Source organism: Sipha flava, unplaced genomic scaffold (genome assembly GCF_003268045.1).
Source record: "Sipha flava isolate LNK unplaced genomic scaffold, YSA_version1 39_pilon_pilon, whole genome shotgun sequence".
Classification (NCBI taxonomy): domain Eukaryota; kingdom Metazoa; phylum Arthropoda; class Insecta; order Hemiptera; family Aphididae; genus Sipha; species Sipha flava.
Window position 1 is genome coordinate 1,693,278 of NW_020273107.1, and position 51,859 is coordinate 1,745,136.

The 51,859-nt window shown below is 29.1% G+C and overlaps 4 protein-coding genes and 1 long non-coding RNA gene across 5 annotated transcripts; all 5 read left to right on the plus strand.

Annotated features, from left to right (window-relative positions):
- Positions 1-10,253: 10,253 nt before the first annotated feature.
- LOC112688617 lies at positions 10,254-12,350 on the plus strand. The gene is made up of 3 exons (XR_003149071.1): positions 10,254-11,452; positions 12,026-12,119; positions 12,198-12,350. It is a non-coding gene; the product is annotated as an uncharacterized LOC112688617 (long non-coding RNA).
- Positions 12,351-20,334: 7,984 nt separating this feature from the next.
- On the plus strand, positions 20,335-20,969 carry LOC112688615. The gene is made up of 2 exons (XM_025561890.1): positions 20,335-20,741; positions 20,807-20,969. The coding sequence occupies exons 1-2, from the start codon at positions 20,420-20,422 to the stop codon at positions 20,887-20,889; spliced, it is 405 nt and encodes a 134-aa protein (XP_025417675.1). The 5' UTR covers positions 20,335-20,419; the 3' UTR covers positions 20,890-20,969.
- Positions 20,970-21,028: 59 nt separating this feature from the next.
- Positions 21,029-22,250, plus strand: LOC112688614. The gene is made up of 3 exons (XM_025561889.1): positions 21,029-21,418; positions 21,733-22,071; positions 22,145-22,250. The coding sequence occupies exons 1-2, from the start codon at positions 21,054-21,056 to the stop codon at positions 21,866-21,868; spliced, it is 501 nt and encodes a 166-aa protein (XP_025417674.1). The 5' UTR covers positions 21,029-21,053; the 3' UTR covers positions 21,869-22,071; positions 22,145-22,250.
- Positions 22,251-45,550: 23,300 nt separating this feature from the next.
- LOC112688560 (protein atonal homolog 7-like) lies at positions 45,551-46,869 on the plus strand. Its single transcript, XM_025561814.1, has one exon. It carries the CDS (start codon positions 45,646-45,648, stop codon positions 46,210-46,212), a length of 567 nt encoding a protein of 188 aa, XP_025417599.1. The 5' UTR covers positions 45,551-45,645; the 3' UTR covers positions 46,213-46,869.
- A 2,276-nt stretch (positions 46,870-49,145) lies between these two features.
- Positions 49,146-51,232, plus strand: LOC112688586. The gene is made up of 4 exons (XM_025561857.1): positions 49,146-49,401; positions 50,505-50,591; positions 50,658-50,774; positions 51,103-51,232. Exons 1-3 carry the CDS (start codon positions 49,257-49,259, stop codon positions 50,750-50,752), a joined length of 327 nt encoding a protein of 108 aa, XP_025417642.1. The 5' UTR covers positions 49,146-49,256; the 3' UTR covers positions 50,753-50,774; positions 51,103-51,232.
- Positions 51,233-51,859: the final 627 nt, after the last annotated feature.

The window sequence follows — 51,859 nt, forward strand, 5'->3', positions numbered from 1 at the left end:
CTCTGATGAAATGTCAGTTGTTTAGGCTATAAAATGAACCGACGGATAAAATATTACTAGTACATACGCGATGTATGCAACGCGAATATTTTAGTAGACTTCAATTTTCTACAAAAAAAAAAAAAAAATGCACCGAAGATTTTTTAACATTGTTATTATTATAATTATTATTTTTTTTTTTTAACTCATCAACATACATTTATTTTTAAATATCTAACCGTCAAACTGAGTTTTTACAATATTTGTCCATAAACTTTCTTGCATTAATGCCGTTTTATTTTATGAGGCTAGGTCTATTACATTTGCAAAGAAAAGTTTTAATGAAATTGTAATATTCCATCAGTTCCTAAAAAAAAAAAAAAAATTAATAATATTAAAAACCAAAGGTTAAAACACATAAGTATAGCAGAAGTGCTATAATGGATTGTCTCCTCTTTCGCATCTTCTTCTTGTTTTTATTAATTACTTTTTTTGACAAAAAAATTTACTTAGTGTATAGATTATGAATATTATTTTAAATAAACTATATAAATAATAAAAAAAAGGTTCCTTATATAAAACATTCATTTAATGAAAATAGTAGGATTGATGAATATATCTCAAGTTAAATTTTATTTATTGTGTTACCATGGACTACAATGATGTGTTAAGGGACTTGGATTTTGTTATTTTATTATTTTTGCTATCATAACATTATGGGGTTTTTTTTTTCTTACCAAAAACATTAGTGAATTAATGTTTTCGTTATACTATATTTTATTTTGTATTTGAAGGTGTAAGTGAGTTTTGAAATAAATTGAAAAAGACAAATACGACGCTTTTTTTAAGTTTTTATGTTGTATAATATATATAACTTAAGATTTAATTTTAGTATTTGTACAAGTGCTTATTTGATTTTAGTCACATGAAAAATTTAGAAACATAATGATATAAAGACTATAATTTAGATATTTAATATAGCAAAAATGTATAAGCTGCATGATCCAACGAAATACCATTAAAATTGAATTAATAATGCGGGGATATCAGCAAAAAAAAAAAAAAAACAAACCTTTTTTAATTTTTGTAATTTTTTTGTTGTAAATTATACAATTAATATAATATATTAAATAGAAAAAATGAAATGTCATTTTTGTAAGTACAAAACTAATTATTGTAAATCACCTCTTATGTGTTGGAAAATAATTTATCAACAGAAGAAAAATACATTCGGAAAATCAACGGAAATGATTTATTATAACATAAACTAGCGTACGGAATCGAAACGGTTCTTTATTAAAAATAAATTTCAAATCTAAAAATTAATTAAATATTTACAAACTTGGGTCCGTTGTAAACTAAAATATCGAATGCAATATTTAATTTAATTTTTTATCACAACTGTGTAACCAGATCACAAAAAAACATGTCAAGTGTTAATTACAGCCTTTTTTCTTAAAAATTAGCACGCACTTTGATAAATGTTAAAAAATATTTGTCAGAAATTATAACAAACATATCAAAAAATAAGTTTTTGACATTAATATTATTACTTTGAACGATAATATCTATCGCTAATTCCCATTGTACATTTTCCTGCCGACAACAATAAACTCAAAACACATTGGTTTTTATATGTATAAAATATTATCCCGGTAAGCTAACTGCTTGAGTTCATATAACTATAATATTAATGGAAATATTCATAGTAAATCAATTGAACAATACTCGAACACTATTAGTGATTAGAGTGAATTCTACGATGGAGAAAGACACGTAATTTTCATTTGACAACTCATCGGACCATTAGTTTGGTCATTAATGTAGCCGGAATTGGTCGTAAAAACATAAATTATTCTATTGATCTCGGTGAAAGAATAGAATTATTTATGATATTGCTTATACTAAATAATGAAGTACAATCAATTTAAATATTTGAACTAAGAATAGTACACCTATGGCAGCTCGTCGGCTATGACAGCACTACATCCACCACAATTAAAATAATTTATCTAAGATAAAAAAATGGCTTCTTTTTTCATTTTTTTTTCAAATAAGATGAATTTACTTAAGTTTAAAAAAAATTTTCACAGGTGTTTGCTGTCGTGAAAGAAAACAGAAAATTTGAAAATTAATAATTAAGTAATGAAAATACAAGTCCCAGTCTTAATACCGAATCGATACAGTACACATGGAACATTTAATATTTCTAATTAATTACATTTTTGAACTTTTCTCATTCGATGGCTTATCTACGCACAAAGTACAAGCATTAAAAAAAAAAAAAAGACTATGCAAATCAATCCAGTAGAACTGCATATGTAACTGTCATAAAAATCGCCTCATTTTAATCAGGCTTAAAACCGTTCCTAATAAAGTTGATAATCGATTCCGATAGGAGCCGAACATTTTTTAAAACCGATAATCGGTTGTCGTGTAACCAAAGGGGATTCCGACGGGTAGTGATGGAGAAGAAGAAAACAACACTTTGAAGAATATATTATAACAAGTTTAGATGACTTGGTTTATTAATTTAGACAAACACACTGTAATTATGTAGATAGATATAAAGTTAAACTGTACAGGAGTCAAGTCGATCACGACTAGTATTAACAATAACACTGTCTAGTGCCTTCTTTAACTCTGTATTAAGAGTGACTCCCAGTGGCTAGTGAGCAGGTGCATTATATAGAAGCCCACTTGCATCACATACCCTAGTACGGAAGTGGCGTGATAATCTAAAGTGCCTTGATTGGTCCTCGCAGTATAGCGTGATGCTGACGTCTTATGGTGTGATGTGGTGCTATGGCGTAAATAGGGCCTACTCATTACACGGTCATCGTTTAATTTTGATATTATGATAACCGGTAACTGTTTCTTTTCTCCATTTCAAAAACTATTAATCGTGTAAAAGTCGATGATAAGGTTTTTTGGTAATCGGTTAAAACCTGTTTTTAAAAATCATATTTTTCAATTTTTTAATCATATTTTAAAAACAGTTTATTTAGGCGATTCTTGGGTCGATAATATAACTTTTATTATTACAAAATCAAAAACTTAATATGCTTTAATTTGGTCGATTTCATTCAATTTCAATATTTATTTTTTCAAACTGATTTAAAGTTTAAAACATATTATGATCAAGATAATGATAATCGAAAAACTAAATTGCTTAAAAAAATTTTCTTATTTATAACGGTAAAAAACCGAAATTAAATATAATAATTTTCTAAGATGACACTAAGATTTATACATTGCCACAGAACTTTTTGGTTATATTGCATATAATACAGTACCCCAAAACCTGGATGAGCAGATATTAGAACGACAGTATTAAAATATCATAAATACTAAATGGACTAAGCCTCTATTCCACCAACTATTTCGTAAAAGGAATCAGCGCGCCACGACGACGACGTTTATGACGGTATTTATATAGTTTATAGTTATACCTATATATATATATATATATATATTAATGGCCGTCGAGCATTGCTTGTCTGTTGTGAATGATATATATATATATATATATAAGCAATACTCGACGGCCATTAATTGGGGAAAAACATTTAAATTAAATTAAATTAAACTATAATAGTATAATGTAATCATGACATACTCGTTATTCAAGTATTAATACTATGAAAAAATCGTTAGTTATATTTGTCGGGAATAAGTTTTGGTTATAAAAACGGGATTTAAAAAACGAGGTAATTACTTCGATGTTTTGGTGAATGTGTGGCGGACACACTGCCACAATGTTAATATTTAGATATATGCCTTAATTACCGATAATCAATAACCACTTCCTGTATTCCAAAACTAAAAGCGGTTATCGATTTTCGGTTCTCAAATTTACGGTTTTTTACCGGTTTTCGTTACACACCGGTTACCGGTTTTAAGCCCTGCTTTTAATAATATAATAGATACGCGAAAAGGTAATGTTCGAAAATTTTCACTACCCAAGCAAAAAAATCTAAACGCCGTATAAAATATTTTCACATTAAAAATAATACTTTTAAAATACGTAAGTTTAAAACCTTAATAAATGTTCAGAATAGTATATTTTAAAGAACACACAAAAAAAAAAAAATGTGTTATAATAGTTCATATACCACGTAATGGTTTTTATAAAAAAATCAAACCAATAATAATAATATAGATATGAATAAACGAAAAAACTGAATACAGTTTATTTTTGGAATTGAAGTAGAAACTACTGTTGTGGTTTTTGAATATATTTTAGCAATCAAGTCCGTGGAATAAAAAGAATATATTAGCATCATAAAATCAATACTGGTGCTATTTTTCTATGGACAATAAGTATCATGAGATCCCTAGTGGTCAAGTTATGATTCTAAGGGTTTTTATAAATTGTTGTCATAAGTTTCTCATTGAAATATACTCGTATTTGCTAAAGTTTTGGCACCAGCAGACCTACAACGAACAATATTTATTTACTCTTATGTATTTATTTTTTGTCCCAAGAGAAACCGTAAAACATTGAGCAAAACACTTTTGGATATCGATATTAGTTTCTATATTCCTTTTTTATATCGGTTTAAAATAAACGACTAATATTATATACTTGAGTTAATACTTGCATTTACTCACAACCGAAATAATAAAAATTATTTTTGAATAATCGAACACAACCGATAAAATATTTTTTTTTTTTAGAAAAGACCCTCGGCAAAATATGACATTGGGTATATGTATAGTAAATAATAAAAATAGTTAATATTAATTTATTATATCATTTTAAATTTAATTCTAAATTGTTGATTGTAGATCGATAGATTAACGAATTCAATGATCTAGAATGTTATTGATTGAGAATGGTTATTATGTACTCTGCAGTTGTTTCAAAGAATTTTTGATTAAAAAAATTCGATAATTGATTATCGAGTCATATTGTTGATAATATCATTTAAGTATTTACTATAATACAAGAAAAATGTTATCAAATATTATAACATATGTTTTATTTTATTAAAAACCATAGACGCTTTAATATTGTTAAATTTTTACGTAATGTGTCTACTTTTTTTTTCGTTTAAAACGATAAATTATATTTAATCAGTATGAAATGATCACAAGCGTTGCACAACTAAAGGCTAACTTTTAATTTTTGAAATTCTTGAAAATAAATCTTACCAACCATATAGTAAATCATATAAAATAAATTCGAAATTGCTTTAGCTAGATGATTAAATATTATTCACATGTTGACAATGCTTCGTTATGCAAATTGTAGTTACTTTCTACAAAAACCTTTTTAGAATATTTTAATATTTTATTTTATTATTGTTTAGTGTTTAGAAATGAAATATATTATTTGAACCAAATTTTATCGGTGTTGTTTTGGTTCAAAGTAAAATAACTTTTTTATAACGAAATTTTGATAGTTATTTTTTTCACATGTGATCCTGTCCTTTTTTGGTGTACATAATTTTAAATTTTATCACAACACACAAATAATGAACATAACCTATTCTTCAATTTAATTTTAGTTATTAAAATTTCACAAGTATAATCTTATAATATTTATTTTTCATCAATCAATATTTGAATTACATGACATAATACACAATAATAATACATATTTCGTTCAATTCTTAATTTTGTTGACAGTACTTGCTTTAATGTTTAATTAAATAAATTTCTATATGCGTACGTAAATAATATCAACACAAGCAGATGATGGTCTAATAAAAAAAATAAATAAAACAATGAAAAATTGTTTAACGTGTTTCACACCACCAAGCATCATTACAACAACATGGTACCATTTGATGTCAGAAATAAAGAAAGACCGAGGTGTACGAGGTAGCCCAGGCCCTATTTGCACATTAGTTACGGCCCTGGTTATCGGTAAGCCACTGTTTTGAACGGGTCGGTGCTCACGGATAGAGTAGACAGTGTTTTATTATTATTGTTATAAATTTGAAAGCAACGATAAATCATCGCAATCGAGAAAAGATTCTGTGTAGAACGAGGTTTTTTTTTCTGTTGTATTTAAGTTGTTTTTCAATTTATAAGTATTTACAAAAAAAAAAAAAAAAAAATACTAATAAAATACATTAGTACTACGGTGACGTATAATATAGTGTAAGCACACATCTACCACTTAATGTACGCAGTAACTTTTCGTGTTCCGTATTTATAATATAAACAAGTCACACATATTGCTATTACGCGATTTATTGTCGGTATTAAGATTTCAAAATGTACATAAATCGTTATCAATATTTTAGCGGAGCGATTTTTTATTTCTTTTTTTATTTACCAAAAGCGCAAAACACGACTACAGTGATTTAGCTGTCTCGAAAAAGAATTACTAATGGATCAACAACTATGCTTTGTTTGAACGAGGATTTTTTACTCGCCCGAGTGGTAGTGCGTCCCTTAAGCGCGTTCGGTGGCCGAAAATTATACGATTTCGTGTTTGATACGTCTGGATGACGGATCAGGAAACGTAAAACAACGATATACAGTTCCAGTTTAGGGAGCGGAAAAAAAACAATCGTATAACGTTGCAAGAAAATATTTTTGTCACGCAAATAATAGTCGAATAGAATCAACCGCATCCGCCAGTTTAAAGTAGTACACGACGCCGGCACTCGAAGTAATAAATTTAGATTCTTGGATTTATGTGCACTACGTCAGCTGAGATTTTTTAAGTATTAAGGGTGATAAAATACTAATCCAAAGCATTTGAAATCGCTTGAAAACCACAGAGTTTAGTACGGGTTCAGTGGCGTGATCTCAATTTTTTTCTAAAATATAGCAGTCGTCATGCTCTTGTTCAATTGCCGACTAAGCGACTCATTTCACCAAAGTTCCGATTAACCGGGGGAGGGGGGGGGGGGGGACGTTAAACCAGTTCAAAAATATGATTTGTATTTTGTACTCTTCTCGTTTTCTTTTTTTTTTGGATTTACAACATATCAACGACTTTATAATTACGTATTCATATTATGATGATATGACGGGCATGGAATAATTGTGCCTAAAAGAAAAGTTTTTTTTTAGGGTCAGGATACCAATTGTGCTATTCAAATTTGCCTACCTAATGATATGAAAATATTGTTATTAAAATCGATTACTGGTTAAAGTGACTGATTATAATATACTTTATAACAATGTGGAGAGTTGTGTGAAACATTATTAGGCACATTTGATCATGCAAGTATGAAATTTTGCAATAGACAAAAACAAGTTTTCAGTATTATTAGATATTCATCATCCTAATTGTTTCGCAACACATTAACAAATTGATGATCCTAGTTACTTATTTCTTGTTAGTTGTTTGACAACGGTTTAACAACATGGATTATTTTAAACCAGCTAGTGAAAAGCCTAAACTTATGTTAGTCTTCGATGATTATAAGTTTCGAAAATTTACTAAATCGAAAAATGGTATTAAGTGAAGATGTACTGTCAAATCGTGTACTTCAAATTTTTAATGTGATGCAAATGAAACGGTGCTTTTAAAATCTAACTTACATCATAACCACGAAATAAGTGTTGTTAATAATAGACAAACTGTTGCATATTCGATAAAAAGAAAAGCAACGGAAAAAGTTATAACACGACCATTAAAATTAATTCGCAATCAAGTGCAATCAATTACTGCGCTAGATTTGAAATTAAACGATGTGCATTCAATAAGACGCGAAGCGCTTATCATACTCGTAGAAAAACATTACCACCATTACCGAAAAGTGCATACACCATTGAATAATTTCGATACAAATATATATAAAAGTGAGAATTTATTGCTTTTATACTACAATATGGTGAATATATGTTTTTCTACAAAAACAAGTTTAGAATTCTTATGCAGTTGTGACAAAATATTTGTCGATGGAACTTTTGAATTTTGTTCTAAATATTTGTATCAAATTTTTACGGTACATGATTTGAAAATCGGGTACTTTATTCTACTAATAAATTGTAATAAATTGTCAAACAAGTTATCAAGTGCATACGAATATTTATATTGAGTTTTGATAAGTAAATGTGCAATGTTTAATCTTGATTTCCATCCAAATACAGTCGTTGCCAATTCCAAACAAGCTAAACATTTTGCAACTAAACAAGTCTGGCCTTTAATACATGTAGTGGGATGTAGATTTAATTTATCACAAGCTTGGTGGAGGAATATCCAAATTACAAGTCCAGAACTACAAGTCAGGATTTTATTGACTATGCACACGTACATCGATGAATTTTTAATTGGAAACTGTTCGTACTTTACAAATATAATTATACTCCAGACTAAATACCTATTTATTTAATTATATATTAATTTTTCAATCACTCAAAACAAATTTTATTCTATCGCAACAACCAATGTTTCATTTTATTATTATTATTTTTTTTTTTAATTCAATGTTCCAGTTATATTATAAGTTACGAATGTCCAGGTACTCCGACTAACTATTGGGTTTTACAACGTTGTGTGTATTTTTATATTTTTATATATATATACATATAAATTGGTTAAGAACTAGTCGTTTTTTCGTTCTACATATTTCGTTTATTGGTATATAATGACTTAATTTTAAACGTTTTGTCTTGGCTGTAAATGACTCGTCGTTTCCAGACAATTTTTAGTAATTTTCTCAAATTTTTAGTTTTTTTTTTTTAATTATTAAATAATATCTGTAATCTATGCAAATCAGAGCTGTGCGTTTCAAACATGGTTATTTCGGGTGATGGACGGTTTTAAGAAAACTTACTCGAAATACAATAAATTCATCAAAAAAGAAAGTTTACATTTTATCTCATAGTTATGGGATCACCAAATTTACTTAAGTAAGGACTATAGTAACCGAAGTAACTAAGAGTTAATTAAAAGGTACTTTATAGGGTAAACTATTTGTAATCGTCAATATTTTTTGATACAATTTGTGAAATTTACAGACTATCAACGGTAAAAAAACAATAAAAGTTTATATTTTGTTATGGCAAAATTAATATTTAAGAAATACATTAAAAGATTTAATTTTTTCGGAAAATTAATAAATAACATTAAAAATCAAGTCGTTTTTGTAGCATTAGAAAGATTCACTTTAATAGAAAGCATAGACTGAGCATTTATAATTACCAGAAATAAAAATAAATTATTATTAAAATATAGTTCGTATTCATTTCTAGTAGAAAATTAAAGCAATAAAAATGAACTTTACATTTTATATTATGACAGTATCACTAATTCCAAGATTAATTTGTATTACTTTGATTTGTACTCGTATTATGTATGAATATAATTTGTATAATGATCTGAAATGTTTTTATAGAAAAGTGAACCACAATCCAATATTTTATTTTTCATACAAACTTGTAAAACATTTTTAATCATTCGTAATTAATTAAAAATCACAAAATTCAGTTGGCGTAGTATAAGTCAATATTTTTGTTATAAATAACGTATATTTCTTAATCGTTTGTTGTTGATATTAAATTCTTGTTCGAAGAATATGCTTTTCAATGTTTACTTCACTATTAACATGAATTCAAAAAAACGTATTCGCAAATAATTTTATGTGATAATATAATACGACAAACGTAAGGTACATTATACATTTTAATGCCAGATTTTGATGTTTGAATGGTCGAATACATACCGTTCAGTAAAATCCGCCATGACAAATTGAAGAAAACAATACCTATCTAAATTTTATTGTGTATAAAAAATCTGAATTGGAGAGGCCCTTTATAATGGTCTTTCGAACCATCGAGAATGAATTTAGAGTGCGAACAAACCGTTTATAAAGTTTTCCTTTTTCAAAATGAATAAAACATCGGTTTACCATGAGACGCGGCAAATTTTTAAACTACTTCTTTTAGACTTCTTCGTTCGTATATTTTTCGATTTCCATTCGGGCTTTTCAACAAGTTATTTCTTTTGCAACTCTTGAAAAATATAAAAATATGATTAGTAAAAAATAAAAATAAAAAATAAAGAAATGTAGATTTTCGTGCACGAGAAACATTGTTTGAATATGAAATATTTTTGGAACAAGCGTAACATTTATTATGACTGCATATTAGTACTGTTAACGACGAACGTCTGAGTAGAACACCCCATTTCTCAAGTATTCGAGCGTTGATAACCACCGAAACCAATACATAGTCTACGCGCCCACCCGTCTACGTATGTGTGTGTGTGTGTGTGTGTGTGTGTGTGTGTGTGTGTGTGTGTGTATGTGTGTTTGTGTGTGCACGCGTATGTGTGTACAGTGTACTCTGTACACCCTTATTTTTGTTTGTTTACCTAAAACCCGGTAGTATCTACGTCACTATCCACGACGGGTACAAAACGTAATTTGTTTTCGAACTCGGCGACGAAATGCGCACACAAAATTGATTATAATTAACCCTTAATCACAAGGAAATTGATTACCGGTCGTTATTTTTGTATGTCTGTTCAACGGATTAGGTGCACAACCCGGCGCTCGGTAGCGGCTCCGTTGAACCGAATGATGAAGCACTTATATCGATTATTTGCGCTCCAGGGGTGTACGCCGCCGACGACGAACAGATCTCTTATTTTTATTGTTGTTATTTTTTATTTATTTATTTTTCATACAACGTGTGTTCCAACCGCCTATGCGTTTGTACAACAAAACCAACGAACGTGCGTTAACAGATTTATCTTGTGATTTATAACCGAATCCGGGTTGGCTTAACACTTCTCCTTCTCACGCGTACCCTGTGGCTTCTCTAATGTGTACATTAAATACGAGTGCGTGTGCATAAACGCAATATCCTGCTCGGAACACTATCGTCGAAAACGAAAAGGCCTCATCGGTATTGAAATATCATGCCAACAATATAGCACTGCGGACGTCGTAAAAACCAACGAAATTCATATTTATCTCGTCACATTTATCACACCCTGCCCCCTTCTTCCCTCTCGGTAAAAAACAATTATTACCACGTTGCCGCAGTATATTTTCCATATCTTTTTCTCGCACCAACTGAGAATCTGTACCGGTTCACATAGACATCACTTTGGCATTCGTTCACGGCCAATCGACACCGTGATTATGTTTCGACGATAATGTCAGCAAACTATTTTTGTTTTTTTTTTTCAACTTAGAAAATTATACAATCTATACACAAAAAATGAATTCAATAAGCGCAATGTATATTATTTACCATGTGAGGGCTTGAGTGACTTGTGGAAAGAATCAACCAACAGTGGAAGCACTTTGGCACTATGTCAGCAATAAGACCGAAAAATGTACGCAACAAATGCAACACAAAAAAACATGTCGTCAGTTCACACTACAAACAATTTCTTGGTTTCATTATCAGATCATAACGAATGATCATCGCCTCTGCTGTTAACTACACATAATATCTATATTCTATAGTGGGTATGCTATATAGAGATGGGTCTCCAAACTACAGCCCACGAACAAGTTTCAACCGGCCCGTGGCCTACACAGGACGCATGGTAAATATAGATATATAAATATCAGTAAATATAAGACATATTAGTAAAAGCATTTAGGCAAAATTTATTTTATTTGAAACACAAATTTCAAAAAATTGTTTTACTCATTTTTTACTTGCGATAAATATAATAAAGAATGTAAATTACAATTTCCAATCGACTTTGTTCAAAAAATAATTTCTGAACTTAAAATTAAATTTAAACAACGTTTTTCTGACTGACGTAAAATCTGAAGACAAATATTTTTCAAAATCCGTTTGGTTATATTTTATATTAATATATATACAGTGAAACCCCCCTTGACGGATATCTCTAAATAACGGACACCTCCGAATAGCGGACGTTTTTATGGGAACGGGGACATTTTCACTACTTTCATATAGGAAAACCCCTAAATACCGGACACTTTTATGGAAATTTAATTTTGATTTTTACAATTTTTACCTTGAATATAGAATAATCGTTGAATGCCAATTTAATCTAATCTTACTACTATGAATTATAAATTATTATATATTTATAGTTAATCTTATCTGTCCATTGATTCATCGCGTCCATGAAACATTTTTCTAGAATATATTCTGTGAAGTTATATGTATGTATGTATGGCTATACAAATTTCCATTACTTTACCTGCAACTTCGTGTTCAGTAGAAAGATCTTTCAGGTAATATTTTCTATATTATATTTCTAATTTTGATTCGGTATATTATTCTTATAAAATAAATTGTCATTATATTTTTAGTACATTACGTCGTTTAAAAACATGGCTGAGAAACAGAATAGGAAATGAAAAGTTAAGTAGTTTAGGTCTGATTAATATTCATCGACGAAGATACGAAATTAAGGAATTTTTTTAACAGCAATTAGAAGGTATTATTGAAAAGTATATATTGAGTCTAGGTGGTTGGTATTGCTTTTCAATGATTAATATTGTATTAATGTAAACAATAATATACATTTTTATTAGAAGTAATAAATAAAATAAATTATGCTTTAAATTTATTTTGTTATACCCATCATTGATGATAAATAATATATGTCATTTAATTAGTATTAGGGGGTGTGAGGGGCAAAGCCCCCCCACAGCTTATATTGACACTAAAAATATTTTGCACATAGTGAGCTACATCTCTACGGGCGTGCCTGCCCCTCCCCTCTTTGAATAGTGGACATCTCTAAATAACGGACAAAATTATGACGACCAAGAGTGTCCGGTACTTAGAGATTTCACTGTATAATATTTTATAAAAAAATTTAAAGTTAACATGTTTATTTACCTATATTTTCATAAAATTAAAAATTATATATTAATAAGTTTTTGGTCCATTAAGAGCATTTGATTTTTTTTTTTTTTCGTGGCCTTTGAATAAAAAAGTTTGGAGACCCTCTGGGTTAGGTTATTAAATAATAAATTTGTAACTGAAGTTGCTGAAATACATGTATACGGTACGAGTGTAAATATAACGAGATATTAAATGACAATTAAATTTAAATCTGTACCCACAATCGTTTATAGTTAATAATCATTGTCAGATAAGTTTATGTCACGCGCTATTTTATTCGATATGTTATTGTACCATTCATAATTATCAGATTGATATTTAAAATAATATATTTTTATTTTAATAACCATTTTTTTTTTTATTATTTTTAAGAACCCCAAACCATATTTTGCGACCTCTACGTTGAAAACCACGGCTCTATACGATTATTATGGAAGGACAGCAATATAAAATATGTGCTAAAAAACTTGTTACAATTATAAATATTAATTGAAATAATTATTAAATATTAATCGAATAATTAATAACCTTCTTATCTACTTCAACAATAATGATACTGATAGCAAATTTTTTTTTATGTTTATATTAAATTTCAAATGCATAGAACATTTTAAACCATGTACATGATTTGATGGAAAACTTAATTGTAATTACCAATGTTATCTTCATAGAACGTACAATAATTTTAGAATAATTTTAATTATTAAATTCACAATTTTAAAAATTCGTAATAAATCAATAGTTAAACTTTAAAAAATTATTTTTAAAACATACTTTTTCTAAAAATCAGATTTACAAAATGGCCATTTTGGATATTTTTCAAACAGTAGAATACAATTTTAAATTTTCAAATTTGAATTCTAAATATCAAAAATATATTTGAATTCAATTTAATTATAGCACAAGAGCTAAGTATTTATTAAAAAAAAAAAAATGAAAAATAATAAACAGAACGAAAGTTATTCCAATTGTCTAATCATTCTGGGAAACTGTATATGCTACGGTAAAAATAAGAATACCGGTAAATCCTAGATTTAACCGGCTGCAGTCGATAAATGTCCGGATTTTAGACATTAACGAATTGATTTTAATAAAACTTAAGACACACAAAATAGTTTGGTAAAACCCTAAATGATTATTATAGTTCGGTATAGTTCAGACTTTTGCAAGCAAAATTTATTCGAGGACAATCAACCAGCGCTAGTAAAAGTCCTTAATTTTTAACTAATTATGTGTTTGTTTTTTTATGGGTTTTTTTCTAATTTGTTCCCTTGATTAATACTCATACTTAAAAATAATTATATTAAATAACTATTTATTAATTTTTTTTTTTTTATATATAGAAAAAAGTGAAGGAGAAGAAGAATTATTTAAATATAGTAGGATTTCTATCTCCGTGACCCGTGCTTCATGATTGATTTCATACAAATCATTATAACGAATATAGCATTTCTTCGAAAGCACCATTTATCAGAGCATTCAGTTTTTTTCTTCGCCAATATTAACAATATCGAATTATTTAAGTCGCCGATAGTGAATTGATTTTTAACATTGACAGATTTTAATCCTTCGTTTTCATTTAATAGTATATAATGTTTTTCACTAGTTATACATAAAGAGTTTTTTTTTTTTTTAATTTCTCTCAACACCATTCATAAGTTTGTTGAGCCGTATTTTAAGTGAAATATTAAATTTATAATAGTGTACAATTCACGACAATTTTAAAATGAATACTCCTCATAAAATGATTTTCAATAGGCCTGAATACCAATCTATTATTTGTATTGGAACCAGTTTCATATTATAAAATAAATTGTATTTACAACATATTGTTTTGTAGTAACATATATTTTATGTTAATGTCGAAATGAAAATTCCCAAATTCAATCACAGTATAATAATTTGTAATCATAATATACAAGTAAATTACAATGTATAATAATTAATAATAATATAACTGTGTGTAATTATCTAATACGCTAGTAGGTAGTAGTAGTCAATATAGTATCTAATAAACTTAAACAATATTAATTATTGTTCTTATATAGGAGTATAATGCTAGGGGAACAAAAACGCATAATTGGAAAAAACTTTGGACTTTTACCAACGCTGGTTGTTTATCCTAAAATTTATCAAATTTCGTTTGCAAAAGTCCAAACTACAAAAATAAATCGGTATTTAACCAAACCATTTTGTGTATTCTAGGTTTTACCGGTATTTGTACTTTTACCTTAACATATATATATATATATATATATATCAACAGCATATTTTTGTATTTTCTCGAAATGAATACCATTAACAACTGTTATCTTGATTCGATTAAATGACTGAAACACATTTAAGATTAACTTGTAAGTACGTATTTAGAATATATAAATATGTTAATGTACAAAAATATAAAATTATATAAAATTTTTCTGTCTATTTTTAATAACTACTTGTATAATGTAGATAGAGCATAAATTCTTAACCTTTTTCAGGCCATGGACTCTTTAAAGCATAAAATATAATCACGGACCCCCCTTAAAAAAATATATATATAATAAATATAATTTTTACTATACGTTGACGGATAGGAGCGGATCTTGGGGGGGGGGCGTCGTGGCGATTGCTCCCCCTTGGGCTTATTTTTTTTACAGATTTATTTAATATTTTTTATATAGGTATATATAATAATTTTAAAAATACCTATAAATGATGTATATATTTTTATAAGTAGAATGTTTTATGATAATAAATAATAGTTGTGATCATATACGACCGAGGTTGTGATCGAGCGACCAAACTATAACCGTTGATTTTATAATATACAAATAAGCCGTGGTATAGGAATATTTATAAACCGTATTTTTAGATTTATTTAATTCCTAGACATCGATAACCAAACGTAGATTTGTGTTATCAATATTATTATTATTAGCATATGGTTAGTGTTATCAATAGCTTATTTCACAATGAAATACTTCGTGTACCACACACATAAAGACATTATTGTAAATATAGAATAAGTCTTTAATGTTAAATTATTATTGTAATTAATATTTTTGAATAATGAATTCTTATATATACTTAAATAAAGATACGTAGTTAATTATTTGTATTAATTGTTGTACTTATTTTTCAATAAATCGGTTAAATAACGGTCAATGATTCAATGTACTCTATAAACCACTCATACATATTCCAATTCGATCTCCCTCCCCTTAACTAGGCATCAGATTTGCCCCTAGCTACGGGTCAAGAGAAGTGATAGCTTTCCGTATTAAATTGAAATGCTCGTTAGATTGTATTGCTATGTTATATTATTTTAAGATTACGATAGCTTTATATGGCATATAACATTATTGTAATCTGAGTTTTATATTTTAAAACATTGTCTTTCAAATGGTTTTCAAGTGTTTTAACAATTATAATTATCTTAAACACGCTATCAAACCAATTTATTTTTGGCTTATTTTAAAAAAATTCTCAACCACCCCGTGGACACCCGAGTAACCATCTACGGACCCCCAAGGGGTCCATGGACCCCAGGTTAAGAACCTATGAGATAGAGTTTATTCATATAGTAGATGGATAGGTAACTAGTGGCCCGCGGGCCAGATGTGGCCCATATACTTTTTTACTTGCTCGTGCTACATTTGCAAATCACTTCGTTACATTTTAGCGGTTTTCTATTTTTTTAATGTTGATCGTAAAATGGAGATATTATATTTTTCTCTAGCATTGAACTCCAGCTAAACCATTAAATGTCTAAATACAATTTATATCCATAACGGGATGGTTAACTTTGTTGTGAATATTATGCTCTTATTTTATTGTATTTTATTGTACGTTTTTTATTATTAATGAATGCTTAAATAAATCGATAAAAAAAAAAAATAAATAATTATTAACAGAGCCAGAATAGGTCACTCTCACCTCACGCCCTTGTACCTTATCACCAAAAAGCACAAATCTGCGTGTTTAGTTTCTATTACAATCGCACATATCATCATCGACTGCTTAAAATACTCTTAATCACATAATTTTCTCAATAGTCCTACATTGACAGAAGAAGTCCTCGACCAACGAAACACTTCCAACATTTTTGAATTTTTCAAACTAATTTAAACAAAAACTTATAAATTACCTATTTACCATTATTCACTTTATGTAATAAACAATAGTTTTGTATGAATTCTTGAATTCTCTCACATTATGTAACCCCTCTTTAGGTCTGAATCTTAAATCCACAAAAGGCTAATAATTATGTAATTAAAGCCTTATTCTAAAAAAAAACCAATCATTTTAAATTAGATTGAAATTGAAAATACAAATTCATTATTAAAATTTAAATTATTCATATTATTTTCATAACAGTACCAAAATACTATAGTTATGTGTTAATGTAATAATTTGAAATCGGTGTTGAAAAACAATAAGTTTGAAAATTAATTATACTAAAGATACACAATATTTCGAATACATTTGTGGAAAGTTCTAGTGGTATTGTTAGTATTACACATAAGTATGCAAAATCTCGTTTTATTTTGTTTTTATTTCAAGTAAACACACCGTTTACACAGCGAATAAATGCTATCCTTTAATCCTTAAAAGTAGATTAAACATTAAAACGCGTTATTAGCTTAAACATTTTCGATTAGTTTTGATCAGTTACTATAACATATATATAATAAACTAATTTTAATTTGCTGTGAAGTCTCAATTTAAATGATTAAAAACAATGGAGACAATTCGTGAATAAATAAATAACCCGATATATTACACGATTCATACGTTATAAAAATATTGTATCCTTACCAAACCCAGTGTCATTAGTAATGAGTAATGACTCATTACTAAATTAAATAGGGTTTTTTTTTTTTTTATTTATTCAATATTACCCTACATTGAATGTAGAGAATTGACTCTAGATTTTGTACTCGCTGAGTAATATATAAATTTAATAAAGTAAAATCTTATGGATTTTTCGTAGAAGTTAAACTAAAAATTATCAGGCATAACGAATCATCTTTGCTCTGTTGTAACCAATAACACTTTTCACTTTTAATCGAGACACTCTTCGTCAAATAAAAATGTTCATGCTGTGCCTTTGAACTATATTTTCATAACAAAAATAATTGGTTGTTCGAAAAAAAATTAACTAGGAAAAATAAAAATAAAAACCGAATTAAACGTGTATTTTACGTTTTCTTTAACATTTTCCCAGAAGGATTTTATTAGAACTTTCGGGTTCAAAGAATAATATATTAATGTTTACATTTATTTATATGTATATACATATATGAACTTCGCCTCACAAGATTAATTTACGTGCAAAAAAAGAACCATACATTAAAGAAAATAATTCCAACGATTATAATTTATGAATTCTCGAGTAACATACATAATCGCAATATTATTCAGTATGGGAAAGAAACTCAAGTCATTTTTTAGTATTTATACATACATACGTACACAAATGTACGATAGCACATGCCTTACGACATTCGCTCTGTAACCGCATTTTTGCATAAATCGTTAACACGTTTGTAGTTCATACGGATTATAATTATTGTAACGTCATATGTCCATTAAAGATATTATTTAAAAACGTACAATAAATAATATTTTTATACATTTCTTTACTTATTTTTGCATTATAATTTAACTTAGGAATGTCTTTGTTTTATCCTGATGTTTGTTTTTTTAATATTATTCTTTCATTTTTTTGTGTCTTTTTACTCGATTTTGAACAAAAGCTTTGCGGGATCATCGACCATTCGTTTTTTGTTGAATATTTTAATTTTACTGACGTATTATTAAACATTTGTTCGTAATGTATTTTATAGATTCTTTTAGTGCATGTTATACATTAGAAAATTCTTTACGTACCTACATTTTTAGTTTTGTCTAATAACGGTAAGGTTTTTGTACTTTAAAGTACGAGTATGTCAATGAGTGTACTTTCAGATATAGCATGCTCAAAGATAAGTTTAATTACGTCCAACTTTAGAAGTTTTATTTAAAGTAAAAATGATCCATGAATTGAAAATTTATTAGAAATTTATCAAGGTATAATATCTAGGTTAAGGGGATTCCAATGGTCGGTTATTTTAACTAAAACTTACGAATCTTTTGTCAACTGTAAAAATCGACCTAGTCATGCGATAAAAATTTTGAAAACTGATTTGAATTTGATTCAAATTTTATTTTGAATTGAATAAATTGAATTATTTATTTTATACTCGTGTTTTTATATTGTTATTTTGTAGGAAAACAGAGAAAATCTAACGTCTGTACTACATGAATGTCAAAATAACGGCGACGAGGTAATGAATTGTACGTAAATATATTTTTATTTTATTTTTCATTTTACAAACATTTTTAAAATAAAAAATATTCGCACATTTTGAGCTACTGATACAATTTTTATTAATATTTAGAAGAAATTTGGATGATTTAGAAATGGGTTGTCGTTTATTATCACCAACGTCAAATATTAACCACAACGTACTAGATTCGACTTACCAACTGGTTGTCACAAGTACACATAAAAAAGAAAAAGTAGAATAAATGAATAGTTTAATTATATTAAATATAATATTTTATTTATTATATTATAATAGAAATATAAACTTAGTCTTATAATATAGAAGTTTTTACCTAAATATAGTTTCTAAAATGTTGTGTTTTACTCATTATTTAGGGTTTGCATAATTAATGGTAGACGAATAGTAGACATGCAATATGTTTTTGACACAATTTCAAAAATAAAGCATGAACCGTTTAACTGTACTTTTTCAGATTTAAATCTGATAAATGAAACTCAATCGGGATTTTATAGTCAGTTTGTTTTTCATTGTAAAGTGTGTAACAAAGAAGAAATTATTAGTACTGAGTGTATATATTAGGTTTAAAAAATACACGTAATTAAATACTCGGTTTTTGGTTTATTTTTAATAAAATATATAAAATGAAAATAGATAATTTATTTAAAGTAATTTCGATTTGATTATCATTATTTATAATAATTTTAAATATTTTTATTAAGAATAAACAGTGTAATAAAAAATAAAAATGTAAATTAAATTATTTTGTACAGGGTTGTATAGTTGGATAAAAAACAAAAAAGATATTATACATCAGAATACGCAACAAATATTGCTCCGTGTGTCAAAGAGCAGAGTAATTACAAAAAACCCCCTCCACCCACACTTGTTACAAAAACTGGACTGGAACATCAACTTCTATGGAGTTTGATATCATTGTGGATGGATTCTGTCAAAGTATGAAAACACATAATTTAATTTACAACAATTTAATCGAAGATGGTGACAGTAGCGGAATTAAAAAACTACGAATAAATAAACCTTACGGGAATTATGTAGTAGTACAAACAATTTAATGTAGTAATCATATTTTACGGAATTACTCAACTCGTATAGAGATATTTTTATTAAAAGAAAGAGTACATCTGGTATTGTTGTACCCGGATTTATTAGAACCAAAATAAAAGAGAGTTTATTTAGGTTAAGGCAAGTAAACACTTAAATGTCAATGACTGTTTTATAAATTATAAGTTTTTAATTTATTATACATACTCACAGATTCGTTGTGTCAAAAGCTATACATTATAGAAAAGAAATGAATATTTCATTTAATGAAAAAGTAAAATTATTGAAAAATTATATTTTGAATGGACTTCTTCGTGTACTTGGATGTCATATTAGATGTGACAGATAAACGGTATCTGATTGAATTGGTGTACCCAATAAAACTACAGTCAACAACTATATTTTTGTTCAGGTATTTTTGTGAGGGGATTAAAAAGAATGAAAATAATTTAGTCCCTGAATTACAAAAATATGGTATATGGAATGATTTAATGGCAGCAATAAATTTGGTAGCATTTCACGCTAATAGTTTAATACACAATGTTAATAATAACTGTGTTAAAGGTTACAATAGCATAGTTGCTAAGTATATAGGCGGTAAACGTGTTAACTTTTCATTTAAAGGTAACTTGATTTCGTACTGCTTCAATATCAAATTATAATAATTCCATTAATATTTACAAATGTAGGCTCATATAATTTACGTTGTCATACCGCAGTATCTGCGTATAATTATGGTCCTTCTCATCTCAGACAATTCATAAAAAAGTAACAAACTTTAGCCCTGGGAAATATATAAAACAATATATTTCTAAGAAAAAAAAAAAATTCTCCATAGACGTCGACTTGTCAGTAAACAGTCAACTAATACCAAGTAATTATATTGTGATGAAGTATAGGTTGATATAAAGTAAAAGTATTGCATTGTGTAAAATTATGTTTAAAAAATTATGTAGTCTTAAAATACGGAAAAAGATAATTTGTGGACCGGACACCGATTATGGAGCAGTAAATAATCACGAATTATATGGCCAGATATTAACTATGTCCCGTGAAGATTTTGAAGAGAAAAAATTAGAATTTTTAACAATTTTGAAATTAAATAAGTTTGAAATTGACGCATTACAACATCGAATAGTGGAACAAGCGAATTGTGAAGAATGGGTAAAAGAAAGATTCAAAAGGTTAATTACGTCCAATTTCGGGAAGGTTTGTAAATTACGAAAAACAACTTTTCGAAAAAATAGTCTAATTTCAATTTTATACCAATCGCATTATTTTCATGGGACTACTGCTATAAGGTAATTTTTAATTAGTAATTTATTATGTAGTCCCTGTGTGAAAAACTAACATTATTATACTTTTTTATCAATAATAAATATTTTATGGTGATGACTCTATAAGTAAATTACATCGAATGCCAAATTTACAATTTTGAATTCAACTTATTATTAGTTTACTTAAATTATTAAATAAAAAAATTAATTATATATCGAAAAATATAAATATATTATAATGCAGTGTTTAAAGTATTATGTACAACGACTAATTTTGACCATTCGTCATCATCAGATTATAAAAGCACAATTAACATTATATTGATCGTTTAAACTAGGTATGACATACAATTTGAATCTATTGCTAAAGATGAATTTGAGAAAAAATTCGGATATGAAGTAGCTCCAGCAGGATTGTTTGTTGATCCTCCTTCCATTTTTAGCAACAAAGCCAGATGGTCTTATTGGGGATGATTCAATTATAGAAATTAAATGCCCATTTTCTATAAAAGATTTAACTCTTCTTGATGCATACAAAGAAAAAAAGTTAAAATTTATGTATGTACAATCGGGTAACCTATTTTTAAAAAAAATTCATTCTTATTACTACCAGACACAAGGACAGTTGCATATAACAGACCGAAAATATTGCTACTTTGTTGTATGGACACCAAAAGGTATACATTTTACTGTACGTACTATTTATTATTATTTCATTATTATAACTTTTTTTTAAATTATTTTTATAAGGAATTTGTGAGGATAAAATTGAACGCGATGATGATTTCTGCCATAATAGAATGTAGCTGATTTTATCAGAATTCTATATTGAATACATGGTGCCAAAAATAGTGAATCCTCGATATTTAAATAAAAAAAATAAAAATAAATAAAAAAAATAAATATAAAACATATGCAAAGTACCAATGATTTGTTTATTTTAAAATCATTAATTTTCGAAAAGAAGAAAATGTATTTAGTAGATATAATAGTTGGGTAGTCTTACAACTATTAAATTATATTAAATTGTATGTACAACGAAATCATGTGGGCCAACGCGATTGCAGAACACAGATGAACATTATTATTTTAAAATTATTTTATTTATAAACAATTTTGCCATAACAATGCGACTAGGGTCTATAATAGAGAGAAAGGTGGTTATACAACCTCACTAACCCTAATGATCATTTACTATACACACACGTGTAAGGCATGCGCGCACGCACTAAAATAATTGCTTATACTGAACCCCTTGAAAACCGACCGTTGGCAATCCCCAAAAACAAATTCAATTAGGAATGACATTTTGATTTAAAGTTCTTAACTAAAGTTAATCATTATTTTCAGTATTTTAATACTTTATTGATGTTCTAAGAGGACTAACCTCCAAAGGTTCACCTCCTATATGAGTGAATTCCGATGAGTACCCTGCAACACTTAATCATTGTCTTTTGTTTAAAAATTTTTTTATCTATTTGTTGCCATATTATTATTACTCTCAATACAATATATTTTTACTTCCTCAGATAGAAAACTTTTAATTAAACTTACACTTAATTATTCAATTTATCGATTCTTTATATATATATACTAATAAAGGATTACTTCTCTCGAATGACCAAAGGTCTTAAAAAAAGAAAAAGGAATTAAGAGCCAAATAAAAAAAATTAGTCAAAATAAAAATATAATATAAATAAAAGCTCACTAATTTCAAGAATAAAATGAAATTAAAAAATTACTTATTCCAAGAATATAATTATTATTAATAATTTTATGCAATAATTTCTATAATTGATGAATACCTCAATAATAATATGCATTTCCATGATTTTATTAAAGATTTTAGGAAAATTCGAATTTTACATAGGTTTTACAATAACATATTTTTTTCTGTATACATTATTTCGGGTACCTACTAAAAAATCAGAATTATAATTTTTGTGCAGTATAAATACTTTCAATATAGATAATTAGACATAGATCATAAATTATACATGAATAATTTTTTAACTTTTCCTTCATTATTTTGATGAACGAAAGACGATCTGAAAATATTAGAAAATAGTAATAAAATAATAAAAAATAAAATAAAACGAGTAGTGATTTAATTTATTTTATATACCCGACGATGAACTTTTAATTGGTAACGTCTAACTTGATACTAACTCGTACTCTATTCTAACTCGTACTTTACAAAATATAATAATACATTACAAGCATTTATTTATTTCTAAACATAAACTATTTTTATATTTATTTATATTCTAGAAAATAGTATAAAATGTTGTTCGATGACCGTTGATACTGCTTTTTATAAAATTATTGATTCAATATCTTATAGTTTGAAAATTGTGTGCAAGGCGAACCGTTTTATCTAGCGTTAATAAATCGGTAAATTCGGTTCTACAAGATTTTCCAAGCTTAAATTATGAAATAGGTATATCAAAAATAAAAACTTTCACGAATATTGCCATCATGATCATTTTTTTTTTTTTTTTTAAATATGTCTTATCTTGAATGCTTCTTGAAAATAACCAAAATAATATTGAATTCCGTTTGCAATATTTGAGTTATAATATTATACTGGATGAGTTTAATAATCTGATAAGATAATATATGTACAATTTAACTTTAACATACCTACTCATTATTTACCCTATTTGCCAACCTTTGAGCAGAATTGATTTTCAAATGCGATGATTCATCAAACTATATTAATGAGTTACTATACTGTACTAACAACCATGACTTGTGTCTTACTGGCAACGTTTCTTCAAAAAAGCAAATAAATGAATCATTGTAAGTATAACCTCATCAAATGAATATACTGATAGATATGTAGATATGCCTATCTAATCCAATACCGATAATTTTTTTATTTTATTCATATAGGTATACTTAAATAATTTATAGAGGAATTTAACATATTTCATACGTATATACCTCCATAATAATAATATATTATGTTATTATCATAATATTTGTTCAAACAACTAGCATCCGATTTACATAATAAAATACACTAGAGATTTAAAACTGTCACAATGTTTAGAATACCTGTCACATATATTCTAAAACCACTTCCTTTATTCGTGCGGAACATTTAAAGTTAAAATATGATACGAATGTTATTGCATTTGCAACTTTTTTCCTATTACTCTAATTTATTGTTAAGTATATTTTAAATACGTTTGTAAAATGTAAGAAATATTAAAATTTAACATTTTCAAATGACATTTTTGGAATTCTATTGCTATTTTGTTGAATTTACTAATTAATAAAAGTATTTTATCTATGGTCTTTCAGCTTATTGATGACGCTGATCTGTAAATAATAAAACTCGGTAATAAATTTATAGTACTTTATTAAACACAATGACAGAAAAAAAACCATATATTTAATTGTATAACCTTAATATTATACATACATACAATTTAATTGTCGATTTATCATCACCAGTATTGAGAAATTATAAAACTTTGATAAATATATTTTAATATTACACAAATTTGTACTGCTTGGTCTATCACTAAGGATAAAATCCTTGTTTTCATAGACAAAATTCTATTAATTTCTATAAAATATATACTTGAAAATAATAATAATATTAAAATTAAAATACCTACTGTAATATAAAATAATACTCGTTTTATGTTAAAAATGATAAAAGTTAATGTAGGAGTTGTAAATTTAAAATTAAATAGTTTTTTTTCATGAAATAAGAATGGACATTGCACGAAAAAGAGAAATCTAGGCTACACCTGCTTATTTTTATTGAAATAGATATAATCTAATCAGTTATGCACAATAATATTTTGTATTCACCTAATTCGATAGTAAATTACGTCTATAAAAATAAATTATTTTTTTTATTTTACGTGGAGAAGTGAATAAACTGAACGTGCTCTGTAAATCGATATCAAATTTGAAATAACATAATGGTTAATAGAAGCTGTCGTTTTTAGGGTCGTTTACTATAAAATTAACAAATTAATGATTGGCTCTCTCGTACCTACGTACAAAGTAATATTTTATTTCAATCCATTTCATAGTAAGCGCAAACCCCATATAACATTTCATATTTTGATTGTTTTTGAAGCTATATTTTTATACACTTGATTTCTTCGATAATTCATTTTTTATTTTGATTAATGGATTGAGTTTAGTATTATTATGTTATTTAAAATATAAAAAAAATAATATTTGTAGTCTATAATAATATTTATTTAATTTAGAAATGTTAAATATTCTAATTGTATGCTAATAAGGTTATGATTTTCGTGAAGAAAACCAGTTGTTTGTGCAAATGCATTCAAACATTTCCAATAAAACGGAGCTAACATTTTATGTTTAATTCCATGTTATTTCTTATGGTTTATATGTTGTAATTTTCTTGCATTTAACTCGTTTAATCAACAATAGAACACGCTGATACTTGTTAGATACTTTTGAATAATTATTTTTTTTTGTTATGTGTTTGCAAATGTAAAATATTTTTTATCACTCGTCGCAAATAATTCAATTTAAATGTTGTACTTTAGCACATATATTGTTAGAACCAACATCGATTGTCAAACTCAATTTATCATTGGTATGATAGATTGACGAAAACGTGTTTTTCAAAATTATTAGTTGTAGCAGAGTGGTGCAGTGGTCACACAAAGTGGCCATGACGCACACCGTCACCAGTTCGAACCCGACTCAATGCAAAAAATATTCTGCAGAGTTTTCTGTAGAGTTCCTCCCCTGCCGTCATTCTGGTTGCCTACTCTATCTCCCACCGGACCTACTCCACTGGGAGGGAACTCCACACACATGTAATTTCTCTTCTTAGAGAAGGGTGTACATGTGCCTCTTTAGTTACACTCTACCCCTCCCAAGCGAAAAAAGACATCAATAAAGACCCAGATAGTAGTTTCGAAATAAATTTGAAAAACAAAAAATTATCAGTGACTTCAAAAATAACTTTAAAATTTTTACTTAAATCTGTTAAAGTTTTCAGCCCATCTGTTTTTACAATCAAATATTATTTTTATTATATTTAAATATAAAATGTAATTAAAGTTTATAATAAGGTAATGAATTAATACTTGAAAATAAGTTCATTTATTAGAATATTTTCAATTTTTTTAATGGATTTTATTTATTTATTTATTTATTTATTTTTGTTATTCATGATATAGCTTCAACAACATGTTTATTAGCTTACAGAATTATAATTAGAACATGTTAAAGAAAAATTATTATTAAATATAATTATATGGTACATATTAATTGATTTTAAAAAAGTTATTATTTTGTGAAGGTTATTCTCGTTTGGTCCTAGGGCTTCATGCATATTGTCCTGGATTTTATGATAATGTCTTTCTTCTGTATGGGCTCGACAGTGGATGACAGATTTATTACTGATAGAAGTATTCCACATGATTGGCATACTGAGGGTTCGTTTATACTTATTAAATGACCATGGGACATTTTTGTATGGCCTATTCGAAGTCTGTGAATAGTTACTTCCTTTCTTCGATTGAATTATTGGGGTATGGGCCAGTAGATTGTTGTGTTTTTAACTTCTCTGAGCTTGTTGTTGGGTATTCGTCACCGTTCAAGTTCCCATAGATTGAGACAATGGTTGTTCAAATTTTTATGAATATCAATTAGAGAGGAATAAAAGACTATTTCCGTCGTAGGATTGTTAACAGTTTGTCGAGCTAATTTATCAGCTTTTTCGTTGACCGTAATCCCACAATGGCCGGGAGTCCATATCAATTTTATGTTTTTGCCTGACTTGGTTATTAGATTGTCTATATGGATTGCAAGGGTATTTGAGTTATGATTATATTTCATATTATTGAGGGTACTGAGTGAATCGGAACAAATGATTATGTTAGTGTCAGTTAATTACATTGCTAGTTTAACGGCCTCAAAGAGAGCCAAGATTTTATTCTATACAATATTATGCAATTTTAATTTTTAATGGCTCGAATTTAGTATAAACAAATATTGAAAGTTTGTATTTATTTTTAATTATTAATTCGACTGTAAACTATTCATACAATTTTTTTAATAGAAGTATAAAATTATATGAGGCTATTTTTAATAGAAAGCGCAATATTTATAAAGTAAATTTAACACATTTCAAGAGTTTTCTTTTAATTTGTTTTTTTAAGAGGTTATAATAAGTAATTTTTTGTACATAGTATCTGTGTTATTAGAGTATTCTGAGAATAACTTGCTCGACCACGAAAATGTATCTTCATTTTTATGTTAAAAGACTACCGCATTAATGGGTAATTCCTATTTAATTTTTTTTTTTGCATTTGCATTTCATAGTAATATTTAAGTTCATATTATAGTCAAAATAGTTATCATTAAGTATTATTTTATTAATTCATATAGTAAATTAGATTTTTTATAACTATTACTAATTTGTATATGTCTCATTATAACACTTTACAAAATAAAAGCTATTATTTTTAATAAAAATTATTTTTCATATGGTAATGATTTTTCAATATTTGTTTTCATACAAATTCGAATTTTAAATTTGATTAATTCCCCAGTTAAAAGATTGATTACAATTTATTTTAAATGATTAATTATGTTATGTTTATATTTATATTTATAATTATATATACTTAATATATTTTATATAAAAACAATTAATAATAAAACAAAATGAATCAGTATTAGTTCTTACAAATTAAATTATTTAAAAAAAAAAGCGAAACTTTAAGGTCGAGTGAAATACAGGGATGAATTACTGATATTGCTGTATTGATCTTTTAAACTTGAAACCAATGTATCATTTCACTCGAAAAGAAGATGTAAAGTGAAAGAGGTTGATTAGATAAGTTTGTATTTGTAGAGATGGTTGAATATTAATTGAAGTAAATTACTTAATAAAATAGATTGAACTTCTTATGTTTTAACTTTTGTAACAACGAGTTATTATCAAAAATGTTAAAAAATTCGTAAAATAACCCATGTAAAATTACTAAATAGCAATATTTCCTATTAGAAACCTTTTATAATTTTGATGTTTGAAGTTATCCTTCTAGTCGAAAATAAATACAAACTCAAAATAAAAAAAATTAAATATACATCATAATAAAATCAACACATTCAGCGTGTCACTCAGATGTCAACAATAATAATTAAATTCCAATTAAAAACAATACGTAGACATAGACATAGAATATTTAACAAAAATAAAAAGAGTAAATGACATTTATTATATTAATGTACAAAGTCAATTTAACCGTTTAAAATCAAAAACCAACGAAATAAATAATTTATTCATTTGTACAGCTAAAATTTAAATGTAACTTAGATATAGTATAAATCGCCTATACTTCCAAATTCAAATCCACAAACTATTCTCTTTTTCTATCGCACAATTCTGTTGGTCCATAATGTCATTAACTCAAATGGTCTCAAGTGATATTCCTATATCAATGAATAAATATTTACATTAATTAGTATCTCATTCGTCGACAAATAGTTTCTATTTTGTTGTTATCGTTATTTTATTATGATTTAATCTAAATTAATATTTATTTTATTATATATGTGTGTAAAACAGAATGGTTGGAAAAAATAAAATTCCGAAAATAAAAGTTACATACTGTTGTTAATTTTATGGAAAATATCTATAACTATAAATCTATAAATCTAAAACGTTTCAAGTTATATCTCACGGTGCCTTTATTTCCAAAAAAAAAAAAAATTACAATAAAAACCAAATATTACTTGTCGTTTAAAAATTACAATTACACAATTGCATCCAAAATATATGATAAAAACTAAACAATGGAAAATTCTTACAATTTTAATTACATGAGACCAAAGAAATAACAATATCAATAGAGTTTCCATGTAAAATTAATTTTGAATTATAAGTCTAGTGTTACATAAATAACTAATAAAATAATGTTTCAAATAAAGAACTGTAAAGTTTATAGGGGACAAATAACATATTATCAATAAATCAAAATCAATGTTCTACACGAAATTATTTCAGCTATGCAGCAATAAACTATATTGATTTTTAACACAATTTAACACTTTATTTGTTTTCGTAATGTTTATAGAGGACAGTGGAGATTTTCTGGTTTGCAAAATGTTGGTAAGTTTTTTTTTACTATCTAAAAAGTCACTGCATTATAGAAAAGTAACTACTACATAATCTACAGCAGTTTTCAATCAGACTGCTTTTGATAAACGTTATCCACTCGACGGCGTCGCACAACGTATCTATTGTTTGACTGAAGTTATTTTTGTTCAGTAGTTAATCGTCGAAAATAATGGTCGGGGATAAAAAAAAATAAAATAAAATAAAACCCCACGTCCTGTACATAAGAGACAAAGCAAATTTTGCACCTTCAAGTTATTATTATTAAATCGTTTAGAAATTATTACCATCGTTGGGTCCTACAGATTAATTTATTATACCGTCGGTGTCAAGGGATGTTTTAGTTGTTCCCTGTTTTGTAATAAAATATTTGGGTCGGTTTAACAATACCTTACCTGTTAGAACGAACCCTCTACGCACGCCGTATTTGTTTGACGGTTTCCCGAAAAATAAATTTAATTCGATTTTGTTTGCCTACGTACGTCGACGTACCGTTGTTCTGACGTGCGTTTTAACGCGACCATGGACTGCGAGAGCATCGTCGTCGCTTAAAAGGTTTGAATTGAAATCGTCGAAACCCGTGTACCGTGGCGGTTATTTGTTTAAACTCTGAGGTGTGCGAAATTAGACGACAAATATTTGAACAAATGGTCAACCGGATCGAATTATAATGTATTTGTTCGTCGGCCAAGATGGACAATCTGTTATAATGACGTGTGTAGTGGCAGTAAACCGTTGTATGAAGGGATATCATAACGAGTCAACAATACAGTTCGTGCATTTAGCTGTATTGTCCAGTGAATACCCACCCGAAGGTACCAGCTATTTATCCAAATCGTTAGTCGTTAGTGAAAAAAAAAAATTGTTTCCGTTGTTTCCAAAGAACGATATTCGGGTACGCTATGGTTTTGCAAAAAAAGAATGTAGATCTTCTTAACCATTTATAAACATATTCGATTCTGAAAATTTCATACACATACAAGATTTCGCACTGAAGTGTGCAGTCACATGTCTTTGATTTACACGTGTAATGAGTTTACGCGAACTGACATTGGAACTTGTTTTAAAGGATCTTCATACGAGATTTTCATTGTATATAATATTAATATTTTTTTAAATTTTTTAATGACTATTATTTTTTAATTATTATTTGTATTGTGATTCCGATCATACTTACTTACATAATTATTACGTCGGACCCGTGTACTATGTGTTCACGTGTACACAACTGAACAGTAGCGCATCTCAACGGAAGTGAAACTGCTGATTGAATGTAAAACTAACTACAATTAAACCTATTGATTTTACATATCTGGTGTTCTTCATCTATGACAATGCAATATGCTAAGTGCATGCTGGCTAAAATCCGTTATAACCTCAATCGACGATTTGCGTGTGATTCGATACTTTCGCCATTTTCAAAACATTTTTCTAGGAGGCATCCTGACGACACTAATATTATAGTGACGATAAAGAACACTTAAATCATGTATAATATACAATCGGCTTACAAAGAATCACTGAGATTATCTGTACATAAATTATAATCACGTACGTTTCTTTAGCGATTCAACTGAAAATAATAATATTAATATTATTATTATTATTATTATTTGTTTGTTCTTTTAACGCCGAACACATTGAAGTATGTTTTTTAAACATTGTTTGTTTAAAATTGATTACTTTTAAATGTAATCGTTATCGCCTTATGTGATTTCACGTCGTTTCAATACATTTTTTACGCTTCGATTTTTTTCACTTTAAGTTTTTAAAAATACAATGATGTCATGTTAACTGATATATTTTAATATGCTAGTTTAATTAAAAATATGTATACATAAAAAAGATAAATTAAGGAAAATATGTACATAATATAATATATTATGACTATGTACACCCGTCGCACGGTTGGCACGCAACACACCTATATAGCCATTAATGATACTAAAAGTAATGATTTAAGCTTAAATTTCACGACTTGATTCGAAGTCCGAAGGCAAAATAAACAACCAATCACGGGCGAAGCTGTGACGGGTCGGCTAGTAATATATATTATGTTTATCATGTTATTGATCACAACTTTATTTGTATATTTTAATTAAAATACAATAATCAATTAGGTATTCTATGCAACAAAGTATTATAACATACATTGACAAATATATTTTAATATTGTGTAGACTCATAAGTTTTGAATAATTTTTTTAATATTAAGCATTTAAATATAATCTAAAAAAAATAGTTGATTAAAAATATAAAATTATGACGTCTTTTTTCAAGTGTGTTGGTTTCAAACACGGCTGGAACGTCCAAACGATTGAAATATAATTTAATATAAATTCAGTTTTATATAATTGTACATTATGACTTCACACTTGAGTGTAAATATTTGTACGGTTTTATTAACAGTTCAAAACTTCTTACCCAAATCCGTATTATATTATTCGAATATAATTTGTATCGCACATAAATTTGTTTGTTCTAACAATATTGTAGAAAACATAAGAGTTTTCTGCACCAAGTCCACAGTATAATCTTATTTATAATTCCCAAATATATATATACTACAATTAAGTTATGGCTTAACTTGTTTTCCCAATGTTTTCCGTAAATATTAACTTATTTTCAAAGTTGTTTTATTTTAATGTAATTTTATGAAACTACAAAATAACCACTTCATGAAACAAATGGTTAAAAACATTTTATTAGGTACATTCATATAGAAAATCCAATAATCGAGTTCATATCTATAGGCTTAACTTATATAAATTTTGGAAATAAGGAAACCATATGTAGTTAGGTTATTGTAATAAATGTATAACAATAGATGAATTAGCGTTCGTTTGTCGAGATAGATACCACTCCTGATTGTTTGATTTTCCATTGCTACACTTTGAAATTTTCATAACAATTTTATTCATAAAATAGCTATTCATCAAGTTTAAAAAATTAACTAAAAAAAAAGTAATTTTTCTATGCCGATCTATGCTCCCAACTATAAAATTAAGCGAAAATAAAAATAATCAATATTTACGGATATATTTTCCATCGTGAAAACCTGTAGGGCCGCCCTATATAATATCCCTTTACCTGGATTCAAATGTTATAGTCACATTCACGAATCACACGGAGACTGCTCTCTCGCATATGCAATGTACAACGTATAAATCAAATAACAAAAACTGAGAAAACTATTAACTATTGTAGGTCATACTTTTTCAGATAAATAAATCACGTGAGACGAATTAAATAACATTAAATTATATGATATGAATAATACTCCTATGTTATGAACTCTTTTATTGCTATAATTTTATTGTTCAACGAGAAGTTTTATTTAATTTATGATACCAGTAATAAGCTTTAAGAACGGCATGTGTTTCGTAGAAAAGAAAGAAAACTTTCTCCGTAATAATATTTATACATTTATGATGGTCGTTTAGACATTACGTATTGAATGTATTGAACGATCAGTTAAAGTACTATTTCACTATCAATGAGACCTGTATAGGCGTTTATTTCGTATTTAAATAATACATTATATAATACAGTGATGTATATACATATTTTTTTGATTTTTTTTTTTGGAAGGATACCTATTGGGTGATGTTTTTATAAATTATTTTCAAAAATAAACAGAGAAAATTTAAGATAAATGAAATATCAGTGATTTTGGTTTTCAGTATATTAACTTGTAATTACGTATGTACATGTAATTAAATCTACTAATTGAACCGTTTTCGAAATACTTATATTAATGAACGAGCCTCAAAAACAAAAACTATAAAAAAGCAAATAATGATTAAATTCATTTTTAACACTTAAATCAATGACATATTTCCGGGGGAGAGGGCTCTCAGGTCTCAACCCCCTCCAGAAAAAATAAAAATATTCAAAAATCTTGTTACGAAGAAAAAGAGAAAATTAATTTATATCATGTGGTTGTAATGTTCATATAAAACAATTTGTATGGTAATATAATTATTAATTCATTTCTTATATGTAGTTTTCATGATATTATAAAACAACTTATTTTTTAAAAAAATTTTAAATAGGTACCCCTTAAAAAATTGGAAAATACACCTCTGATCTATTAAATTATAGAAATTAAATAAAAATATTTAATTTATTTATTTATACTTTTATTTTATAAAAGTATTTATTATAATATTATCCAGTTACTGATTCGAGTATCACTTATTTTGTTAATAAGTGATAAGTGATCAATAAACACATTCAGACAAACAAAGAAATAGTTGAACGTTCTGAACTACGGGCTAATAGTGTGGTAACGTATTAACCAAGTTTGGTTAAAAATAAAATCAATCGACGAGATTGCTCAATTCTGTGGCATGTGCCGAAAGACGGTGTTAGAGGTATCTTTAAGTATGTATTCAATATGTTTCAGCAACCGAGAATGTGCGGTATTTCTAAGTTTCGCTTAATTCAAATGTACCTATTATTTACTTTCACCGTTTCAAACGAGTGAAATTAGTAAAAAAAAAAAATAAGAATTCAAAAAAAAAGTATCAAATACAGACGTATAAGTTAACACGTGAAATATAATTAAGATGCAATTTTACGGTGTCATAACGATATGTGCTCTTTGGACGAAACTTACTGAATAATAATGACTTGATGGAAATACATGATAATAATGTGACGATTTCCAATAAATTAAATGTAAGGCATCGACTGATCGCTCAATAATAAATCTATCATCATTAGCTTTATTAGCGAAAGATATAAAATTAATAACCACTAACCAATACTCAGGTCGTTATAATTTAATAATTTTGATTTAGATGACTGGTTAAGTATCTACCCGTTAATCATTTGCTAGTACGTATTAATAAATCATAATGTAAATATGGCAGTTCTAACATATCATTGTAGTTGGTTTACAGAATTTACAAAGTCTACAAAATCATTCGACCAGTTTTATAGCGTTTAATGACACATACTGCAACGACAAAAATTATGGAAAATATACCATAAATAACGTCTAACCTTTAGATTTACATAAAAAAAAAATACACCAATAGAAATGTAAATATACAAATATTCTACTTTTATAGTCATTTTAATAGTTATATGGGTTAGGTCTAACTGTTGAAAAATCAATATTTTTTCATGCCTTATTTTTTTCTTGCGTTCTATCTATATCAATTTTTCGACACTTAGTGTTTGAAAAGTCATGAAATTTAAAATTGTGAAATATTTCAGTATTATAATAAACTGTTTTATTTTAATAGGTTTTATTTTTACGTATAATTGTCATAATTTATCTTCACAATTTTATAATATTAAGGTAATCAATGGTTATACCTAGAACTATAACTTTTAGATTATATAATTAATAATTGATTAATAACAATCATTAATATTTGAATAAAAAAAATTTGAATGTTTCACGTTTTTGTGAAATATTTTAAATTGCAGTGAATTTCAAATGAAATATTTCACAATGAATTTTTCATACATCACAAACTTATGTTTTAAACATAATAAACTAACTTATAGTGAACACAATTCTAAGTTTGGTCTAACTTAACCATTCAACTTTATCTACTTTGCCAGCTTGTCAAATACATAAAATGTAGTAGGTAGTTTAAATAATTTTCAGAAAAGCCTTGAATACCGTTTTTATTCGAACTTTCATAGCATACTATTTAACATCCAAAAATGTCTTTAATTATTGTGCACTTGATTTTGCTTCCGTCAAGTTTTTATTTCAAGTTTAAACTCGAATAGTAATTGAAATCAAAGTTAGGAAATAACTAACAGTTTTATTAACAAATTCGAATATATTGATATATTGAGTATATTATTAAAAGCTACCATAACATTACATCCGTTATTCATCCGAATCATCGATTTAATTATCTTGTATGATAAAACATCAACGTTCTTATACTACTGTGGGCAAAAAATATTAAGACTGTTCATAATTTTAAAATTCTTTATTTATTCTTCCAAATCTATTCCGCCCCCCCCAAAATAATCTCCTACGTGCCTCAATACAATTGTGCCAACGTTTTTTTTTTTCAATCCTCGAAACAGTTGTTAAAGTCAATTTCCAGAATAGCTTTCAATGGGGGTAGCGATTGACGTTTTTTTTGGCACCAACCGAAAAAAAGAGTGGTGGTCACTCCTTTTGGGTTATAGGTTCGACGCTAATGAGTATGTATATTATGCGCACCTTTGCCAGTTACTTTACATTTCTCGTCGTTAATAATTATTACCCAAAGGTGGTGTATAGTGTAATAATACGATTTTCATCGCGTATCCGTTTCTATGTGGCATTTTCAATGTTCTAATGAACAATACCGTTGCGCATCAATACGAGTATCTCCATCGAGAAATACTTCGCCATTGTATACATAATATAATGTTCGAATAGAATTTTAACGTGTACGCTTATACGAACGGTACACGATTCGAGATCAAAGAGATCAAAGAAACGATGACGACTTCACCGAGTTCATGATAATACTATGTATATCACGCAGACTCGTCGCGCGGACACACACTTCATTCGGTCGACGTAAACTAGTTTTGACGTTTTTAAAGCTAATACATATTTGAAAAGTAAAATACCATGGTTGTAATACACGTTGGATAAGTATACATATCTATACGCCATACAGTATCGCGTAAGAATTTCATACTAATGTATCGAAGCGGTATAAAATGAATGACGTAAACAACGGTAGGTGGTACTGAAGTTATGTTCGTCGTTCCCACGTTTGCGGCATGGATGATTTTTTTCTGATAGTACTTGAAAGTCTTCCGATCGGTGATCGAGGACGACAAAATAGGACACTATTTATCGCTTGAGTATTCTTAGAGCATTTCAAACCCCGCAGTCGACTTAAATTTAAATAACGTTGTAACCTTGCCGTAAACCGTGAAAACTCCTGTCACTACGGTGGTTATGAGAATGTGTTGGTTAGTGGCATGATCACCCACCACTGGGTAGCATTCAATTATCGGGGGGTGACTAGTGCCACGTAATTTGTATGTTAAAATATGCTCTGCCTTAAGCGCTGTGTCAGTGGGTACGGTCGGTTTTCGATGTACGCGGATCACGGAACCGTAGGGAGAAACGCGCAAAGGAATCGCTGGAAACGCACCGGAGAAAGAGGGGTGGGGAAAAGAACGCACGCTTATACATTAACCCTTTACGACCGTACCCTCTAACGCGCGATAGAGCTGTTGGAACGGGTGTAATATTTTATCGTTCACCCGACGCGATACGATCCCCAGACCGTCGGTATCGCATTCGGACGTGTTGTGAACGCGACGACGATCGCACCTCGACGGGTTGTTATGCACACGCAGACGCGATTTCCGGCCCGGAGCGTTTCACGTCCGTCGCGATGGGGTGTCGGCACAAGCGGCGGCGGTGGACATTCGCGATCGCGATCGAATCGTTTTCGGGTACGCGCGCACCGTTGTTCGTTTGTCACGAAGCTATTATATCGTTTGGCGACCGGCACGTAAACACGTCGATTGAAACACGGAGAGGATCGTCGGCGGGACGCGGAGAGCGGACGGACGTGTCGCGACCGCGTCCTCGGGGCAGTAAATTTCGTGTCCGACTTCGCGAGTCCCCGACCGGATTCATCCCCCGCGACACACCCGTATAATTGCGTTCCCGCGCGCGTTTCTCGAAAATATTATTCGAATGTGGTTTTTTTTTTTTTTTTGTGACGGGAACCCCCACGCGCACGCCGCGTCCGTCCAAGCGCCCCCTCGTCGATCGATTACCGGACGGTCGCGGCGGGGCGGTGGGTCGTAAACACGAGCCAATTTTCGGCCAGACGATCGACCGCGGTCGTAGTATCATTATTGCTAATACTGTTATTATTATCATCGTCGTTGTTGTAATCATTATTACTGTACTATTATCTCGGGCGGTACACGGTGTGCAACCGTCGGTGCCGGGCGGTCGGGGCGGCGACGGTCCGTCAGAGAGAAACACGCATTTATCATCGCGATGACGCGTAATGGACCGCGCGCGCCGATGCCGTGGCGATCGTGTGCCACCGATTACATACGAATAATAATAACGTTTACGTATATATATATATATATATATATATATATATAGAGAGAGAGAGAGAGAGCGTTTAAATGTTTATAAATCATATAGGCACCACTGTACGCAATAATATCGGCTCGCGCGCGCACGGTCTAATGATAATAATTAAAGGATCTATCGCTTAGTTTTTTTTTTTTTTTTTCCCCCGGGTCTCTCGGTTTCCACCCTCTTGCAACGCATTCTTTATCCGTTATTATAAAACAGTACACGGCAACAACATTACGATGCCGTGTGCCGCGTCGCGGGCGAGGTGTGTGCGCGCGCGCGCGAAGGTGACCGTCCGTTTGCCCGGTGGTTTATGGGCCCGACAAAGTCGTAAATTCTCCAACAGACGACGACGACGACTGCAACGACCACTGCGATTGCGATATGCGAACAACAACAAACGCGTGTGCCCGAAAATACACCCTACACCATCCACTGGAATGGTATACCGGTTGACCGCCGGGGGAGGGACCGTAATGAAAATAAATAAAAAAACACGGTAAAACGTCAAATAAGACGAAAATCCATTAGCGGTTTGTCTTTTTTTTTTTGTTTTCGGACGATTCGCCGTTATTCACATTTATTAGTTTTCGGGAAAAATAAAAATAAAAATAAAAAGAGGGACGATTATACGATTATAACACAATTATCGTGGAAATTAAAACATTTTTAATAGTTTTCGATTAATCATAAAGTTCGTTTCAGTATAAAATATTACGTTTACGGTAAAACGTATAATACAAATATTTCGTACGCTAGTCAAATGTTTTAATCATGCTTGCTTCCACAGCCGAATCATAATACGTTTCTCAATTGCATTTGTCGATAAAATCAACTTAAGCATTTACGTTATTACAAATGGGCTGTGCGTATTAATATTGATAATTTATCCGACACTTTTTGTACTCAGCATAGTATATTGGTGACAACCGGTATCTAACAATACCAATTATTACATTTAATACTATATTAAAAAAATTAATTAAAAAAAATACTATGAGCATTTCAGTTTCAATTTGCAAATTATTTTACTTAAAAATGGTCAAGTAAGATCGATCATGGTTCATAGATATAGTTTAAATTTGTATATAGTATACTTTTAAGAAATAAAAATATATACTAATTTCATTTCCAAAAAAATGTAATTAAAGCATTGTGTTTCTGAACTCATCACTGAGTTCGTTTTTTTTACAACCCATCATTATTATAATTTATAGAATCTATATGTTCTTAATCTTTTACGAGATAAAAAATGAAGAATAAATTAATTTTAAACGTTAACCGCCGTGGTAGTTATGAGGTTATGACAAGTATAATAACTCAAGCGGATGCTTTCAACAGTAGTTAATTACATCTTATTGGCGGATATATATAAGTAAAATAAACTAAACGACTTATAAGTACACAACGGGACAACCCATAATTAAGAATTCGATTGCAATAGCGTTAGGGTTCCTCGAATAATTTACTAACTTAATTCAATTTTTAAGTTCGGTACAAGCGACACTAACGAAATGTTTGTTTGGTCCTTACTTTTATCGCTTAACACTTTTTATAACTTTGATAATATGATGCAGTCATAACTTTGACGTATATTTATAATTTTACATTTATCACGGCCATAAGAATATTTTACATTTAATATTGTGACAAAAACTTAGAAATATTTTAAGAATATTTTAAAATGCACTCCATCTCTCGTTATCTTTAACCACTTGGTCCGTTTCGATCAATTAATCGGGGATACCGTTTTATTTGGTATATCATACGACAGATATTACAAACTTAATATACCCATGTGAGCACTTGTTGAAGAAAACTCAAAGGATAGGCAAATTTATGCAGCTTGCATGGTTAGGCGAGGCGAACGTGAAAATTATTGTTTACGTGGTGTAACGAAAATTCAATTTACAATATTATATTGGTTAACTTATCTAAAATAAACCATCAAACGTGAACTATCTTAAAACGTTTAGCGTATTACAGTTGGGCCGTTATTGTTATTATTATTACCATTATTGTTATCATCGTCATCATTATTATCAGACAGTGCACACAAAACACTTAAACATGAAACAGTTTTCTATCGACAGGACGCATGGTTAAATATTGGCCTACACAATACTTCAGTTGTGTAACAAAATACGTCGAGAAATAATAATAATAATGAAAACACCACCTAAACCAAACGTGTTTTTAAATGTACGTATAACCACGACGACGAGAGAACAATAAAAATACGAGTATAACGCACTTATAGAAAGAAAGGATGAAAACCAACTTGAAACAAGATTATGTTTTCATAAAGTTTTTTTTGTTTTTAAACTCATACTCCCAAAGTTGTGTGTATAACATTTTGCACGAAAATGTTGTTTGTAAAATATGTATTTACAAATCAATGCGATATTAATATTTCATTAACGTTTCTATACGGTCTGAATATATTTATTTTTCCATCCGATTTCAAATTTTCAGTCGTTTCACTTGAAAAATATAAATATTGAAAATTAATTCATAATAGGGATACTATTATGATAACATAATTGACACTGTTCACTGAAAATCCAGTATTATCTTTATTTATATAGATCAGGGTTTCCCAAAGGATGTCCCATGAAATTTGAAAGGTGTGCCGCAAAAACTTGAACTATTTTTATAAAAAAAACATAAAATGATTTTTTTCAAAATATTTAAATATAATTAATACAAAAACTTTAAAATTACAAAAAAAAATATATAATTATACATTTTAGTGTGAAACGTGTGCTTGATGTTGTTTGCATGGACGGGACCCGTTTCGCCCAAATTTTGTTTTTATATAATTCCCGTTTCGCCCAGAGTAGTTTAGACCATTTTAAAATTAAGTTGGCAATGATTATAATATTTTAATCTTTGAGTATCATTTAGCGTTATTCAAAAAACACCACAAGAAGGCGATATTCTTTATTTTCCAAAAATGTCTGGGAATAACCAATAGTATATAATATAGCAGAACACGGACGTTTTACACAAGCCAACGAATCTCACATGTATTTACATTATTTGAATCAAATTGTATTTATAATTATTAAACATTACCATATCTTTTTCTCTTTTAGTTTTTAAAACACAGCCATTTTAATAAAATGCATGTTATGTTTACACGTCGACGTCGCGTATACGTGCTGACCACGATCAAAGATAATCTTTGTCTATTTTATAAGTTATAAGTAGATACCCATTTTATACTAGATAAGATAAGTTACGGTGATGATGCTTTGATAAATTCATTTTTTCGGTGTGTTTTCGGTATACGCTTTATAGGTTTTGCTCGATCTCAATTCGATAACGACTGGATTTCTTATGTGTTATTTGCTATCGATTTTATATATTATTATTTATAAACGATATATCTTTTCTTTTCTACCTCAATTATCCGTAATTTTATTACTAAAGATTTTATAACAGTCGTCTTTTAGGGATCAGAAACTTTAGCACCATTTCTTCTTGACGTTCGCTTATAACATATTACTGAAATATTGCCAACTTAATTTTAAATTGGTTTAAACTACTTTGAGCGAAACGAGAATCATAAAGAAACACAATTTGGGCGAAATGGGTACCCGGGCGAAAAGGGCAGGGTCATTTTTGGGCTAAACGGGCTACGCCCGTTTGCATAATTAATTCAAATAAATAATTTAATTCTAGAAGGGATCGACGATAAACATACCCACATTTCTTGTTCAACTGATAAAATTCGTTCATGTTTTTTAATTCAATTAGTCCCTAAGAATTCATTTTTTTTTTTAGAGTATTACTGATACTAATTTTGAAAATAATTTCGAATCGTCTGATTTATCAGCAATAAATTATTGTAAAGGTTCCGGTGAAATGGGTATAGGTATTAGGTATGATTATTATTTGGCGGCATTAAAATAAAACAGGAGTCATATAATTAAAAGCCAGCGAATTATACTCACACGTTTTTAAACGTTGTACAAGTGTGTGACAATAAGTTTTCCTTTCCGTTTTTTTGGTTGTTATAGCAGCTACAAAACAACAACCATCTGTTAGGGATCTTATCAGGTGTATTGATGCTTCCCTCTCCTTTTCTTCGGGACAAAAGGTACCCTATGTTCTTCTCCGAGGTCTAATCTATCACTGTACCAAATTTCATAAAAATCTGTTTTATGTAGATTCGCAGTCTATCGGACACAAACCGTGGAACACGTCATATATAACATTTACCATAAACAATTTTCGACTTATTCGGTAGACTTTCTACAAATGTTCTTTTGTACAAACCTTGTCCAGACAATTAAGAATACAAAAAAAAAAAAATATTCAGTCAAATCGGTCAAGCCATTCTCAAGTTATGGCGTGACCAAAAGAAATAGGGATTTATATATAGATTTTACTAACATAACTTTTTCGGGGTTGAAAAGTATCAATTATACAACTTTTAAATAATATGTGTTGAGAAAAATGTGAAATGTGAGTAATTACAAAATACAATTTATTATTTATAATAATACATCAGAAGTGGTTTAAATTACATTAAAAAAAAAAAAAAAAAAATACCTTCATGATATATTATAATGATCTTATTATTCTTATATTTATAATTATTTAAAAATGTTATTATAATTATCAAATTGTATTCAATTTTTCTTTCATATTTACTGGTAATTAATTTTATCTAATCAGAATATTATGTTTTTGAATAAAAAAATCTTTCATTTTTTATTTCAGATTTAATAGTTGGTACAGTGTTTTGTATTTTATTTTGTTCCGTTAAAATTGTTATGAGTAAATAATAGAAGTAAAAGTACCTATATAATTCTAAATAAATATTTTGCACAAGAAGATTTTAATTTAAAAATACAATCAAAGTGTTTTGTTTTGAAAAGTTAGTAAATTTTTTTAATCGTAAACCGGTAAAAACATCCACACGGTTCATATAAAACAAACTTTTCTCTTTGCGTCCAATTTCAATTAAAATTTTTGTAATGTAGTCGCTGAACATTTAATTGGATTTGATGCGGTCTAGGCGCATGGAATGTCGATAAATGTTGATATAAAATATAACATACTCGTATCATATGCAATCATAATAATAAAATATGTGTAGGTTTTTTTTTTAGGAACTCGTAAAGTTTAAAAGTTTTTCATGATAATATACTATATGGTAATGTTGGATTTGATAGTGAGCAAAATGAAACGGTACCTTATTTAAGCATTTAAAGGAAATCATTCTCGATTAACATATATCTCAGTTTATGGATATCGCTAAACCATTACTAATATAAAGTGTGGATATAAATTAAACTTGAACATTTATTTTTTTATTTTTATATGTTTGCACATGTTAAGATAATATTTTACCAACACTTGTAATACATTTAGTTCGGGTGGTAATTAGTCACTGTAGTTCAGTTTGACTGAAAAATGAGTTAAAGTTTAAAACAATAGGCATTCGACTAAAGGTATTCTTTTCAACGACGAAGTAAAATATAAAGCTACATTCCTATTTATGCTTACAATTGTAATTAGGGTAAGGTAAACAGCACAAGAACCATTATTGGTAGGTTAAGTATACATTTATTGTTATTATTATGGTTCGGAGAAAATGACTTACGGATACTACTGACATGTATGTGTTTAACCATAAAGTTGTGTTACTAAAAAAATAAAAGTAGTTACGATTTGTGTTTGTTTTTTCTGGGTTGGCCCAAGGCAATGACAATTTTTCAAACATCACAACGTTCGCAACGTGAACGGTTTATAAGTTAGCAGCGGTGGTTGATGAAATAATTAAGAGATAGACTATTCATTTAATAAGTAAATATTAACAATCGTCAACTGTATTTTTCGGTATAAACAATAGCTTTGTTATTAATTTCTTCGTATCTGCAGTGTTTATACAATTTTAAATATGAATAAAAATAACAAATGCCGTAAAGAACTGTCTTTTAAAACTGTCATGGGTAGGAAACAGAGACATTTCTAATTAAAATAAAGAACATATATACACTTAAATATAAATAATTTATGCCAAATAAAATGTGAATATTTTCGTTTTTATTTGATTTAATTATACATATAATTATGTTAGTAAATTTTTTTTATTTTTCTCCGGCTGCTTTTGGGATTGAAACAAGCACAATTTATTTTCCAACCCTTATAATTTTAACAATTATTAACAATTTCATTATTAATGTTTCATTTTATTTTTTTATTTTTTTTATGCACCGATAATAAAATAAGCACTATATTTTTATTTAATTTTTATTAGTATAACGATAGTAAATATATTGTTATTATCTTCATTATAAAATTAAACAAACAAATCAAAAGATATTTACCAGATCAGTTACAAAAATCTTTTATTGGGTTTTTGATATCCGGCCAATTTCGATGTTTTAAACTCAAGACCCATGTAACTCAGGAACCACTTTCTATAATTTCTTTGATTAACTTTGTTTACCTTTGTTTACAAGGCAGCGAATTTATTTTTAAATAAGTTTCTTGCTTCATAGCGATTTACAAAATTATTCTCATATGGATAAAATGAATAAATAAATATTTGTTTTCCATGTTTGGATTATATTTTAATAATTATTATTATTGAAAACATTATGGTAAAATTGATGGTAAAATGTTGATTTTTTTTTCTTTTTAATAAAAGACTACGGTTTAACAATGAATTATACCGATCAAAACACTTAAAAATTTACTAGCTGAATTACCCGGCTTCGACCGTGAAAATAAATGTTTATCTTTATGTCAAGTAAGATTATTATAGGCAGATAAAAAAAATAATTAAAGCCGTCGTTATTTTAATGCTATTGTACTACGTACATTGTATTTAAACTCGATGAAATTATACTGGCACCGAGTTGTCACGCGTTCGTTGGTGAAAGATCGCAAATTTTGGTCGCCCCAAATTGCGTAATTTGCAAGCAAGAAATAAATGTACGTGTCTTGCGCGAAAATAATTTCGAATCGTCCGATTGACCAGCAAAAAGTGATTATAAAAGTTCCGACGAAGTGGGTAGAACGAAAAACAGTACAACTCTTCCTGATGCGCAACACGTGTGTGGGAGTTTAATTGCTGAATTTTAACGCCTGACGGAATTTGCATACTTTGTCCATTGCACCGATAGCAATTTTATAGTCCGCAAAGTAATTAATATCCGGTGCATATCCAAATGACGAACAAATTATGTTAATGCTCTGCGTACGCAACCAAACCGTAAGCAGTGCACAAAGTCGTTACACATCAGCAACCCGTACGAGATGTGTAGAGCATAAAAAGGTATACTCTTTGATTTTTACAGACACACGTACGCGCGCGCGCATGGCCATGCGTTAAGATTTGATCTCGGTCTAATCGGAAAACGAATTTTCAAAACATCGCTTTTGACGCGTATATTTTGATTATAAAAAGCTAACGATGCGAACGTTTTTGCGTAAGGGGACAAGAGAGTTTGGAAATAATATTTCGAAACAACTATACGACATATATTATAATGGGATGTTCTGCGGCTGATGGTCGCCGTAATTTGAAACGCGAACGCACAAAGCGAATATTCTGACGGGATTCCACGCGTGCGGCGTTCGGGGCGCGTGACAAGATCAAAAGGAAAGAACCGTTTCGACTTCGATCGGATGTAATTTTTTTCTCTATATTTCCAAACGAAAAAAAAAAAATATCGGCGCGCGACACGCGGTACGGTGACGAAGAAGAAGACGTGCGAACCGAGTTGGGCGGGACCAGCGCACCTGCGACTGGGTAAAACGACAGGTACGCTGTGATCCGGTTGTGCCGTCGACCCCCTGCCCGGCAGCGGACCGCCCACCACCGGTGAGATGCGTTACGTCAGGGCGACCACCTACCCTCACTACTGGGAACGATAGACGAACCCTCGCACCGGTTTGCCGGCTATACCGTCCGAGTCGGTCACGGGGTTCACACGCGCTCTTCACGTGTCACGGAGTAGTCAGTCGGTCAGGTCGTAGTAGCGTTGTGTTCCGGCAGCCGAGATGAACCTGGCGCAGCAGCACCACCACGGTGATTACGACGCGTTCGCGTACGATGACGGTTTCGCCGTGGCCCAGTGTTACGACGACGAGCACCCGTGGTACCCGTTCGTGACGGACCACATCGACGGCGGCGCGAGCGATTGCAGCAGCGCGTTTGGGGACGCGTTGCCGCTGGGCTCGAGCGATTGTAGCAGTGCATTCGGGGACGCTTTACCGCTCGGTTCGAGCAACTGCGGTTCCGCCGGGGCAACGGCGCACTCGGGCCTGGCCGAGGTCAGTGGACCGCGAGCGTATGGCGGTCGCGTGGCCGACGCAGCGGGCAGGAAGCGTCGGAGGTTGGCGGCGAACGCTCGTGAAAGACGCCGCATGAACAACCTGAACGAGGCGTTCGACCGGTTGCGCGGAGTGGTGCCGGCCACCGACGATGAGCGCAAGCTGTCCAAGTTCGAGACGCTTCAGATGGCCCAGACGTACATCGAAGCCTTGCACGAGCTGCTCGGCCATTCGCCGGTGGCCACCGATGGCCGTGCGGCCCAGTGCTCCCAGCACTCCCAGCTGCTGCAGTAAGTCCCGTATCGTTCGTATCTCGTCTTGCGCACCATCATCTTGTACACGTGCACCACCGGACTGCAACGGTCGCCGGTCGGAATCCAAACCCAACGTTCGATTCAAACGCGATATCAAAGAGTAAACCCCGTCCCGTTCAAAGTCCCTGCCTCCTGTTCCTGTTCGATTTCGTACCGAAATACCAAAATTAACATTTTTAACGCGTTATACGGCGTTATTCGAATTTAAAACTCTAAGTTATCGACACTGTCCCCTACCGTCCTACCATCCCAATTGAATCAAAACTCCGCGAACCGATTGCTGTACCATTTCGTTCGGTACCGTTAACATATGATCATTTATTACGTTCGCGCGCGGGGATTGTGATTAAAACGAAATCATTCGATGATCCCGGTTTGCGCACGTTTTAATAATAACTCTGCTCTAATAATAGCTCTAATAATAGCTCTGCCTGTAGTGTATTCGACTAAAAAACGATCGAAATCGGAATGATCCGCATGCAACCGTAATGAATTTACAAAAGTCCGAGCCAATGATGTGATGTGCATTTCAATTTGTGTCGATCACATAAATCTGCGTAAAAAACTGAAATTGTACAAAATCAAAAATTGTATTGAAACTAAATATTGCGGAATAATAAGCAGGGGACCAAACTATAATATTTTTACTATTTTTCCAAAATTGAATTTGTTTAAATTGTTATATTAAACGAATATAAATTGTAGTTTTATAGATTTTTTAAATCGCTCATAACTCTCTTTTTATTCATTTATGTATGCCCTTATCATTTTTTTTCCGTCATTATTTTTGTTTGTTTTCCATTAACATGTTATTACATAAATAAGAGTTAAATAATCATACACTGCTGTGTATTGAATAACATGTTACACCTATTCTAGTATTATTATTATTATTATTATTTATAAATTATTGTTAGTATTTTGTAAAAACCATGTATTTGAGACTGTAAACTTAATTTACATATTTTTTTTTATGAAAATGTACTTAATTTGTGTTAATAAACATTTTGTTCATTTTAGTCAAATAAAAATTTGTTTATTTTTTATTATTTGATATACCTCTCGTGGTTATAAAAAATTATCTTATAAAACTTAATTATAAAAAGTATCGAAATTCTGAAATTTTGATCAAAAATATTGTTTTTTATGTAAGTTGGAAAAATCCATTATTATGATGAGTTGTGTATGTATGAAATTTACTCGATTTTCGGCCGAAACCTTGCTAAAGTCTTAACTTTTTAGTGGATTTTAAGAAGAAAATAAATAGATATTTAAATAAGACACAAAAACTATATACTTTTATTTGCCTGCAATCGTTTTATAATAAAGATATTTTTATCTCTATGGTAATTTTCAGGTATATTGTATCAAATGATAACGTTCAATAACATAAAAATTAAAAGTAAATATAACTAAGTAGAATAATTGAAACATACCTCCACATCAATGACATTTGAATGTTGTGAAGGTAGATTTCTCTGCATGAAATAAAGAACGCATTACATATCCTCACTGTCCATGAGTCAATTTCCAAAAATTTGGTATGAGTATCGATATTAGAGAACACCAAATATATTCAAGCTGAGGGAATACATTTCAATTTACATCAGGTAAAAACATATGTTTGCACTCTCCTCACCAAATTTTTTATCGATTCATTATTGATTTATAATACTAAACATTACGTATCTGTTTTAAAAGGGTATGTTTTTTTATGGTATTATGAAACCTGACAGTATAATTAACCTGAATACGCTTTTTTGCACACCTTTCATTTTGATATGTGTTGCTGTTATAACTAGACTCTAAAATGGTTTGTTGAGAATTCAAACTCTTCGTACTCATTAAAAATATTGAAATAATTTCCAAGTGTCAAGCGATTTTCAGTAATATTATACAATAAAAAATATATTTTAAAATAAATTTGTGTGTATTGTCATGATGGATGCAGTCCCTTGCGGATTTTTATTTCATTGTTTTGCGTTCATCTTGAATACATAACGATACTAGTTATGTAACTGATAGATATGATACTAAAAAGTAAAAGGAAAATGTTAGTATTATTTTTGGTGTTTACTACTTTGATAAAATATTATTAATGGAAAATATTAATATCTTAGTGTGTTTAAAGATGAACCGAATTCGACAATCAGTTAAAGTTATTTAGATACTCCTAAAAAATATAAAAATAAAATTTTCTGAATTAGTGTAGTTTGAATATAATCGTCTGGTAAAACATATTTAGTTTAAAGCAGATTAAAATTTAATTATATTATAATTGTTGAAAATTTATTTTAATTAATTATAAACCTAACTAATTTTACAACCATGCATTTTGCATCGGCCGGTCCGGACCATGGGTAACGAAAAGTAGTGTGTGTACCTCGGATACAAAGATCGATGTTTTCGTTGGATGGTGGCAGAGTTATTCGCGGGACAGAGGACGTTACGCGACACAGCGGCGAAAATCCCTGGGAGCAGAGGGGGCAGTTGCCCCCCTCAAAAGTTTTGGTGGTGGGAGTGTTGATGATAGGTACCTATTTCATAACTGATAGGTACTCATATTATTAATATACGATTAATTACTAATACTCGTGATTAATGAAGTTAGTGTCTGAGTCTGGTGTTATTTAATTTGATATTTCTAGCAATAGCCAATAATGCATACCTACATTTAAACTACACAGTAGTTGTCCGTTGAAATAAAGTAGTATCTTTTAAAAATAAAATGTTATCAATTATAACCGTCGCCCGTCGGCTGTCCGTCGACCGTCGCGTCGGTGGATAGCATTAATTGGAAAAAAACGTTTATAAATAGATTTGTTAATTCTATTTTACAATAGCATTTCGATAGTGGCATATGCACTCTATGCCTTATTATTATTTGAAAAGTGGTTTGTAAATAGTGCTACTGATAAACATATGTAATGTGTTCAATGTTAATCTTTTGTTTTAATATGTTTCGTGTATTTTCATTTTTAAAAACTAAAATTACTTCTGAGTTCTGATTTTAAAATAAAAACAATGAATCCAGAAATTTGTGCGTGTGGTAAACTGCGTGGATTATTAAATAAAACAAATTGGATGCGGCATCTTAGTTCATGCAAAAAACGAAAGTTATGTTCGAACAATAGTATTGTCAAGTTTTTAAAATTTACACGAATTGCAAGTAAGTACCTATTTATTAAAAATAAAAAAGTTTATTAAATATTGAAAATTAATTAATATACCTTAATACCTAATATATGATAGATATACATTATATTATATATTTTATTATATAAGTGAAATATGTATTATTAATTTGCCTGTTTGTATTAACAATTAACTAACTTTTTTTAGTAAACATATTATTTTATTGAATTTTCCCTATTTCTATACATTTTGATTATTTTAAAAATTATATAAATAAGAAAGAATTTTTTAAACCAATTCACTCAATTTTTTTGTGTGAACTGAATGTAGATGAAGCAGCGTCAAGTACCTAATTTATTTTATTTTTTAAATAATTAGGTATACAAACAGGAAATAATTTATCTTTATTTATAAATTATAAATCTACTTAAATAACTATGGTTTATAATATAACCATAAAATAATAACTCTGTGTCTCTGCATTATTTAGTTATGTGATACATAATTAAAAAAACATTTAAAAAGTTTGATGGTTATGGTTTATGTTGTACCTACTTATATTTTGGATTGTATTATACTTTAGAATAAGCTAGTAATAAATAATTATGTAATTACTAGGTACAATTTTCTTGTGTATACCGATACACTTGCATTATTTAACTAAATTGTTAAATTTTCTTTAAATGTGACTGCAACAAAATCTGCGGCTAATACAGACTTAAACTTATTAATATCAATTCACTCATTTTTTTCAAATTAACAGACTTTAGATAAAGGAGCACCAAGTAATTGATTTAAAATTTTTAAATTAATACATAAACAGCCGAGATGTAAGTAGTAAATACATTTGAATAATTTATAGTTATTTATAAATTATTTAACTAACTAAAGTTTATAATATATTAACACATGTTTAAAAAATAGTAGTTCTCTGATTATTTTATAATTTAATACTTAATTTAAGAAATATAATGGATATAGCACAGAATAGATTAAATTAGATAAAGTAAGTTTATGTTGTATTTATATTTGGAATTTATTTTATTTAAGAATAAGGCAGTAATAATAATATATTTTAAACTACACTTGTCTAGTATATAATACTTATAATTGTTAATTTTTTTTTTATGACACTAGGTGTTGAGTCTGAACTTGAAATTAATGATAATGCATATGACAAGACTGATCCCATGTTACATATTGATCATGATCCTTCGTTATCAAGTAAAATTGTTACATTTTCATACAATTTTTAAATTTAATTGATCTAACAAGAATATCTCATTATAGCTGCACATAGTTTGAAAATTACTCCAAAAAAATCCGGGGCTAATACGGACTTAAACTTATTATTGCCAATTCACTCATTTGTTTCAAGTGAATAGACTTTAGATAAAGGAGCACCAAGTAATTGATTTAAAATTTTTAAATTATTATATAAACAGCCTAGATGTAAATAGTAAATACATTTGAATAATTTATAGTTATTTATAAATTATTTAACTAACTAAAGTTTATAATATATTAACATATGTTTAAATAAATAATAGTTCTCTGATTATTTTATTATCTGATACTTAATTAAAGAAATATAATGGATAATGTAAGTTTATGTTGTATTTATATTTTGGAATCTATTTTATTTAAGATAAGGCAGTAATAATAATATATTTTAAACTACACTTGTATAGTATTAATACTTATCATTGTTATTATTTTTTTTTTATGACATTAGGTGTTTGGTCTGAACTTGAAATTAACGATAATTCATATGACAAGACTGATCCCATATTTCATATTCATCATTTAAAGAGAGGTACTTGTTTAATTAGTTTTTGATAAAAGTTGAGCTATTTATTGTCAATAATATAATTTGTTGACTCATTTATACGCAATATCATAATTTTACTTTGGTAAACGAGGAAACTTGATGTTTCTTGGATTTTTGGTACTCTAAAAAATAATGGTTAATGTATTTGGGTGGGTGGGTGGGTATCGTTCAAGTTTGCCCCCCATCGTTAAAAAATGATTTGCGCCACTGACGCGACATATAAATATAAATTGTGTAATAACGTTTGTTCTTAGAAATTCGAACGTAACAAAGGTTTACTCGCATGAGATATTTATTCAAAATGGCTATGATGATTTTCGACGAAATATCCATCGTAGCAATATTAATGATAATATTAATACATTTTCCAAATTAATATCATACTTAAAGTACAGCCCCGCTGAACGCGATTTGTGATTTTACGTTTAACGATTTTACGATTTCATCAAAACTATAGAACTATGGAATGGTCTCATTGAATGAGAGCGTTTCGCGTTTGCGTTTTACAATAAATCGCTTTTAACGTAAATAAATTCAAATAGTTTGTTTTCTTGCAATTAGTCGCTCTTGAAATTTCCACCATTTTTGTTGATCCAGAAAAACATTTTTTTAAAAGAACTAATTTGGAATCCTTGCCCTATGCTGGTCATAAAAATAGGAC

Coding starts and splice junctions, on each gene's coding strand:
- LOC112688615 (XM_025561890.1), top strand. CDS start 20,420: ATGGACTTCTTCGTGTACTTGGATGTCATATTAGATGTGACAGATAAA. Junction 20,742..20,806: donor TGTTAACTTTTCATTTAAAG/GTAACTTGATTT, acceptor TTACAAATGTAG/GCTCATATAATTTACGTTGT.
- LOC112688614 (XM_025561889.1), top strand. CDS start 21,054: ATGTTTAAAAAATTATGTAGTCTTAAAATACGGAAAAAGATAATTTGT. Junction 21,419..21,732: donor CATGGGACTACTGCTATAAG/GTAATTTTTAAT, acceptor CGTTTAAACTAG/GTATGACATACAATTTGAAT.
- LOC112688560 (XM_025561814.1), top strand. CDS start 45,646: ATGAACCTGGCGCAGCAGCACCACCACGGTGATTACGACGCGTTCGCG.
- LOC112688586 (XM_025561857.1), top strand. CDS start 49,257: ATGAATCCAGAAATTTGTGCGTGTGGTAAACTGCGTGGATTATTAAAT. Junction 49,402..50,504: donor AAAATTTACACGAATTGCAA/GTAAGTACCTAT, acceptor TTATGACACTAG/GTGTTGAGTCTGAACTTGAA. Junction 50,592..50,657: donor TCATGATCCTTCGTTATCAA/GTAAAATTGTTA, acceptor ATCTCATTATAG/CTGCACATAGTTTGAAAATT.